Source organism: Mauremys reevesii, linkage group 12, assembly GCF_016161935.1.
Source record: "Mauremys reevesii isolate NIE-2019 linkage group 12, ASM1616193v1, whole genome shotgun sequence".
NCBI lineage: Eukaryota > Metazoa > Chordata > Testudines > Geoemydidae > Mauremys > Mauremys reevesii.
The window spans coordinates 48,947,663-49,018,215 of NC_052634.1; the positions used below are offsets into that span (position 1 = coordinate 48,947,663).

The 70,553-nt window shown below is 53.1% G+C and overlaps 8 non-coding genes across 8 annotated transcripts; 6 read left to right on the top strand and 2 right to left on the bottom strand.

Annotated features, from left to right (window-relative positions):
• Positions 1–3,491: 3,491 nt before the first annotated feature.
• On the bottom strand, positions 3,492–3,565 carry TRNAT-AGU. The gene has a single exon. It is a non-coding gene; the product is annotated as a tRNA-Thr (tRNA).
• A 12,048-nt stretch (positions 3,566–15,613) lies between these two features.
• TRNAQ-UUG lies at positions 15,614–15,685 on the top strand. The gene has a single exon. It is a non-coding gene; the product is annotated as a tRNA-Gln (tRNA).
• Positions 15,686–32,875: 17,190 nt separating this feature from the next.
• On the top strand, positions 32,876–32,947 carry TRNAE-CUC. Its single transcript has one exon. It is a non-coding gene; the product is annotated as a tRNA-Glu (tRNA).
• Positions 32,948–34,565: 1,618 nt separating this feature from the next.
• On the top strand, positions 34,566–34,637 carry TRNAA-UGC. The gene has a single exon. It is a non-coding gene; the product is annotated as a tRNA-Ala (tRNA).
• Positions 34,638–48,718: 14,081 nt separating this feature from the next.
• TRNAN-GUU lies at positions 48,719–48,792 on the bottom strand. The gene has a single exon. It is a non-coding gene; the product is annotated as a tRNA-Asn (tRNA).
• A 1,595-nt stretch (positions 48,793–50,387) lies between these two features.
• On the top strand, positions 50,388–50,459 carry TRNAM-CAU. Its single transcript has one exon. It is a non-coding gene; the product is annotated as a tRNA-Met (tRNA).
• Positions 50,460–58,679: 8,220 nt separating this feature from the next.
• Positions 58,680–58,773, top strand: TRNAR-UCU. The gene is made up of 2 exons: positions 58,680–58,717; positions 58,738–58,773. It is a non-coding gene; the product is annotated as a tRNA-Arg (tRNA).
• Positions 58,774–62,674: 3,901 nt separating this feature from the next.
• Positions 62,675–62,746, top strand: TRNAC-GCA. Its single transcript has one exon. It is a non-coding gene; the product is annotated as a tRNA-Cys (tRNA).
• The last annotated feature ends 7,807 nt before the right edge of the window (positions 62,747–70,553 follow it).

Below are 70,553 nucleotides of genomic sequence, written 5' to 3' on the forward strand. Positions count from 1 at the left end.
GTGAGTTGGGTAACTGCCGAGGGATTGCAAAAGAGACAGTCAGAGCCAGGGAGAGAACCCAGGAGTCCTGGCTCCCCCCACCCCCGACACACACGCTAACCACTGGACCCCACTCCCCTCCCAGGGCTGGAGATAGAACCCAGGAATTCTGACCACCAACCCCCCTCCCCCCCCCCCGACCACCAGACCTCACACTCCCCTTTTAGATTTTAGTCCCGCTGCCTCTTCTATCCACCCACCCCACCTGTCCATCCCTTTGCTGGAGGTTTCTGGGGTGTCACCCCTGCTCTGCACTCCCCCAGTGCAACCCAAGACCTTTCCTCCCCCCAACCACACATCCTCTCCCCCTCGTGCTGGATCATCTGCTTGGCCCCCTGCCCTCTCTCAGGGCATGCTTTGTGGCGTGGCTGGGGATTGTGCAATGACCCAGCACCAGGCAATGCAGAACGGACACCACACGCCCTGCCCTGCCTCACCTGAGCTGCTCTCCAGGTGCATCGGAGCCCAGTGCCCCACACCTGGGCCCTCCTGCCCCACAGGAGGTGAGCTGCAGCCCCCACCACACTCCACAGAGGGGTTAAGTGTCAGGCCAGCCAGCCCTTGTAAGATGGGGAAATCACCACCGGGGTCGACGGTATGGGGGTTGTGACATATAGAGAAACGGTTGTTGCACCGGCAGAGTGCAGCTGAGCATTCGCACACACACACACACAATTGCAAACACACATTCACACAATTGCAAACATACACGAACACATGTATGAATCCAGCCACACACACACACAATTGCTAATATACACAAACACCCACATAAATCCAGCCAACATCAACACAACTACTAACAGATGTAAACACATGCACAAATCCAGCCACATGAACACACACACATTTGCACAGCCACAAACACAACCCCCAGAGCTGTAATAACACCCCCCCCCACACACACAAAACCCTTGCAGAAAACCACACAAACACATGCAGAAATCAATTCATCCATCCACCCACCCACTCACCCATACACCATCCCCATTCTGTGCACACACCTTGGGTCACCGTGACACTGAAGACTTCAGTTGGATGGGGGGCCCAGCACCATGTGTCTTTCCAAGCAAGGTTGAGCAATTCCCCATGTGTGGCTTCATGCAGCTGATGGCTGATTCCCCCAACTTACAGCCAGTGGTGAGTTCCAGCCAGTTCACACCCATTCACAAGAACCTGTTGTTAAGTTTAGAAGCCTTTTTAGAATTGGTGGTTCCAGGACAACCGGCTCTAAAAAGCTTTTAAATTTAACAAAGGCTCATGCAGCTGTCTGCCTGGCCCCAGCTCACCTCCCCCTCTCCCCTGAGTGCTCCACCCTCCTTCTCCTCTGCTTCCCGCGAATCAAATGTTCACGGGAAGCCAGAAAAAAGCAGCAGGCAGGTAAGCTGGGCACGGGGGCGGAATGGCTCCCTCTGGCCCTGGCCGAGTGCCCTAGCCCGGTCCCAGCCAAGCACCCCCAGCTCGGGCCCGGCTCGGGGAGTCGGGCCCCGCGGCTCCGGCCCCGGTGCTGGCGGAGCGGCTCTGGCCCCGGTGCCGACCCGGCCCGGGGAGTCGGGCCCCACAGGGCCAGTTGAGGTCCCAGTGGAGTGGACCTGGTCCCGGCCCCAGGCAGTGTGGTAAGGGGGCAGGGAGCAGGGAGGGGGTATTTGGTTGGTTGTGGAGGGGTGGATAGGGGTCAGGGCGGTCAGAGGGCAGGGAACAGGGGGATTGAATGGGGGCAAGGATCCCAGGGGGCAATCAGGAAGGAGCAGGGGTTGGATGAGGTGGTGGGGGCACTCAGGGACAGAGAGAAGGGGTGGTTGGATGGGGCAGGGATCCCGGGGGGCCATCAAGAATGAGAGGAGGGGTTGGATGGGGCTGCAAAGGGCAGTCAGGGGACAGGCAAAGGGGGGGATGGGTCAGGGGTCCTGGAGGGGTGTCAAAAACATGGGGGGTTGGATGGGGCATGACCTCCTGGGGGGGGCATGACCCTCTCGTGAGGTGAGAAGGAGGGAACCGGTTGTTAATATTTTGGCAGCTCATCACTGCTTACAGCATAGTGACAACCATACTACACAATTCTTATAACTTCATATGCGTGAATGGTATACATCTATGGGTAGAGAAATGACTTTCAGCAGATCATATCCTTTCCCCTGATACCTTACAAGTCATGCTCTATATGTAAGATCACGATTATATGAAAATGAGGAATATGGGGGTTACAGCCGCTCCCCCAAAGGTCTAGAATGTCACACTAAGATTCTATTTTCATTTACGTAACCAGCTTTGACCTCTCTGCCTAACACTTATAATCACTTACAATCTATCTTTCTGTAGTTAATAAACTTATTTTAATGTTTTATACTTACTTGTGAAATTGTCCAAAGTGCTTGGGAAAGCTGCTCAGATTAAAAAGGCTGATTCATGTTCACTTTCTTTTTGAGGAAGTGGTGAATTAATTAATGAGCTTGCACTTTTCAAGAGGTTTTGAGCAGTGTAAGACGGTACATTTCTGAGGTGCAAGGCTGAGGGCTGGGGAGATATGCTGGTGTCTCTCTATGTATAATTGAGGAGTGGCTTATAGAGCATTCATGCAACTTAGTTGGGTGCATTGCTGCATGTTGTTGGCTGAGTGATCACAGCACACGGAGGGGGTTTTGCTGCTTGTCACTAGTGCAGCATTGTAAGACACAGCCCAGGCTGGAGAGAGAAGAGGACAGAGCAGTTCCACAGTTTGGGATTGTACCCCACGGATCCCACCACACAGAGATCCTGCTGTGACCAGCCGTGGTAATACTGTGCTTAGTGCCCTGCCTTGTAGCTTCAACAGCTGCACATGCAAGATGAGTTACAGTGACCTTGACCTTGTTTCCATGTTTATCCAAAGCCTCCTTTTGACAGTTGTCAGCCAAAAGCCCCGTTTCTTTTGCAAGCATTTGCATGGCTAGCCAGAGTCGGGCTTCTCCATTAACAAAAAAGATTGATCAAAAAGGGACAAGAGGAGGCACGTTCAGCAAGGCAGCACTGGATGCTGGATCCTGAATCTGCTCTTTATCCAGCAGCTCTCTTGGCAAGCTCTGCCATGGTGCCACGCTCTGGGACTTCTCCCCGAACTGCTCCATTTTTCATCAACAATAACATGAAAAGTGAAAGGACAGTAATTCTCCATTTCCTGCAAGCCCTGCAGAGAACCCTCTAGAAGGGGCTCTGTGCACAGATATCCCCAGTGAATTGCATGGCCGCACAACACAGGCTCTCCTGTCACAGCAAATTGCAGCGGAAGCAACCTCCTTGCCAATGCCAATAGCCTTTTCATCAACACCAGACTGAGGATTTGATTCTCTCCAATGCTCCGTTGGAAAGAAGCCTTTTCCTTCACAAGCAATTACTTGGATTGTCAAGGGAGGTCTCTTCTGTTTCCTAGGAAGACACAGGAAAATGTGAGCAGAGGAGACCAAAGCTATAGAACAAGGCACCACTGGGAGTTGAACCCAGGATCTCCTGTTTACTAGACAGGTGCTTTAGCCTACTAAGCCATGGTGCCTTCCCCAGCAAGCTGATTGCAACCACTCCACTTGATGGTCCAAGACTACACCTTCAAATTCCAAAGTAAAAATGTGCCCCATTTCCCTCAAGACTTGCAGACCTTGAGCAGGCTGGCTCAGTGCACAGAAAGCCACAGCTGAGCTGACAGAGGGCTTATAACATGCACTTCTCCCACAAGCTGCTGTGATCAGATACTGATTAGTGCTCTGTGTTCCAGTCACAGCAGCTTCAGCTCAACTCTGAGTCATGGTAACCTTTCCATCAACTCCAGACTTACTATTTAACACTTTCTAAGACTTAGCTGCAAGGAAGGGTCTCTGTGTCTTGAACAAGCACTTACAAGGATTGTGCAGTGAGGTCTTTTCTTTTCATGAGAAGAAATAAAATAAAAGAAAGGAGCCTGAAAAAAAGCCAGGTTCAGCAAGGAAGAACTGGCAGGCCAAGCCAGGATCTCCTGGTGAGTAGGAAGGCTCTTCAGCCAGCTCTGCCCAAAGATCCCTATCCAGAGGCCACTTCCCACAGAGTCCAGTTATGGTTACAGACCCATCCTGAAATTAGAGCAGGATATTTTAAAGCTTATTCTCACAGTATAGTAACACAATTCAACCATGTCGGCACAGAGGAGAAAACACTCCTTCATTTCATAGTTATTGCTACTGATCTCACTGACAAATTTCCTTTTCTCGGGGCTGCTACCAGCACTTTAGGGAGTTTTGCCTCTTCTCCCTTCCAGCTGTGGTTACGGGACTGCAGCAGCTCCCCAGATGGCCGGCTTTGCTCTTTCACTTACAGCCTTCACTTCTTTGGCTGAAGCTGTGTTTGCCACCAGTTTAATCCATAGCTGAAACCTCAGGTACCAGCAGCTAGTTACAAAGGCTCAATTCCCATCACCATCAGTGGGAGGTTATCCAGGGCTGCCAAGGCTGCAGGATTTGGCCCATGGACAGTCAAGGTGCTACAGTAGCTACATTCTTATGTCGTGAGTCCTGCAGCCTATTACCAAACTGCTCTGCCATAGTCTGCAGGGCAGCTTGACTTTTTGAGACTCTGGCAGAAGGAAGACCCTGGAGGAGAGAAGGAAAATGTCCTCAGCAGTCACAGCCGGCAGGAGCAGCAAAGACTGAGTATCAGACACACTTTTTCACCAGGACAGTAAATGTGTACAACCCCCTGATATATTCTCAGTTCACTCCCCCTCCCAAGGAAGCCCTATTCTGCTCTATTACACTCTCATGGGATGAGAGGGAAGGTCCTCTCATGGGTAAATAACTGGTTACAAGGTAGGAATAAATGGTCAGTTTTCAAAATGGAGAGAGGTCAATAGTGGTGCCCCCCAGGGCGTCTGGGATAAGTGCTATTCAACATATTCATAAATGATCTGGAAAAAGGGGTAAACAGCGAAGTTAAGTCCAAAGCAGCCTGTGAAGAGTTACAAAAAGAGCTCACAAAACTGGGTGAAAGGGCAACAAAATGACAGATTTGTTGATAAATGCAAAGTGATGCACATTGGAAAACATAATCCCAACTATACATATAAAATGATGAGGCCAAAAATAGTTGTTGCCACTCAAGTGAGGGATTTTGGAGTCACTGCGGATAGTTCTCTGAAAACATCCACTGTGTGCAACGATGGGCAAAAAAGCAAAGAGAATCTTGGGAATCATTAAGAAAGGGATAGAGAATAAGACAGAAAATATCATATTGCTTATGGCCGACCACATGCATTGGCCTCCCCTCAGGCAGGGGACTTATAGGTCCTTCTGCCAGTTGGTGTTGGCAGCAGCAAGGGCTGGGTTCAATGTCTAGGAGAGGAGAGCAGCAGAGAGGGAGAAGGAGAGAGAGTCCCAAGAGCAGAGTGCAAACCAACCAGCTGAGGGTCTCACAGGAGTCCTGAAATAACAGTAGCTCCAGGTCCCATCAGGGCCGCCCAGATGGTGGAGTAAGTGGGGCAATTTGCCCTGGTCCCCGCAGAGGCCCCCACAAGAGTTTTTTGGGGCTCCTGGAGCGGGGTCCCTTCACTAACTCCGGGAGCTCTGGAAAACTCTCGTGGGGTCCGGGCCTCCGGAGATTCTTCCACTCTGGGTCTTCGGCGGCAATTCGGTGGCGGGGGGTCCTTCATGAATGAAAAGTGACTTCATTGAAGTGTTGAAGTGCCTTAATGGAGAGAAAAGATTGTTATGAAAGGGCTCTTTAATCTCGCAGAGAAAGGCATAACAAGACCCAATGGCTGGAAGGTGAAAAGAGACAAATTCATATTACAACTAAGGCACAAATATTCAACAGCGAGGATGATTCACCACAGGAACAAGCTACCAAGGAAAGTGGTGGATTCTCCATCTCTTGATGTCATTTAATGAAGACTAGCTGCCTTTCTGGAATGTGTTGCCCCCAAAAGTAGCTATTGTGTCATACAGGAGGCCTGTGATATGCAGGGGGTCAGATTAGATGCTCTAATGGTCTCTTCTGGCCATAAAGTCGACTAATTTCTGAAAAACTGAGTGTAGCATTGGGAGCAGCGTCTGATGTTTTCCTGTCTAGCCAGCTTGCTGCCTAGATCGAACGCTCCTGGAGTGGGGTGATCCACAGGGAGTAGCTCAAACCTCCAAAGTGCCTGGCCAGGGGCAGGACATTAGCACAGCAAGGGAGGGGTGTGGCAGTGACATCACAAAGGCCTTTTGCAGGACCTCAGACTATTGGTCAAAGGTGGTGGGGAGGTGGTGACCTCACAGACAGATGCTGACATCAGCCAGGCAGGAGAGGGGCGAGAGGCCAGGGAAACCTCAGAGACCCCTGTGGGTTTGCTTCTCGAGGTCTCTCTTTGAGGACTGAGCGAGTATTCAGGTTCACGTACGTGAGCGCCAGGAGGAACCTCTTTCGAGTTTTCTCCTTCCCTTTTAGTGATTTTACTAGAAAACAGCCGTCCCTGTTTAGAAGGTAAGAGCCTCCTCGAGGGAAGGGGTGTCATGGGCGTGTCACAGTTCGGATAACCCCCCGCAATGTAAGGAAGTTCCCACCACCCTGCTCTGTGTTCACAGTGCAGGAGAGAGCAGCATCCATGCCGGTGATTTGCTCCTGGCTGCCGGAGCAGAGCAGCAGGCTCAGCTGTGAGAACTTCCCAGAGCGATGAAATGGGAGGGGCCCGTGGCTCTCTAGCAGGAATGCAGGGCAGGCGAGTTCACGGCGGGCATTGTGGGATACTGGAGGAGGCCAGTTATGGTGATATAATGAACAGCAGTGTCTACTCTGTCACTTTCAGTTTGCTGCAAAAAGCTCTAGACCTCTCATCGAAGTCGTTTTATTTTGTCACCAAAACAGAGCAGTTTTGTCGCCAGACGTGGCATTGCAGTGTGTACACCGGCCACAAGCTGCCGACCGAGGGAGCGTTGTGTGTTTTTCACACACCTGAGCAATATAATTCTGCTGAAACAACTTTGTAGTGCAGACCTGGCCAAAGATTGACTCACACACACACAGAGCTTGCAAGGAAAACCTCACCTGCTGCTCTGCTTTGCAGAATCCAAACACAAGCAAAGCTTGTCAGGCCCCTGTAAAGATGGCAGGGAGTCAGGTGTGGGCAGGGCCTGCTCTGGCTTTTTTGCCACCCCAAGCAAAAAAAAATGGGGTGGGGCCACCGGAGCAACAAAACGGGGCGGAACGGTGCGGCTGGAGTGGCAAAGTGGGGACAACACAAAAACGGTGGGGCTGGAGCAGCAAAGCAGGGGGCGGGGAGGAAAACAATGGCGCAGCCAGCAAAGCAGGGGAAAAACAAAACAAAAAAACCCTACAGGGCGGCCGGAGCCAGTGGACTCCCTGTGCTGCAGAGTGCACACCCGGTCTGGGGGGGGGGGAAGGGGAGGGAGCGGGGGGAGAGAGAAGGGGGGCGGCCAGCGCTTCAGTGGGGCACTCACCACGCGGTCCCGACCGACGCGCCGCCTGGCACCCTCACTCCTTCTCTAGACTAACCAGTCCTAATATACTGTAACATGGTTATATTCCACCTCCTTCACTGGTTACACCCAACAAAATTAATTATACAGCAGACAGAAACAATCACAGACCCAGACAGAGACCATGCAAATAAACATACAAAACAATACAGAAGGGAGGATTTCACAACTACATCTATACAGACATAAGGGTTTTCCAGCTGTGTCTATTGATAAGTGAGTTCTTGCCAGACAGGATGCTACCAAACTAAGTTTCCCTTTCTCTGGAGGTGATGGAATATCAGGACAGGATTGTATTCCTAACAGCCCAATTGCACCTTAGTTCAATGTGACTAGTTGGGAATGTGAGGATGTGACCATACACTTCCCAGCTTATGGCTGCCTTTGCTGCTTAGCCAAAGAACCAGGCCTCAGCCTGTCACAGTAAGAGAAGGCCATTACACAGACAGACAGTGATTTTTTATTCTTTCTTTTATACCTTTATAACTAGCTAAGTGATAAAAATACACCTAAATTCTTAAAGTACAGGCCTTTGCAGACAGGCCTGAATATCTGTATCCTAACAGTCCTTGAGGTCAGGCAGCCTCTGGGTAAGGGGGTGGGGACTCAGATCCTTCCGCTGGCTAATTCCACCAGGGTCCTGTATAAACCAGGGAAGTTCCCCACAATAGCCAGACCATATGCCCCCTGTACACTTGTGCTCTGTCCTCATTGCTTCTCTGTCTCCCTTCCCCCCATCTCTGCTGCTCCCCCTCTGGGCTTTCTCAGCACCTGGCCCCACAGCACTTCCTGGCAGCCAGAAACTGTGTGTTCTAGGCCTGCTCCTGCGCTATCTGCACCTGCAGATGTGGCCTCTCTCCTGATTGCTAAGGCCTGGTCTACACTAGGACTTTAATTCGAATTTATCAGCGTTAATTCGAACTAACCGCTCAACCGTCCACACCAGAAAGCCATTTAATTCGAACTAGAGGGCTCTTTAGTTCGAATTTGGTACTCCACCCCGGCAGGTGAAGTAACGCTAAATTCGCACTTGCTAGCTCGAATTAGGCTTGGTGTGGATGCTAATCGAACTTAGCAGCTCCGGGAGCTATCCCACAGTGCACCACTCTGTTGACGCTCTGGACAGCAGTCCGAGCTTGGATTCTCTGGCCAGCCACACAGGAAATGACCCGCAAAAATTTGAATTCATTTTCCTGTCTGGGCGGTTTGAATCTGACGTTCTGGTTGCACATCGGGGCGAGCTCCGCAGCACCTGCAACGATGCAGAGCTCTCCAGCAGAGGAGTCCGGGCAATCCCAGAATAGAAAGAGGTCCCCAGCATGGACTGACCGGGAAGTCCAGGATCTGATCGCTGTGTGGGGTGAGGAGTCTGTGCTCTCGGAGCTGCGCTACAACAAGCGGAACGCGAAGACCTTCGAGAAGGTCTCTAAAGCCATGAAAGACAAAGGATACAGCCGGGATGCGATGCAGTGCCGCGTGAAAGTGAAGGACCTAAGACAAGGGTATCAAAAAGTCAGAGCGGCAAATGGACACTCCGGAGCCCAGCCCCAGACATGCCGCTTCTACGAGGCACTGCATGCCATTCTAGGTGGGTCTGCCACCAGTGCCCCACCAGTGACGGTGGACTCCGAGGACGGAATAGTGTACCGGGACAGTTCCCCCTCCCTGTTCGCCGATGGGGAAGATGAGGAAGGGTCTTTTGAGGACGGCGCAGGCAACATCGAACCCACTCCCGCTTTCCCTGACAGCCAGGATCTCTTCATCACCCTCACAGAGATCCCCTACCAACCGTCCCCGCCCGTTAACCCGGACTCGGAATCAGGGGAAGGATCAGGCGGTAAGTGCTACAAACAGGGAAACATTTATTTTTTTAAGAAACAGGGATATATATAAAAAATAGAAATACTATATAAACATTTTTAAATATGAAACTATACAAACAGCAGGTCTACACATACAGCAATGGAGCAATAGTCCTCTGGGGACAGTTCAAAAAAGCTCTCAGAGAGCAGCTGGAAAAGCCTCAGCAAGAGGTTTCTTGGGAGAGGTGCTTTATTGGGTGCTCTGTTGAAGCACACTCTTCCGCGCCAGGCCATCCTCAGGTACAGGGGGACCATCGCCTCTACGAGCATGGCAGCGTATGGTCCTGGTCTGTGCAGGGCTTCTGTTAGCATCCGCTCTCTCTGTGTGCGCCTGACACGCCTCAGGGTGATGTCGTTGTGGAAGTGCTGCATCTAATTAGTGGAATTAGTGTACTGTTACTATTGTGCATGGTAGACTTTTACTTTGCATAAGAATGACCCTCGCTTAACAGAGTTTTACTTTGCATAAGAATGACCCTCGCTTAACAGAGGTTTACTTTGCATAAGAATGACCCTCGCTTAACAGCCACGTGTTGCAGGCCACAGAGGAAAAGCATACAGGGGTCTTTCCCGTTCACTGGCGGGAGGTGCCGCATAACTCTCATCTTTTCTGCTTTGCACATTGCCTCCAGCAGGAGAGCACAGCTAAGCACTAACTGATAAGCACTCTGTTCTGTAAGGCTTACCAGGACTTTGTGCAAGAGGGATGCAGCTGTCTCTCCTCGCTTGTGCGCTATCCAGTGCAATCGCGCCGCCAATGAGAGCGTATTCCAAAATCTCGGACTAGTTCCGAGATCTCCTGAGACTTGGTTCCCTGTTTGGTCTTCTTAACTGAAACTGACTAGACTGTGTTTACTGTTGGCAAACATGTATTTGTTCAAGGAAATCACCTACTTTTTCGCATCACACAGCTTCGGCTCCTTCCCGGACTGCCCCGCCATCCCCCTCGCAGAGGCTGGCTCAGATTAGGCCTTGAAAGAAAAGACAAGGGACGACATGTTCCAGGAACTGATGGCCAGCTCCAGAGCGGAGGCGGCAGAGCAGAGACAGTCGAGGGAGAGCCTGTGTCAGCAGCATCGCACACACATGGAACGGGAGGATAGGTGGCGGCAGGAAGACCAGCAGGTGACTCAAACGCTGCTTGGTCTAATGAGGGAGCAAACGGACACGCTCTGGAGCCTTGTAGATGTTCTGCAAGACCGCAGTCAGGAGGAGAGAGCCCCCTGCAGTGCATCTGCAACCGCCCTCCAACGCCAAGAAGTCCTGTCCCCCCCTCACCCAAAGTGACAAGACGGAGGGGCGGTAGGGGCCGTGAGAACTGTCCCTGCACCACAGCACACCGATAATGTTCGAGACAACTGTCGCGCTGTAAATTTGTACAAGCTCTTTCCTTAAAGCATCAACCAGTCCCAACTCCAAGTTCAAACCCCCCACTGTGTACTACATTATTAAAAGCGGTTTGGTGTTACTGACTGTTTCCGTCATGTTTCTGGTGTCAGAAGACTTTCTGTTGTTCTGTAGGGGGGGGGGGGTTGTAATTTCACTGCATAGCCCACAGTGCCATGCTACAGACTTGGCTGCAGGGTCAACTGCAGGGCACACACAGACTGCAGTCACTAGGCACCAGGGACAGTCTGTGTGGTGTATGCTGCCCCGGGTCTTTCCTTGATGTGTATGCTTGTGCAGGGTCCTGGTGCCTGCCATCCCCGAATGTAAAGGCAGGCTTCCCTTCACATGCACTTGGACCATAGTCACGATCCTCCCCGGTGCCCTGAGCCCCAAAAAGAGACCTCATCCAGGGGCAGATACTCACCCTTCCCCCACACCCCTCACCCCTTCCAACACCCAAACCCACAGCCGTCATGTTAACCCCTATCCAAAGACGGCACCCCTCGCCCCTTCCTGCAAACCCACCCATCAGTGCACACCTTAACCAGCACAGAATGCTTCCATGTTTCAACGAAGAAAGAGAAATGCAAAGTCAATGAAAGATTTATTATTAATTACTAAAACATGTCCTTAGTTTTAAAACGTCCTTCGGAAGTGGGGGAAACTTGGTTTATGATCAGGCTCTCTTAAAATCAAGTGGACAGTCACAGGTTACCCTGCTCTGTGAGGAAACTCGCCTTCAAAGCCTCCCTGATGCATATCGCTTCCCGCTGGGATATTCTCTCAGCACGGGTGTCTGGCTGATCGTAAACAGCAGCCAGGCGATTTGCCTCAACCTCCCAAGCGGCCAAAAAGGTCTCTCCCTTGCTCTCACAGAGATTGTGGAGCACACAGCAAGCAGCAATCACTACGGGGATATTCTTTTCGCTGATGTCCGAGCGAGTCAGTAAGGTCCGCCATCTCCCCTTGAGACGTCCGAAAGCACACTCCACCACCATTCTGCACTTGCTCAGCCGGTAGTTCAAGAGTTCCTTTTCACTGTCCAAGGCGCCTGTATAGGGCTTCATGAGCCAGGGCATTAGCGGGTAGGCCGGGTCCCCGAGGATCACTGTAGGCATCTGCACATCCCCAACCGTTATTTTGTGGTCCGGGAAGAAAGTGCCTGCCTGGAGGCGTCTAAACAGACCAGAGTTCCTGAACACACACGCGTCATGAACCTTGCCTGCCCACCCGACGTTGATGTTGGTAAAACGTCCCCTATGGTCCACCACAGCTTGCAGCACCATTGAAAAGTAGCCCTTTCGGTTAATGTACTCGCTGGCCTGGTGGGCTGGTGCCAGGATAGGGATGTGAGTCCCATCTATAGCCCCACCGCAGTTTGGGAATCCCATCGCGGCGAAGCCATCTATGATGACCTGGACATTTCCGAGAGTCACTACCTTTGAGAGCAGTTGTTCAACGATTGCGTGGGCTACTTGAATGACAGCAATCCCCACGGTAGATTTGCCCACGCCAAAGTGGTTCGCTACTGACCGGTAGCTGTCTGGCATGGCAAGTTTCCAGAGGGCTATGGCCACTCGCTTCTGCACACTCAGGGCTGCTCGCATCCTTGTGTCCTGGCGCTTCAGGGCAGGGGACAGCAAGTCACAGAGTTCAAGGAAAGTGCCCTTACGCATCCTGAAGTTTCGCAGCCACTCTGTGTCATCCCAGACCTGCAGCACTATGCGGTCCCACCAGTCTGTGCTTGTTTCCCGGGCCCAGAATCACCGTTCCACACCATGAACTTGACCCATTGCCACCATGATCTCCACTGCCCGGCGTACCCTGCTTTCTGAGAGGTCTGCGCCACTCTCCTCACCGTGCTGCCAGAGCCTCCTCGCCCGGTTTCTCAGCATCTGACTGTGGAAGAGGTGGACGATAACGTGCGAGGAGTTGACAACGGCCATAAGTGCAGCGATGATCGCAGCGGGCTCCATGCTCGCAGTGCTGTGGCGTCCGCGCTGTAACCGACCAGACAAGGGCGCGAACAGATTTCCCGCCGGCGCTTTCAAGGAAGACAGGGAGGGCGGGATTGACGGTTCAATGACGACACATTTTCCCCCCAGCATGCATTGGGGGAAATCCCTAATTCCAATGGGCAGCGGGAGTGCGGGAACTGTGGGATAGCTTCCCACAGTGCACCGCTTCCAAAGTCGAAGCTGGCCCCGTGAATGTGGACTCAGAAGTTCGAATTTGTGTATTTAGTATGGATACACAAATTCGACTTATTAAGGTCGAATCCACAAATTCGACTTAAGTAGATTCGAAATAGTCCTGTAGTGTAGACAAGCCCTGAGACACTCTCAATTCTCTCCCCACCCCAAGTAAATCCTGTTCTGCTCCTTTCATGGAGATCCCTGGGACACCACCTCACACTGTGTCCCTGAGGGGTCAGGCAAACTCTCAGCACCTGAAGCCTCTGCCACTCACCTGGTGCCCCATAGATCAGCCATAGCCCTGGTTCTGCTCCTCTCTCTAGAGTGTGAAAGGAGCCAAGTCAGCGACTCCATGGGAGCTACGGGGCTGCAGAAACAACAGTGAAAAAATAGGTGCTCAGCGCCCACTGGCAGCCAGCTCCCCCCCCACACACTACAGGCCTTGCTGACAAGCTCCTCCTCTTCCCCTTCAGCCCCTCCCACCTGCCAGTGATCAGCTGTTCAGTGGAGTGCAGGAGGCGCTGGGCGGGGAGGGGGAGGAGCAGGGATGGGAAGAGGTGGGAGCGGGAGAGGAATGGGGCAGGACGGGAAGAGATGGGACAGGGGTGGGGGCTTGGGGGAAGGGGTGGAGTGGGGGCAGGGCCTGGTGGCAAGTGGTGGCCAGATTCTCACTGCCAGGGTCTAGTCTAGTTCAGGGTCCAGCTCAACCTCCTCCCCGCGCCACTGGCCCCCAGTCCCCTTCCACCACCAGGTCAACCCGGGCACTAGGGCAGGAACGGGGTGAGGCAGCAAGTCAAGCTGAGCAAGGCAGGCAAAAGCGAGTCTTGTCTTCATGGGCCGCTCACAATGACGTCCTTTTTGTGTGCAACTGCTGCAAAAACCTGCCAGAAAGAGAAGCAACAGGCCAAAATACTGCCCTACAGCTGCCAAAGTAGCTTAGTTGGGAGCGTGTTTGACTGAAGATCTAAAGTTTGCTGGTTCAATCCCAGTCTTTAGCAGGCCCTTTCATCCCTCTTTGTACAGTGGAGGCTTGTATTCTGGGAGCACAGCAGTGCCTGCACCCAAGGCGAGTCCCTGAGCTTGGGCTCTGCAATAAGGAAAAAAACCTGTGTGCTGCTGGCCTCACCTTTAACAATGAGAGATGGGAGCTGTCTCTCCTACATGAGTTATTGGTGGACCCAATGTGGCAGGAAGAGAGTGAGGCAGGGGACCCCTCAGGAATGGTGCCAGAGGGGGTGCTGGGCAGTGACAGGCAGGAATAGGGGATGAAAACTCCTCTGTGGAGCTGAGCGAGGGCAGTGCCCTGGAAGGGGCATCTGTAAAAGTGGCCATGTGGAAGGTGGAAGGGATTTGGGGGCCCAGGAGGAGATGCTAGATGTTCAGTGCCTTGGAGCAGCTGGACTTGGACAGGGTGGGTGTTCAGGAAATGCACATTAACAACTCTAGAGTAGCTTGATGGTGATTGGTGGAAAGGCCCATCTCTCTGGTCATCCAGGCCAGTGAAGAATGATGGGGTTGGAGTCTTGTTCTTCACATTCATGGTGTGAGTACAGAAGGTGCTGGAGCGCCAACCAGGGAGAGCATTACTGGTGGGCTTTGTGCTCCATGGCACTGGTTCTGGCTATATTAGTGTGTATGGTCCCCAATTAAGGCTTAAAAGGAAAGTTCTATGAAGGAACTGACACCATCCCTCTGGACCGCACGGTGTTGGGGGGGATTTCAATTGTTGCAGCCAGCCTGAGGACTGCTGGTCCTGTTTTCCTGATGGTCAGAGGAAACTATTCTACGATGAGCACTACCTGGCAAAGGTCTGTAGTGAGGTTGGCTTAGAGAACGTGTTTCTCCACAGTGGAACCAGTGGAGGGCGGGTGGTAGCCTCCTATTCCTCTGACCCGAGCTCACACCAGCTGCAGAGGGAATACACCTTTCTGCGGGGACAGGTCAGGAGTCGCATTGACCAGATTTCCGTGAAGGAGAGCACGTCAACAGCCCAGTGCAGGGTGGTGCCAATGGACAGTTCGGATCACGCAGCTCTCACCATGTGCTCAAAGTGGGCAATTAGCTGACCCACAGCAGAGGATATTGGAAGCTGAACATCCAGAGCTTGCAAGATAAAGGAGCAGGGGGTGAGGCCTGGCGGTGGTGGCAGAACGGGAAAGCATCAGAGGGTTCTATGGTAACCAGGGGGATTGGTGGGAGTCGGTGAGGGAGGAGTTGGCGGCTTTGTTTGGCGGTCGGGCAAACACCACAACATTAAAGAAACCAACAGTGCAAAGTCCTGCAGTGTCGCCTGTGGGATTTCCACAAGAGCATCCAGGCAGGGGAGCCAGTCAGCGTGTGACTGTACGATCGGATCAAGCGACAGCTGGCCGAGTTCCAGGAGATGAGGCTGCAGCTGGCCGATATGAGCGGGAGCACTGAGTGAAGGGAGAAGCAGACTCCCCTGACATTTTTGCAGCCTGCGGGGAACGGAGACAAAGCAGGGGGATGCGGGGACTCAAGGCAGGACCTGTGGATCCGGTAGTTCAGGACTATAGTCGCTGGAGGAGGAGAGAGAGTCCTGCGAGAGGAAGCCGCTGGTGGGAAGCAATAAGTGCAGAGTGCAAACCAGCCAGCTGAGAGTCACAGGGGTCTAGAAAATGAAATGGGAGCAGGTCCCATGGTGTAATAGGCAGCACTCAGGACTTTGAATCCTGGAATCTGAGTTCAAATCTCAGTGGGACCTTGTGGAGATATGTTGCTTTGCTACAAAGCCCTGGAGCTCAATGTGTTTGGCTACCTTCTCTCAGGGTGAACTAGAGTGAGTTTTTTCCCTCACGCTGGGTGACTGATGCCCACTGGAGATAGGTCTTTGGTCTGGCTGATTCAATGGGCTGGTGGCTATAGGTTGGGGTCCTAGAACTTAACAGTCTGGCTAGAGAGTCCTGCGGTTTGACCATATGGTTGTTTCTCGCTGCTTCACCTGATGCCCACAACTTTGGTCCCTGCAGCTGCCACACTCTTCCTCTTGCCCACATGGTATTTAAAGGAAGGAGGGCCAGGGCCAGGCTTCACAGTCAGGGCTAGGCAGGAGGGAGGCAGAGTCCCAGGCTGGAGCCCAGCACCTCTCCTCCTCTGGGCACCTAGAGCAGAGGCGGCTGGTGCTGACAGCTCCAAGGGAAGGCTTAAAAGCCACAGAGCAACCGAGGTCAGGGCCAGAGGAGGGCAGGACCATGCCTATGTGTGGCCAGCAGACGGCCACAAAGACACCCAGCCAGCCTGCTCCCTGGTATGACAAACCCCCACTGAAGACGTGCTTAATCCACTTGCTGATCAGGAGGAAAACCTGTCAAAATCTGTGTGGGAGGAGAACTCACTTGGCTTGGAAGGAGCGAGGAAAAAGAGTGAGTGAAAAAAATAACCAGCGAGAGAGAGAGAGAGTGAAAAGAACGTAAAAGGCAGAGAAAGAAATAAGGGAGAGAAAAAAAACATTAGAAAAAGAAGGAAAGAAAGGAAGAGCGTGAAAGGTAGAGGGAAAAAGAAAGCAAGAACATACAAGCTAGAGAAGGAAAGGAATGAAAAAGAACGAATGAACCACAAGCGCTAGCTGAAGCTGGAATGGGAGAGTCAGAGAAAGGACAGACTGACCCGTTAAGTAAGGTTGCACCCCAGATTCTCCATGTTGGGGGCACAGGCCTCCCATTTCCGTCCTGGCCCTGCTTGGGGGGACCATCCACAGGTGCCTATTGGAACCCCCATACTCCGAGGAGGGGACAAGCCCCCCCCATACCCTCCCCTCGGGACACGGGCTCTCCCCAATCTCGACCCCCTTCCTGCACGTTCCTGGGAATGGGGGGAAGGTGGGGGGAAGGCGTGTGCTGAGCAGCACCGTGGGTGTCTCTCTCTGGGGCGAAGGAAGAGGATATTTTTTGTACCAGAAGGAAAGAGCAGGGGGTGGGGGCGTTTGTGGAGCCGGGGCGCACACCAGAGAGAGAAACTGAACACAGCCCAGCGTGAGCCCAGTGCCAGTTGGAGCCGAGACGCCCGTACCTGGAGGACCATCTCCAGAACCTACCTTGATGGTGCCGCTCCCACACTGAGCTCCCCACCTAGACCTCCCTGGACGAGGTGAGGTGGTGCATTGGCAAAGGGGGCGGTTTGAGCAGGGTTGTGTGTGTGTGTGTGTGTGTGTGTGTGTGTGTGTGTGTGTGTGTGTGTGTGTGTGTGTGTGTGTGTGTATCTAATATGGGAAGTGAAGTCACAAACTGCTGGGGCTGGTTTCCTATTGGTGTGACCGATTTTTGCAAATCTTCCCCCCACACACACATCTTCTTTTGGCACTAGGGCTTTCTGCACTGCCGTTGACAAGGCAGAATCAAGGCCCCCGTTGTGCCAGGGGCTGCACAGACACAGAGACAGTCCCTGCCCCAGCTGAGATCAGGCCCCATTGGGCCAGGCGCTGCCCAGACACAGCGAGAGACAGGCCATGCCCCAGAAACTTTACAGGCTCCATACCCAAAAAGTGGGAGAAGAAACTGAGGCCCAGTGTCACACAGCAGCACTGAGAGTAGAACCCAGGAGTCCTGGCTCCTCCTGCTCTAACCACTAGACCCCACTCTGCTCCCAGAGTTGGGGACAGAACCCAGGAGTCCTGGCTTCCCAAAATGGCGGGAGTGGGGTCTAGTGGTTAGAGGAAAGGAAGATGGGTGTCAGGACTCCTGGGTTCCAGTCCCAGCACTGGGGTTAGAGTGGAGTGTTGTACCTTAGCACAGGTGGGGCTGGGAGCCAGGACTCCTGGGTTCTTCCCATCCCCCCCCCCCACCCCAACCACCTTGCACAGCAGGAGGGGGCTGGGCAGGAAGTGATGATGGGGTGAAAACTACCGAGAAATGCAAATCCTGGAAGGAGCCTGTGCCAGGAACCAGGCAGTACAGAAACCACGGCCCCCATCCCATCTCTAACCCCTCCTTGGCTGGCACTGGATCATGCCCCCTGTGCCCCCCCAATCCACCCCCTGTGAGCCCTGGGGGGCAGGGAATAGCCATGGTGCTGGGCCCCCCATCCAGTTGAAGTATTCAGTGTCGCAGTGACCCAAGGTGTGTGCACAGAATGGGGATGGAGTGTGTGTGTGTGGGTGGATAGATGGATGGATTGATTTCTGCATGTGTTTGTGTTGTTTTCTGTAAGGCGTGTGTGTGTGTGTGTGTGTGTGTGTGTGTGTGTGTGTGTGTGTGATTACAGCTGTGAGTGTTGTGTTTCTAGTTGTGCAAGTGTGTGTGTTCATGTGGCTGGATTTGTGCATGTGTTTGCCTCTGTTAGCAGTTGTGTTGCTGTTGGCTGGATTTGTGTGGGTGTTTGTCTATATTAGCAAGTGTGTGTGTGTGTGTGTGTCTGGATTCATGCATGTGTTTGTGTATATTTGAAAGTGTGTGTGTGTGTGCGCATGCGCGCTCTGCTGCCCTCTTTTGGCGCAACAACTGTTTCTCTGTATGTCACAGCCCCCATACCATTGACCCCGGTGGTGATTTCCCCATGTTACAAGGGCTGGCTGGCCTGACCCTTCTCCCCTCTGCGGAGTGTGGTGGGGGACTGGAAAATGGGAGGGATCAGCAAAGAAACCTACCTTATTGAGGTCAGAGGGTGTAGGGAAGCAGTGAGAAAGGCAAAGAGCCGGGTGGAGATGGACCTAGCGAAGGGGATTAAAACCAATAGCAAAAGGTTTTTTAGCCATATAAATAGGAAGAAAACCAAGAAGGAAGAAGTGGGACCGCTTAAAACTTTAGACGGAGTGGAGATTAGGGATAATCTTGGCATGGCACAATATCTGAACGAATATTTTGCCTCGGTCTTTAATGAGGCTAATGAAGGGCTAAGAAATAGTGGTAGAGGGACTGATGGGAATGAAGATATGGGGGTAGACATTACGGTATCTGAGGTAGAAGCCAAACTTGAACAGCTTAACGGAAGTAAATCGGGGGGCCCGGATAACCTTCATCCTAGAATATTAAGGGAATTGGCGAGTGAAATTGCAAGCCCGTTAGCGATGATTTTTAATAAATCTCTAAACTCGGGGATTGTACCGTTCGACTGGAGATTAGCAAATATAGTGCCTATATTCAAGAAGGGGAAAAAAAGTGACCCAGGTAACTACAGGCCTGTTAGTTTAACATCTGTAGTATGCAAAGTCATGGAAAAAATTATAAAGGAGAGAGTGGTTACGGACCTTGAGGCCGATGGCAACTGGGACAAATTACAGCATGGTTTTACGAAAGATAGATCGTGTCAAACCAACCTGATCTCCTTCTTTGAGAAAGTAACAGATTTTTTAGACAAGGGAAATGCGGTGGACCTAATATATCTTGATTTCAGTAAGGCATTTGATATGGTACTGCATGAGGAATTACTGGTTAAATTGGAAAAGATGGGGATCTAAATGAAAATCCAGAGGTGGATAAGGAGCTGGTTAAAGAGGAGACTGCAGAGGGTCGTATTGAAGGGTGATCTGTCGGGTTGGAGGGGGGTTACCAGTGGAGTTCCTCAAGGTTCGGTTTTGGGTCTGATTTTATTTAATCTATTTATTGCTGACCTCGGAACCAAAAGTAGGAGTGGGCTGATAAAGTTTGCGGATGACACCAAGTTGGGAGGTATTGCCAATTCGGAAGAGGATCGGGATATCCTCCAGGGAGATTTGGATGACCTTGTAAACTGGAGTATTAGTAACAAGATGAAATTCAATAATGAGAAGTGTAAGGTTATGCATTTAGGGATGACTAATAAGAACTTTAGTTATATGCTGGGGACGCACCAGTTGGAAGTAACGGAGGAGGAGAAGGACCTAGGAGTCCTGGTTGATCGCAGGATGACTATGAGTAGGCAATGTGATGTGGCCGTTAAAAAAGCTAATGCGGTCTTGGGATGCATTAGGCAAGGTATTTCTAGTAGAGATAAGGAGGTGCTAGTCCCATTATATAAGGCGTGGGTAAGACCTCATTTGGAGTATTGTGTGCAGTTTTGGTCTCCCATGTTTAAGAAGGATGAATTCAAACTGGAACGAGTACAAAGAAGGGCCACTAGAATGATCCGAGGAATGGAAGGCCTGTCGTATGAAAGGAGACTTGAGGAGCTCGGTTTGTTTTCCTTAACCAAAAGAAGGACAAGAGGAGATATGATTGCACTCTTTAAATATATCAGAGGGATAAATACCAAGGAAGGAGAGGAATTATTTCAGCTCAGTGCTAATGTGGACACGAGGACAAACGGATATAAATTGTCAGTTAGGAAATTTAGGCTTGAAATTAGACGAAGGTTTCTAACCATCAGAGGAGTGCAATTCTGGAACAGCCTACTGAGGGAAACAGTGGGGGCGAAGGACCTCCATGACTTTAAAATTAAGCTGGATAAGTTTATGGAGGGGATGGTATGATAGGATAACAGGTTTAGTCAATAGGTCAATAACGTGCCACACTGGTAATTAGTACAAAGGGTCAATGTTGGGATATTGTTAGCCTTTTTCCAGAGGGTATGGCTGGAGAGTCTTGCCCGCATGCTCGGGGTTCAGCTGATCGCCATATTTGGGGTCGGGAAGGAATTTTCCTCCAGGGTAGATTGGCAGTGGCCCTGGAGGTTTTTCGCCTTCCTCCGAAGCATAGGGCAGGGGTCGCTTCCTGGTGGATTATCTGCTACTTGAAGTCTCTAAATCACGATTTGGAGCATTCAACAGCAGAGTCAAGGGAGAGAATTAGTTCAGGAGTGGGTGGATCGGCTTATGTGGCCTGCATCTTGCAGGAGGACAGACTAGATGATCATAATGGTCCCTTCTGATCTTGAATTCTATGATTCTATGATTCTCTCCCTGTGGGGCAGGAGTGCCAAGGTGCAGGGCACTGGGCTCGGATGCACCTGGAGAGCAGCTCAGATGAGGTGGGGCAGGGTGTGTGGTGTCTGTTCTGCGTTGCCTGGTGCTGGGTCATTGCACAATCCCCAGCCACGCCGCACAGCACACCCCGAGAGGGGGCAGGGGGCCAAGCAGATGATCCAGCATGAGGGGGAGAGGATGTGTGGTTGGGGGGAGGAAAAGCCTTGGGCTGCACTGGGGGAATGCAGAGCAAGGGTGACACCCCAGAAACCTGCAGCAAAGGGATGGGCAGGTGGGGTGGGTGGATAGAAGAGGCAGTGGGACTAAAATCTAAAAGGGGAGTGTGGGGTCTAGTGGTCAGAGCGGGGGCGGGGGGTTGGTGGTCAGAATTCCTGGGTTCTATCTCCAGCCCTGGGAGGGGAGTGGGAGCCAGTGGTTAGAGTGTGTGTCGGGGGGGGGGGGGAGCCAGGACTCCTGGGTTCTCTCCCTGGCTCTGACTCTCTCTTGTGAAATCCCTCGGCAGTTACTCAACTCGCCAGCTTGTGGGAGCGAGGGGCTGGGGCCGGGTTGTGACACGGCCCAGAGTCCCGTACTGCCCCTTTGTTACCCGACCCGGGGCAGGGTGGGGGATGGCCTGGGAGACCCGCTAAGAAAGGCGCTTCTGGTGGGTTTGTGTGTGGGTCACGCTGCCCCTGCTGGATAGACCCCCTCTAGGTCAGAACCAGTCTCAGCCCGGGTCAGACCCTGGGAGCCCAGCCCCCTCTGTCGCCACGGCCATGTCTGTTGGTCTCCTGGGAAGGTCCATTCTCATGGGTAGCTGTCCAGTGGCAGTGAGTTCCACAGGCCTCGGCACAGGCTGTGTGGGGCAGGAGGTCCTTGTGTTGGGAGCCCTGGGAGTGAACTGTGTGCGGTTGTGTCTCTGAGCACAACTGGGAATATTCTGGTGTCTGTGTGTGATTGTGAGTGTGACTGGGGGTGTGATTGTTTGTCTCTTTGGGGGTTGGGCTAGCATGCCCCTCTGGGTGTGTTGTGTGTGAGTGTTCTTGGGACTGAGAGTCCCTTTGTGCGTCAATGTGTGTGTGTGTCACTTGCTGCAGGATACAAAATCCCGCAAAGCCGCCACCACACACACACACACACACACACACACACAGAGTGTGGCTCAGCCCCACCAGCAGGGGGCAGCAGGGACACACACGTCTCTCCTGGGCCAGCTTGGACAATTTCCCATCACGACCCGGCACAGTGCTGGTGCCCCCACATGGGGGTGGGCAGTGACCGGGCGGGGGGCGGGGCAGATGTGCTGGATTCAGAAGGAAGCACTTTGGGAAAATCAGTCAAGGCTCTTAGCAGAGCTGGGACACAGACCCAGTGACCCCTGCACCACCCTGGGAGGTGGGGTTGAGTGGTCAGAGCAGGGGGGGGGCTGGGCACCCGGACCCCTGGGTTCTATCCCTGGCTCTGGGGGTGGAAGGGGTCTAGAGCAGGGGGACTGGGAGCCAGGACTCCTGGGTTCCATAGGGGAGACTGTTTTTTCCTGTGCTTCCTTCCCTAGAGATCCCAGCCCAGCCCCCTAGAGGAGACTGAGCACAAGTGGGGGGAGTTGTTCTCCCACTTTGGAGTTATGATTCAAACCCTTTCACTCGGTGCTCCCGCTCATATCGGCCAGCTGCAGCCTCATCTCCTGGAACTCGGGCAGCTGGCGCTTGATCCGGTCGTACAGTCACACGCTGACTGGCTCCCCTGCCTGGATGCTCTTGTGGAAATCCCACAGGCGACACTGCAGGACTTGGCACTGTTGGTTTCTTTAATGTTGTGGTGTTTCCCCGGCCGCCGGAAAAAAGCCGCCAACTCCTCCCTCACCGACTCCCACCAATCCCCCTGGTTGCCACAGAACCCTCTGATGCTTTCCCGTTCTGCCAACACCACCAGGCCTCACCCCCCTGCTCCTTTATCTTGCAAGCTCTGGATGTTCAGCTTCCAATATCCTCTGCCCTGGGTCAGGGACAGGGGTGGCTCCAGGCACCAGCGCAGCAAGCTGCGGGGGGTGGCCTGCCGGTCGCTGTGAGGGTGGAAGTCAGGCTGCCTGCAGGAAGTCCCCTGGTAATGCGGATTAGGTGGCATGCCTGCGGGAGCTCCGCCAGTCCTGCGGCTTCAGCGGCAATTCGGTGGTGGTTACGCCAAAGGCACAGGATCGGCAGACCTCCCGCAGGCATGCCGCCGAATCCGCCTTACCAGAGGATGTCCCGTAGGTGTTGGGATAGATCTGTATTACATTATATACTAATGTTAGATGTGTAGAAAGTGTGACTAGAGTGAGGGGCACCAGCAGAGCTGTGAGTCTGGAGGTCAGGACTGGGATAGCAGGGGCTGCACAAGACTGGCCCCCACTCCATTCCCAGAGCTAGCGGTGGGACCCGGATACCCTGGCTCCCAACCCCCACTCTAACCACTAGCCTGCACTGCCCTGCCACAGCTGGGGAGAAGAACCAGGAGTCCTGACTCCCAGCCCGGCCGTGGGTGGAGCAGGACGTACTGGCCATGGGCTCAGCTGGGCATCGCTTACCATTAGGCTGGATGGTATCCCAGTGCTGACCTCCAGCCCCACAGCTCTGCTGGTGCCCCTCACTCCCGACCCGCAGCCCCTTGGTTCCCCCCAGCACTGACGGTGCCCCTCACTCCCGACCCGCAGCCCCTGCTATCCCAGTCCTGACCTCCAGACCCACAGCTCTGCCGGTGCCCCTCACTCCCGACCCGCAGCCCCTGCTATCCCAATCCTGATCTCCAGACCCACAGCTCTGCCGGTGCCCCTCACTCCCGACCCGCAGCCCCTGCTATCCCAGTCCTGACCTCCAGACTCACAGTTCTGCTGCCCCTCACTCCCGACCCGCAGCCCCTGCTATCCCAATCCTGATCTCCAGACCCACAGCTCTGCTGGTGCCCCTCACTCCCGACCCGCAGGCCCTTAGGCGTCCACCAGTTCTGACGGTGCCCCTCACTCCCGACATGCAGCCCCTGCTTTCCCAGTCCTGACCTCCAGAATCACAGTTCTGCTGCTGCCCCTCACTCCCGACCCGCAGCCCCTCCTATCCCAATCCTGATCTCCACACCCACAGCTCTGCTGATGCCCCTCACTCCCGACCTGCAGCGACTGGGCTTCCCGCGGAGCTCCCCAGTCACTGTGCTGCCGGTGCCCCTCACTCCCGACCCGCAGCCCCTCCTATCCCAATCCTGATCTCCACACCCACAGCTCTGCTGGTGCCCCTCACACCCGACCCGCAGCCCCCTGGATTCCTCGCTGAGCTCCCCAGTTACTGCGCTGCCGGTGCCCCTCACTCCCGACCCGCAGCCCCTTAGGCATACACCAGCTCTGACGGTGCCCCTCACTCCCGACCCGCAGCCCCTGCTATCCCAGACCTGACCTCCAGACTCACAGCTCTGCTGGTGCCCCTCACTCCCGACCCGCAGCCCCTTAGGCGTACACCAGCTCTGACGGTGCCCCTCACTCCTGACCCGCAGCCCCTACTATCCCAGACCTGACCTCCAGACTCACAGCTCTGCTGGTGCCCCTCACTCCCGACCCGCAGCCCCTACTATCCCAGACCTGACCTCCAGCCTCACAGCTCTGCTGGTGCCCCTCACTCCCGATCCGCAGCCCCCTAGTCTCCCTCCAGCTCTGCCGGTGCCCCTCATTCCCGACCCACAGCCCCTCCTATCCCAATCCTGATCTCCAGATCCACAGCTCTGCTGGTGCCCCTCACTCCCGACTTGCAGCGACTGGGCTTCCCGCAGAGCTCCCCAGTCACTGTGCTGCCGGTGCCCCTCACTCCTGACCCACAGACCCCTGGGCTTCCTTCAGCTCTACCGGTGCCCCTCACTCCCGACCCGCAGCCCCCTGGGTTCCCCCCAGCTCTAGTGGTGCCCCTCACTCCTGACCCGCAGCCCCTGCTATCCCAGTCCTGACCTCCAGACTCACAGTTCTGCTGCTGCCCCTCACTCCCGACCCGCAGCCCCTCCTATCCCAATCCTGATCTCCACACCAAGAGCTCTGCTGGTGCCCCTCACTCCCGACCCGCAGCCCCCTGGATTTCCCGCTGAGCTCCCCAGTTACTGCGCTGCCTGTGCCCCTCACTCCCGACCCGCAGCCCCTGCCATCCCAGTCCTGACCTCCAGACTCTCAGCTCTGCTGGTGCCCCTCACTCCCGACCCGCATGGGTCACCCCTGGAGCAGGTTAAAGCTGCAGGTTGACAGTGGGGTTGCTGCCCCTGTGAACAGCTGCTGTAGCACCGCCTGGGCAGGACAGGGAGAGCCAGTTATACCCCTCCCCCGCCCCAGCCTGTATCGGGGGATGGGAGCGCTCACACCCTGGGGCCCCTGAGTTGGGACGGAGGGAGGCCCCCGTGCACCAGGGATGCTGTAAGGGCGAACAGGGGCACCCACCCATGCACCCGAGATCTTCTAGTGGGGGAGAGTGGCACCCACACACCCAGGATCTTGTAGCGGGGGACAAGGGCATCCACACTCCGGGATCCTCTGCAGACGGACGGACACCCACACACCCAGGATTCTGTAGGGGGGGGCAGAGGTACCCGGACACCTGGGTGGGGGAAGGGGGCACCGAAACATCCGGGATCTTACCTGGCAGGACAGCGGCGCCTGCAGCTCGACATGAGACGGGGGCGGGGGGAGCAGGAGCATTTCCCAGTTCCAGGCTGTCCCCATCTGGCCAAGGCACAGAGCTCACAAGCAGAGTTTAAAGCTCCAGCTGCCAGGCTGTGAAACAAGCCAGGCTCCGTGGCTGGTGTCTGTGATCCCAGCTCCTGGGGAGGCTGAGGCTGGTGGATCGCTTGAGCTCAGGAGTTGCAGGCTGTGCTGATTGGGTGTCTGCACTAAGTTCAGCATCAATATGGTGATCCCAGGGAAGCTTGGGGTCCCCAGGTTGCCTAAGGAGGGGTGAACCGGCCCAGGTCTGGAAACGGAGCAGGTCAAAACTCCCATGCGGATCAGTAGTGGGATCACACCTGTGAATAGCCCCTGCAGCATAGCCTGGGCAAGACAGTGAGACACAGTCTCTTTTTATACAGACACCCCCCGCAGAGCCTGGAGGGGGGATGGGAGCACCCACACGCTGGGGATTCTGACTTGGGGGGAGGGACGCCCCCCTGCAACACGGATCTTGAAAACGGGAACAGAGACACCCACAGATCCTGGATGGGGGCAGGCAGGGGAAACCACACATGGGAGCTAGTTCATGGGGTGGGGGACAGAGACGCCCACCAGAGATCCTGGATGGGAGCACCCACATGATGGGGATCTTGAACTGGGAGGAGGGAAGCACCATGTACCAGAGATTCTGAAGGGGGAACAGGGACACTCACACACCAGGTGTCTTGCTGCAAGAGCTGCGGTCTTCATTTACACAGGGCAGTGATGGGGATTTAACCAATTCCCGTGCGGAGCTTGTTCCACTAGATAATTAGCCTCACGGTTAAAAAATGGTAATTTCCAGTTGGCGTTTTGTGACATTGACTGCAAACCAAGGGGGTCGTGTTCAACCTTTGTCTGGTGAATTAAAGAACCCTTTCAAATCAGATATTCCCCCCTCTGGGAATTTTTAAAACTGTGTATTTAAAATCAGTGACTAAATCCCCTCTTAACCTCCTGTCAATGAAATCAATTGAGTTTCTTCAATCTCTCGCTGTAGACAGAAGAGACCAATGCACATTTTCCTTGTTTTTAAAGGCAAAATTCCTGATCTTTCCAAGGGGATCTTCTGCTTCAACGGTCAGTTTGGGGAAGGATTTGGCTTCCTGGGCTATAATCTGCCCGCTGGGTTATAATCTGCGGTCTGAAGGGTCAAATTTAGATGAGGCCGTTGGTGCTGCCCCCGTGTGGCCGGAGATGGGAGCTCACAAGCAGAGTTGAAAGCTGGAGCTGGAACGGACCTGGCTGGACACGTGGGGCACAAAGGCTCTCGCGTGGGATCCTCGCTGTGCAGCAGGAGGCGGAGGGAAGCTGATTGTCAGGGGTCAGGGCCATGGGCGCCAACTTATATGGGCTCGTGGAGCTAGAGCCCCAGGAATATTCAAAATCAGGGGCTCTGCTCCACCAATATTTGGAGCTAGGTTTTGCCCCTTTAAATCCCAGCCGCGGCTGGGAATCAGAGGGCTCTGGGCTGCCTGCAACCGCGGGAAGCCCAGAGCCCTTTAAATCCCAGCCGCGGCCGGGAATCAGAGGGCTCTGGGCTGCCTGCAACCGCGGGAAGCCCAGAGCCTTTAAATCCCAGCCATGGCTGGGAATCAGAGGGCTCTGGGCTGCCAGCAACCGGGAAGCCCAGAGCCCTTTAAATCCCAGCCATGGCTGGGAAACAGAGGGCTCTGGGCGGCCTGCAACCGCGGGGAGCCCAGAGCCCTTTAAATCCCAGCCGCGGCCGGGAATCAGAGGCTCTGGGCTGCCTACAAGCGCGGGGAGCCCAGAGCCCTTTAAATCTCAGGCGTGGCCGGGAGTCAGAGGGCTCTGCACGGCCCGCAGGGGCAGAGAGCCCAGAGCCCTTTGAATCCCAGCCGCGGCGGCTGGGATTTAAAGGGCTCAGGGCTCCCGCAGCTGCCAGCAGCTCAGAGCCCTTTGAATCCCAGCCCTGGCCGCTGATTGCCCCCTCCCCAGACCCCTGCCCCAACGGCCCCCCAGGACCCCCACCCCCTATCTTAGCACCACTGGTACTTGTCCCCCGTTACCCACTCCTGAGACAACTGCCCCTAACTGCCCCTTGGGACCCCAGCCCCTATCTAAGCCTCCCTTCTCCTTGTCCCCAACTGCCCCCTCCTGAGACTCCACCCAACTTTCCCCCAGGACCCCACCCCCTACCTGTCCCCTGATAAACCCCCTGGACTCCCATGCCTATCCAATTGCTGCCTGTCCCCTGACTGCCCCTCCCAACCTCTGCCCCAACCAACCCCCCCGGCGCCGTGTCCCGTGACGGGCCCCGGGCACCCCCGACCCCGTCTCCAAACTTGTAATCGTGTGGTACTGACGTGTTGTAGCTTCATTTTATATCGGCTTACAGGGCGGGAGTGGGGGGGGCACCACCATTTTGGGCCCCACCAAAAATTATACAAACCTGCCGCCTATGGTCAGGGCTGCACCCTGCCATGCTGAGCCGGTGTCTGTGCTAAGCTCGGCATCAATCAGGTGACTCTGGGAAGTTCGGGGTCCCCAGGCTCCCACAGGAGGGTGAAGCAGGTCACCCCTGGAGCAGGTTAAAGCTGCAGGGTGACAATGGGGTTGCTGCCCCTGTGAACAGCTGCTGTAGCACCGCCTGGGCAGGACAGGGAGAGCCAGTTATACCCCCCCTCCCCCAGCCTGTATCGGGGGCTGGGAGCTCTCACACCCTGGCGACCTACCCACCAGAGATCTTCTGGGGGGGGAGAGTGGCACCCACACACCCAGGATCTTCTAGAGAGGGACAAGGGCATCCACACTCCGGGATCCTCTGCAGAGGGACGGACACCCACACATCCAGGATTCTGTATGGGGGGCAGAGGTACCCGGACACCTGGGCTCCTGGATGGGGGATGGGGGGCACCGAAACATCCGGGATCTTACCTGGGAGGACAGCGGCGCCTGCAGCTCGACATGAGACGGGGGCGGGGGGAGCAGGAGCATTTCCCAGTTCCAGGCTGTCCCTGTCTGGCCAAGGCACAGAGCTCACAAGCAGAGTTTAAAGCTCCAGCTGCCAGGCAGCAAAATAAGAGGTACTTGTTAGAGGGTTTATCCCATCACCCTCCCATTCCCTGGTCCTTCTCACGTGACCAGAGAGCAGCAATGCACGACGCTCAAAGGTGCAAACAATTCAATGTTTATAGGGGTAAACTTCCAGCAGGCAATGATTCCAATTTCCTTCCTCAGTGTCCCCCTTCCCAGCTCTGACACCACAAAGACTTGCGTGTGTCCCTGTTCCCATTCCCTGTTCCTATTCCCCGCCTTAGCAAAACAGAATTCCAGTTCCCCTACCCCCATCCCCATCCCCCCCTTACTTCCTGATTGACTGCAGACTATTTAGTAAAACTGGAGTTCTGCTTAGCTATACCCTAACCAATCATTTTACTGAAATGTACCTAACCAATCCTAACATACTGTAACATGATTATCTAACCAATTATACCCCACCACCTTAATTGGTTTACACCCAACAATTTAATTATACAGCAGACAGAAACAGTCACAGCACCAGACAGAGATTATACAGACAAGCAATAGGAAAGTGGGGACTACAGTGACAGAACAACAAAGAAATGGGGATTTCACACCCCAGCTGTTGGTAAGTGAGTTGTTCCCAGACAGGATGCTATCATGGTAGAGGTTGTGGGTGCTGGTTGCTTAACTGTCTGGCCCCCAGGGCAGGATTTTGAGGTTCACCATTACTGTTTCAGAATGCCAGCCCCCATCTTTTGTTCACTTAAAATGTGAGCAGGGACATTACAACACCGCAGAACTCATGGAGCTCCAGGAAACGTGTAACTTTAGGTCCGGGTGAGTGTGTCTAAAAATCAGCTGTGCTGTAGAAGGTCTCTAGGAGTTGAAAGAGATGTGCCATCTTGACCACCCTAAAGAGTTAATCAACTATTAATGAAAACTAGGGTTCATAAGTCATATTCTTTGTGGTATCAGGATGGTGGACTGGTCTAAAGTGCTAGTTATAAGACTCTTTTTTTTCCAATCCCTTGGGTGTTCTGGTCTCTGCATGGACATGTGGTTTCACATCCCACTCCTGACATTTTACCATTTAATTCTATCTGGAGAAAATAGCCTCACTTCAATCTCCTTTGCAACAATAGAACCCCATTTGCTTAGCTTTGCTATTCCAGTAGTTGTGAGAGAAGCTCCAGACCAGGGGGAAACAGGGCCTGTTCTCTCGACTGATCACTTTTTGTCTTTCTTCATTCCAAGCCATTTTCTCAGATACATCCGTATTTCCCACACTTTTATGAAACTTTAGGGTTATCATTTCATTGCCACACAACTGTACTTATGAAGTAAAGTGAAACACAACATTTTTTGGATATTCTTGCAGAAGAGTTTTGCTTTCTGACCTGGAACTGAACAGGGGCTGCCCGAGGGGGACAATGCTGCTCCCTTTTCTTGGCTCATCCAAAAAACATACGTTCGTGGTGCCCTTTGTTTCCCTGTTCTTCAAACACCTGTCAGGGGTGGCCTAGGGAGATTTGGTCCTGACTCTCAGGTTCCCTCGCAACCCTACCTTTCTATATGATTCTGTGGTGTGGGTTTGTGCTGTGTTGTTGTTCCACGCTGAGCTGTTTTGCACAGTGTCACTTTGCACTCTGACACATTGTTTCGTGGTGTATGGTTTTTGCACTGCCTTCATAGAATCATAGAATCATAGAATTCAAGATCAGAAGGGACCATTATGATCATCTAGTCTGACCTCCTGCAAGATGCAGGCCACATAAGCCGATCCACCCACTCCTTAGCAAGTGAACCCTGCCCCATGCTTCGGAGGAAGGCGAAAAACCTCCAGGGCCATAGCCAATCTTCCCTGGAGGAAAATTCCTTCCCGACCCCAAATATGGCGGTCAGCTGAACCCCGAGCATGCGGGCAAGACTCTCCAGCCAAACCCTCTGGAAAAGGTTACATCATACCAGGCACATAATTGACCTATTGACTAAGCCCGTTATCCTATCATACCATCCCCTCCATAAACTTATCTAGCTTAATCTTAAAGTCGTGGAGGTCCTTCGCCCCCACTGTTTCCCTCGGTAGACTGTTCCAGTATTGCACTCCCCTGATGGTTAGGAACCTTCGTCTAATTTCAAGCCTGAATTTCCTGACTGACAGTTTATATCCGTTCGTCCTCGTGTCCACATTAGCACTGAGCTGAAATAATTCTTCTCCTTCCCTGGTATTTATCCCTCTGATATATTTAAAGAGTGTAATCATATCTCCTCTCATCCTTCTTTTGGTTAAGGAAAACAAACCGAGCTCCTCAAGTCTCCTTTCATACGAAAGGCCTTCCATTCCTCGGATCATTCTAGTGGCCCTTCTTTGTACCTGTTCTAGTTTGAATTCATCCTTCTTAAACATGGGAGACCAAAACTGCACACAATACTCCTGCACACAACACAAGCCTTGTGTTGAGTCGGTTTGAGCTGAGCTCTTTTGCAGTGTCATTTTGCCCTATGGGGCGTTCATTTGGATGGTGCTGAACTGTCGGGCTTTGCACTCCTAACGTGTTGTCACTTTGTGCTGTGGAATGTCAGTTCACGCTGAATTGTTAGATGTTAGATTGGGGTGTTTCCACTTTTGTTGTTGTTTATATTATATTGCGATGGCATCGAATTACAGAGCTGTACGGCTGCAAGGGCCCTGGAGAGGTCATGAAATCCAGCCCTCTCTGCTGAGGCAGGGCCAAGCAGAGACGATGCATCAGGGCCATGTGGGGTCAAGTGCCCACAGCAGCCGGCCCAGGCAGGGAGCAGAAGGAGGGAACCAGAGCCAGAGCAGGTTGTCTATGGGACCAAGTATATGTAGAGTATCCTTGACAGAGGTTTGTTCAACCTGTTCTTAAAAACCTCTGAGGACAGAGACTCCACAGACGCCTTTGGGAGCCTATTCCAGAGCTTAACTACACTCAGAGTTAGAAAGCTGTTCCCAACATCTAACGTGAATCTCCCTGGCTGCAGATTAAGCCCATTACTTCTTGTCCTACCGTCAGTGGACATGGAGAACAATGGATCATCGTCCTATTTATAAAGACCAAACTTTTCTCTCTGAAGTCATCTGTTAAATGGTTATTATCCCCTCTTCTTGCCTGGGGTAGAATGGAAGAGGAGAAATTCCTCTCTTAACGGAGGGTGCAAATGTCAGTTTGGTCTCTCTTCATGTTTTACTGAAGCTCAGAGAGAGGAGGAAACATGACCTGCCGAAGAGCATAGAGAGTTTGTTTCATTTTGGTCTGTCACTATTAGCAGAAGAGTGACACCTAAGGGCTGTCGCTACCACCCACCATGGGGCTTGGATTTATGATGGTGGGATTAAGAGCATCATGCTCTACCAACTGAGCTAGCTAGATTTAAAGTCAGTCAACTGCCCAGTCGCAGTGTAGAAGGAGCTTGAGGGTGTTTATTTTTGAGCTGAGGTTCCCTGTCTGACATTTGCCTTCTTTCCTGGTTCATTATGTCTCCAGCGAGAAAACCGGAGCTGTCACAAGGCTGGTTAGATGCTGCTTTCTAGACCAGAGAGCTGGGGTTGATTTAACATGCTGCCGCCATCAGCTGGTCAGAATAACCAGGGTGGGAGGGTGGAATTTAGGAATCTCCCACCAAGGGGAGGTGCTGTTGGACTCATCTAGTGGGGGAGAGTCTGAGTCTGAGTTCCCCACACGCCACACACACATTTTCACAGGGAGTCAGGCCCCCTAGGGAAAAACTCAAAAGAAGCCCAGGCCCAGGAGTGTCAGAGAAGGGAATCACTGTTTGCCTTAAGAGGTGGGTTCGGGAAACCTGCAGGTCCTTAGATCCCTCCAGCACCTGATACAACCATTTGTGGGGAAGGTCTGGGGAAGCCGAGGAAGACAAGGAGACGGGAAAAGGGCTTGCAGCTGTTGTGCAATCCCCATGCTCCCAGCAGAAGGGTCCGGGGGGCTCAGCACTCAGAACTCACAAGATGGCAAAGCTCAGAGACCCGTTACACAGAGTCAGAATGTGATCAGCTGACACCCAGGGGGAGCAACACCCCTCCCTTGGTCTCTATGCCAGAGCTCCTATCAGCTCAGTGTCCTTCCCGCAAGATTCGGCTGCTGAGAGCGTTGCGATGGGGTAAATGAAGGCAGAGGAGGATTGTTCCTCATGGGGTTTTTTTGTGTGGCTCTGTGATCCTGCTGGAGGAAGCATCATTTGAGTTTGTTTCAGTGACTTGGGTTGGGCTCAGGTTGTGACCCTGAGCACAGGGGTTCTCTGCTCTTAGCCCCTCAGGGAGTGGACAGTGGAACAGTTTCAGAAAGTGGCTAGAAAGTAGCCTAAGAAAGTGTAGTATAAGTGAGAAGAAAAGCCACAACATCATCATCTCCCTGGTGGTCTAGTGGTTAGGATTTGGCACTCTCACTGCCAAGGCCTGGGTTCAATTCCCAGCCAGGGAAAACTGACTTTAAACCAGAAAAGCTTCAATTATTCTTCACTTGCAATGCAAACAAATCCATGTTATTTTCCAGATTCCCCCATCTTCCCAGCGTCTCCATGGCAGGGCCGGCTCCAGGCACCAGCGCAGCAAGCAGGTCTCTGGGGTGGCCAATGGAAAGAGGAGGCTTCAGGGGCAATTTGGCCCTCTCAGTCCCTCTCAGAGGGAAGGACTTGCTACCAAAAGCGGCAGAGGTAGAGCTGCCATTGATTGCAGCTTTTTTATTTTTTTTTCTGCTTGGGGTGCCAAAAACACTGGAACTGGCCCTGCTCCATGAAAGACAATTTGTTAAATCCCAGATGAGTGCAGTTCTATCAGTTCTCAGCCTGAGCCCTTAGGGCTTAATCCTGAGGCTATTGTCCCATCATGGGGCCATTTCCTGCCTCTCTTTCATACAGAAGCACAATTTTCCTTGCACAGACACAGGAACAGCAAGATCTTTCTCTGTCCCTTGTGCAAAGCAGGGGGCCAAATTCCATGGAAACAATGGACAAGCGGGGGGCCCTGGGCACATCCAGCCCTGGCCGTGAGATGTTCCCTCCCCTCGTTCTTTATGCCCCTGTTGTTATTTCATGGATTGTCTGGGATGGGGGAAAAGCTGAGTTCACTCCAGGTGGAGGGGAAAAGAACCATGAAAATCTCAGGACCCAACCCCCACTACCAGGATCACTGAGGTGCTGGGAATCTGCATGGGAAAGGGACTGTGTGAATTGTCAAGGTGGGGAATGAATAACAATCTACCACTAGATCCACCTCATTAACCACTGACACAGGCTAATCCTGCTGCAGATAGAAGGGAAACTGGGAGTGATTCTTTGCTGTTCAGCCATGGAAACAGTGACCCAATTGCACGCAGTGAATGTGCTGGGGAAAGCTGGACTTCACAGGCAGGTGGTAATAGCAGATCCTAGAAACACCTGGAGCTCCCCACAGCACTTCTGCCACCAGGGTCAGGTGCTGAGCGACTCACAGCGCCCCTCCCCTCCCATTACCTTCCAGCAGGGGGTGGCAGCGCCCCCCACCCAATGCAGGGGAGAGGGCTGAGTGTATCTCTGCACCCTGAGCCCAGGGCACCCACTCTCTCTGCCCCACACATTGAATCTGGCCCTGCTGCAAAGTGACCCCTAAGAACCAGCAACCTCCAGGACAGCAGGTTTGGCCCTCAGAGCAGGGAATGTGTCCCCCATGCTGCTCTTAGGCCACTGGGTGCTCTGGAAACAAGAGGGATCTGAGTGTAACCCAGGGGTCAGCAACCTTTCAGAAGTGCTGTGCCGAGTCTTCATTTATTCACTCTAATTCAAGGTTCCGCATGCCAGTGATACATTTTAACGTTTTTAGAAGGTCTCTTTCTATAAGTCTCTAATATATAACTAACTATTGTTGTATGTAAAGTAAATAAGGTTTTTTAAAATGTTTAAGAAGCTTCATTTAAAATTAAATTAAAATGCAGAGCCCCCAAGACTGGTGGCCAGGACCTGGGCAGTGTGAGTGCCACTGAAAATCAGCTCATGTGCCACCTTCAGCACACGTGCCATAGGTTGCCTACACCTGGTGTAACCTATAGCAAGCAAAGACTATCTGGGGATATAGCTCAGTGGTAGAGCACATGCTTTGCATGTATGAGGTCCTGGGTTCAATCCTCAGCATCTCCAAGCTCTTTTCACCCTGCTGCTTTGCTCATGCCCAGAGAGGATGTGGCCCAGCAGTCTCCCTGCAGGAGTTTCAATCCTGCTCAGTGAGGGGCAAGTGCCAATTGCATGGAAGGTCTGGGGGGGTTTCTGCTCCTAAGTCACCTCAGTACATGTAAGATTCCCACCAGCTGTGCTGCTTGGGACAAGGGTAGATGAGAAGGGTGAATCCTCCAGCACTGGAGGGAAAGGTCCCATCTGCACAGACTGAGAGGCCAGGAAACAGAGGGGCAGTCAGTGCTCAGAGAGGAGAGAGGTCAGTGATTTACACCCAGCAGGGGACACTCTCTTTTTGAGGCGAGTGCAGCTTGCTTGGGATGGTGCTGACGATGGACAGAAAAAAGGCTGGAGTCAATGACTGATGAGACCACAGAAGGGGAAGGGGAACGGCAGCCCCACAGAAGGTCCTGGGTGCTCAGATGCCCCAGTTATTGCACCCTGGCCCGTCACAGAGAGAGAAAAGACACAGCGGGACCCAGCCCCCCTACAGTGATCCCATGGACAAGAACCTGGCTGGGAGTGGGGTGAAGGTTCCCGCTGGGCAAAGGGGAGCTGAAATCCCTCAGTGTCCTGGAGTTTAAGCAATGGAAGCTTCAAACCCTGCAGGGGTGTGGGCTGAGGTGCGTCAGCAGAAGGTTGGGCTGGACAGGGGGCGGCAGGTTTGGATAATTTTTGGTGGTGCCCAGAATGGGAGCAAGTCCTGCCCCACCCCACCCCACCCCACCCCCACACAGGGCCAGCTTTAGGCCGATTCTCCCGATTCCCCTGAATTGGGCCCCACCCCTAAGAGGGCCCCGTGCCCAAGCCCTGGTACTGCGTACTGGCAAGAACTGGTGCACTGTACCAGGGTGGCCCAGCTTCCCCAGGGGGCAATTTAAAGGGCCTGGGGCTCCCAGCAGGGGCTGGGATAGGGCTGGGGTAGGGCTGCAGGGCGCTGGGGGCTATTTAAAAAGTCCAGGGTTCCCATTGCTTCTACCGCCCCAGCCCTTTAAATAGCCCCCAGAGCCCCGCCGCTTCCCCAGGGCTCCCACAGCTATTTAAAGGGCCGGGGCAGTGGAAACGGGAGCCCTGGGCCATTTAAATAGCCCCCAAGCCCCGGGCTGCTGCTGCTACCCCGGTGCTGAGGGAGGGAGGAGGGGGCACTTACCGTACAGGGTGGGCTGTACCCTCTGTACCTGCACCCCCTGCCTGCAGCCAGCCCCTGCTGCACCCCTGCCCTGCCTCCAGCCCTCACCCCTGCCCTGCCTGCCCCAGCCCCGGCCTCCCGCCCGCCCCACACCCCCGGCCTGCAGCCAGCCCATCTCCAGCCAGCCCCACACCCCCTGCCCTGCCCGCAGCCAGCCCCTGTCTCCAGCCAGCTCTGAACCTCCTGCTCACAGCCAGCCCCTGCTGCACCCCCTGCCTGCACCAGCCCCGCACCCCCTGCAGCCAGCCCTGCACCCCGTGCCCTGTCTCCAGCCAACCCCTGTCGTACCCCCTGCGGCCCTGCCTGAAGCCAGCCAGCTCCCCACACCCCCCTGCCCGCACCAGCCCTACACCACCGGCCCCGCACCCCCTGCCCTGTCTCCAGCCGACCCCTGCTGCACCCCCCTGCCTGAAGCCAGCCAGTCCCGCACACCCCATCTCCAGCCCTGACAATCCCTGCCGCATGCCCCTGCGGCCCTGCCTGAAGCCAGCCAGCCCCACACACCCCTGCCTGCACCAGCCCTACCCCACCTGCCCCGCACCCCCTGCCCTGTCTCCAGCCAACCCCTGCTGCACCCCCCTGCCTGAAGCCAGCCAGTCCTGCACACCCCATCTCCAGCCAGCCCCACACCCCTTGCCCTGCCTGCAGCCAGACCCTACCTCCAGTCAGCCCCTGCCCTGCCTCCAGCCAGCCCCATGTCCACTGGTGCCCTGCAGTTCCCAGGGCAGTAACCCTGCTCACCTGCTTCAATGAGGGGGGCAGGGAGCAGCTGGAACCCACACATGTGCACACCGTAGGGTGACCAGACAGCAAGTTTGAAAAATCGGGATGGGGGTGGGGGTTATTAGGATCCTATATAAGAAAAAGTCCCAAAAATTGGGACTGTCCCTATAAAATCAGGACATCTGGTCACCCTAGCACAGCCCCAGGGAGTGGCAGGGACCCACACATGTGAAACGGAATTCGTTTCTGGTTCAGGCCCATCTTTTTAAAAAAGAACTTTAGGTAGGGTTAACATACACCCGTATTTTCCTGGACATGTCAGGCTTTTTGGTTCTTAAATCACTGTCTGGGAGGAATTTTTAAAATTTAAAAATTCCTCCTGGGAAAATACGGACGCATGGTAACGCTATTGGTACAAAAAATACATACTGTGGCACATCCCTTAAATCAGAACTTTTTATAGGGAACTGGTTCCTAAGGAATGAAAGTCTTTTTTATATATACATATATATATATCTATATAAATTTTAAGTTATCCCTGCCGGGGCCCAGCTGAAAATGACTGCCCAGAGTTCAAGAACTGTCCCTGTTCTCATTGGACAGTTGGGGAGAAGCCTGAAGTACAAAGAAGGGACGTGACCTTCCCAAGGGCCTACACAGCAAGGTGGTGGCAGAGCCAGAAAGAGAAGCCAACAGTCCTGACTCCTGTTCTAATGGACCAAAAAAACCCAGAGAAAGGGATAGAGCCCAGGAATCGAGATGGTGGGGAAATTTCATTGAAACCATTTCTGTCAGAAAATCCCCTTCAGACTAAACCAGTTTGTTTCTCGAAATCAAAACAAGTGGGATGAAAGTTCTTTGCACAAATATTTTGTTGCAAAACAAAAGCATCTCCTGTTTGTCACAGTGTGTTAAATTGTCTCATCGCACACAAAGAGGAGACACTTAGATCTCAAACATTAGATAAGATGCTTCAGTCTGAGCTAAGTAATTGCTGCTCTTAACAATTTCAAAATAAAAAAATACAAATCAAATAGACTATTTCAGCTATTCTATTATGTCATAATCTGCTCTGAGTAAATGTGATAGGACACTGCATATTACACACTACTCCTAGTGACACTCGCCAATGGATCCCCACCCACCATGAGGTAGGTAGGAGCGGATCATTATTATCCCTACTTGAAAGAGGAGAAGCTAAGGCTGAGAAAGGAGAATTGACTTGTCTTAGGTCACACAGCCAGTCACTGGCAGATTTGGGAATAGGACCCAAGAGCCCTGATTTTTAAACTAACCATCGGATCTTGAATTTCAGACACTGAATGACCTGAATAAAGTGCTCTCAGATGAGCTCCAGACCAACAACAGTGCACAATAAATATTCAGCAAGTATTTGAGGAGAATTGCATTGTTAGAGAGAATCATGAACTGCTCAGAGACCATTAATGCAGAGGAGCAGCAAAATTCATCAAACATATAACAGGTTCTGACTTATTTCCTTAGGCTTAAAAGAGAACAACAAGGACCTGAGTCTCCTCCCTGTCAATAACCCCCTGCTCAGCCAATCAGGGTAGAGACTGAGGACGGCAGGCTGAGGGCTTTCGCCCAAAGGATGGCCCAGGTCACCAGTGGGGATCACTGCCTGAGCACTATTTCAGCCCCACATTTTTGGGTGGACATCCCACAGTGGGAGCTGCAGAGCACTCACCCGAGACACATACGCACACCCCTCCTGGTGTTGGGAGGGGAACAGGAGAAAGGACAAAAGAAGCAAGAGACAAAGAGAAAGGAGGGAGAGACGGATGGAGGAAAAGGTGAAACCAAAAGGACAAACACTAATGACCCCACTGATTCTAAGGGACAAAATCCCAGGTGCGCAATAAAATTCTGCCTCCTTAAGCTCATGTTTTCCATGCCTAGAATTCAATGGTCACCAGATGGATCAGACTGAACAGGTTTCAAACCTCGAGGAGGCTCTTACCTTCTAAACAGGGACGGCTGTTTTCTAGTAAACTCACTAAAAGGGAGGGAGAAAACTCGAAAGAGGTTCCTCCTGGTGCCCATGTACGTGAACCCGAATACTCTCTCAGTCCTCAAAGAGAGACCTGGAGAAGGAGACTTGCTGAAGCAAAGCCACAGGGGTCTCTGAGGTTTCCCTGACCCCTCGCCCCTGTCCTGCCTGGCTGATGTCAGCATCTCTCTGTGAGGTCACCACCTCCCCACCACCTTTGGCCAATAGTCTGAGGTCCTGCAAAAGGCCTTTGTGATGTCACTGCCACACCCCTCCCTTGCTGGGCTAATGCCCTGCCCCTGGCCAGGCACTGTGGAGGTTTGAGCTACTCCCTGTGGATCACCCCACTCAAGGAGCGTTCGTTCTAGGAAGCAAGCCGGCTAGACAGGAAAACATCAGACGCTGCTCCCAATGCTACACTCAGTTTTTCAGAAATTAGTCGACTTTATGGCCAGAAGAGACCATTAGAGCATCTAATCTGACCCCCTGCATATCACAGGCCTCCTGTATGACACCAGAGCTACTTTTGGGGCAAACACATTCCAGAAAAGCATCTAGTCTCCATTAGATGACATCAGGAGATGGTGAATCCATCAATTTCCGTGGTAGCTTCTTCCTGTGGTGAATCATCCTCACTGTTGAATATTTGTGTCTTATTTCTAATATGAATTTGTCTCTTTTCACCTTCCAGCCACTGGGTCTTGTTATGCCTTTCTCTGCTCGATTAAAGAGTCCTTTCATACCCAATCTTTTCTCTCCATTAAGGCCCTTCAACACTTCAATGAAGTCACATTTCATCTTCTTTTGATAAGCTAAACAGGTTGAGCTCGTTCAATAACTCACTAGAAGGCATTTTTCTCCAGCCCTCAGAACATTTATTGGCTCTTTGGTCATCAGACTCCTGAACTGCAGCTGGATGTGGCTCTTGTTCTTCTGCACAGCACAGCTCCTGGAGAAGAGGGATCTGCAAATGTACATTCGTATGATACCTTTGTTTAATTGATGAAAACATAAACTAGACACTTAGAGGATTGGAACTGATTTCAGCTGATGGACAGCTTCGCTAGGTTTTTGTGCATTTGGACAGCGAAATATTGAGTGTTTACATTGATATCAAGCACCCCCGTATAGAGGAGCCCCTGAACATAATGGAGAATGGAAATGAAAATGTTTTCCCTTTTTAAAAAAAAGAAAGAAGGTTATAAGAGAACACTGGGGTTTGAACTGAGGACTACTTGAACTGCAGTCAAGCACTCTCCCACTGAGCAATAGCCCCATGACACTAAGAGTGTGGAATCGTGATGTCCAGGACTTTGAAGGACAAACCCAGATTCATTGAGCTCCTTTGCCATTCCCAGACCACAGGTGGTTTTAAAAATGGGGTTTGATTAAACTTCTTAAATGTGGCAAACACCACAGCTTGCACACCCACCAATATAGCTTCTCCCACTGACATAGCTGCCACCTCTTGCAAAGTGGATTAACTGCACCCACAGGAAAACTCTCTCCCCTCAGCATAGAGCAGTGGTTCCCAAACTGTGAGTCAGGACCCCAAAGTGGGATGTGACCCTGATTTAATGGGGTTGCCAGGGCTGGCATTAGACTTGTTGGTGCCTGGGGCTGAAGCCAAAAGTCTGAGCCCCACCACCCAGGGCTGAATCCCTCAAGCTCTGGTTTTGCCCTCTCCTAACTGGGGCAGGGCTCAGGCTTTGTCTCCCCTGCCTCTGCTCAGTGTGGAGGGGCTTGGTGCTTGATCCCTCTTTCCAGGGCCATGTAGTAAGTTTTTTGGCAGAAGGGGTTGCAGTGAAAGGAAGTTTGAGAAACGCTGGCATAGAGCCTCTGAATATGTCTAGACTTGGGTCCCTGGGGCACATCAGACACTGAAAGTGCAGCCATGGAGACACCACACACCAGCCTTGCCCAGCAGGCAAGAATCAAACCTCCACAGAAAGATGCCCGTTGCTTTCTAACCCATCTCCCTAAGCCCTCAGCCACCACCACTTAACAAAGGGGCTTTTCTACACGATGGTTCTTTTCTCACTGAAGGGTCATTTCCAATTGTTTGCTCAGACCAGCATTAGGGGAAATGGTGCCCTGGGCAAAGCTTGTACTTTGGCACTTCCCCATTGCCCCTGGACGATCTCCACTCCCCCTTTACCGCTAGCTCCTGCACTCCCAACCCTTGCACCTCCTTCACCCCTAACTCCTGCCCCCTCCTGTGCCCCCTTTGCTCTTAACTCCCTGGGCCACCAGCCATTGCCCCTCTCCTGCAGCCCCTTCACATGGCTCCAGTGCTGGGGGCCCCGCACTTGTTCTCCCTTTCCCTGGGCTTTGGCATCACTAGCCCCTGATTAGCGAGTAGGGTTCAGTGGCTCCCAAAATGTGGGGCATGACTCCTAGGGAGACACAGAGGAACATTTATGGAGTCAATGAAATCAGTTGAGCTTCTTCAGTCTCTCGCTGGAGACATTTCCCTTGTTTTTAAAGGCAAAAATCCTGATCTTTCCAACGGGAGCTGCTGCTTCAATGTTCAGTTTGGGGAGGGATCTGGCTGCACTCAGAGATCTGCCCGCGGGTTACAATCTGCGATCCGAAGGGCCGAACGCAAACAGCGTTTAGATGGGACCGTTAGTGCCGCCCCCGTGTGGCCAAAGGTTAGAACTGACCAGCAGAGTTTACAGCTGGAGCCTGGGACGCTCCTGAGCAAACTGGGCCCAAAGCCTCTCGCGTGGGATCCTCGCTGTGCAGCAGGAGGCGGAGGGAAGCTGATTGTCAGGGCTCAGGGCTGCACCCTGCCATGCTGAGCCGGTGTCTGTGCTAAGCTCGGCATCAATCAGGTGATTCTGGGCAGTTCGGGGTCCCCGGGCTCCCACAGGAGGGTGAAGCAGGTCACCCCTGGAGCAGGTAAAAGCTGCAGGGTGACAGTGGGGTTGCTGCTCCTGTGAACAGCTGCTGTAGCACCGCCTGGGCAGGACAGGGAGAGCCAGTTATACCCGCCCCCCAGCCTGTATCGGGGGATGGGAGCACTCACACCCTGGGGACCCACCCACCAGAGATCTACTGGGGGGGAGAGTGGCACCCACACACCCAGGATGTTGTGGGGGGGGACAAGGGCATCCACACTCCGGGATCCTCTGCAGAGGGACGGACACCCACACACCCAGGATTCTGTATGGAGGGCAGAGGTACCCGGACACCTGGGTGGGGGAAGGGGGCACCGAAACAGCCGGGAACTTACCTGGCAGGACAGCGGCACCTGCAGCTCGACATGAGACGGGGGCGGGGGAAGCAGGAGCATTTCCCAGTTCCAGGCTGTCCCCGTCTGGCCAAGGCACAGAGCTCACAAGCAGAGTTTAAAGCTCCAGCTGCCAGGCCACAAAACAAGCCGGGCTCTGTGGCTGGTGCCTGTCATCCCAGCTCCTGGGGAGGCTGAGGCCGGCGGATCGCTTGAGCTCAGGAGTTCTGGGCTGTAAGGGGCTGTGCTGATCAGGTGTCCGCACTAAGTTCAGCATCAATATGGTGATCCCAGGGAAGCTTGGGGTACCCAGGTTGCCTAAAGAGGGGTGAACCGGCCCAGGTCGGAAATGGAGCAGGTCAAAACTCCTGTGCTGATCAGTAGTGGGATCGCACCTGTGAATAGCCCCTGCAGCGTAGCCTGGGCAAGACAGTGAGACACAGTCTCTTTTTACAGGTTTCAGAGTAGCAGCCGTGTTAGTCTGTATCCGCAAAAAGAACAGGAGTACTTGTGGCACCTTTAGACTAACAAATTTATTTTAGCATGAGCTTTCGTGAGCTGCAGCTCACTTCTTCGGATGCATAGACACCACTACCCCGCAGAGCCTGGCTGGGGGGATGGGAGCACCCACACGCTGGGGATTCTGACTTGGGGGGAGGGACGCCCCCTGCAACACAGATCTTGAAAATAGAAACAGCGACACCCACACACCACAGATCCTGGATGGGGTCAGGGGAACCACACACGGGAGCTAGTTCATGGGGTGGGGGACACACCCTTATGCTCCGTTGCACCATTCTTAATGAGAAGAACGGGGGCATCCACACAACACGGATCCTTAACGGGCGGGGGGTCACCCACACACTCCACTATTAACCAGGAGGGACAGGGGCACCAGACACCCCCAGTAACATGGGGAACACCGACATCCACCAGATCCCTCATGGGGAGTAAGACAGAGGGAATTGTAATGGGGCCCGGCGCACCCACGCACCGGGGATTGTTAAGGGTTGAAGGGACAGGGACACCCACACACACTGAGATCACGGCCTTGAAGGAACGTAAACCCTCCACAGAAGGACCTGGTCTGTTCCATGATGGCAGCCCAGCCTGGGTGAGTCAAAGTCTCTTTTTATACAGGCACGCCCCAGAGATCCTGACTAGGGGAGAGAGACACCCACCCCCCAGAGATCCTTAATGGTCTAGGGTGCACCCACACACCAGGGATTCTTATGGGTGGGAGGAATGGAGACAGCCAGACACACTGAGATCACTTCCTCCAAGGAGTCTGGGCCAGACAGGGAGACACAATTCCCCTTTACAGATCTGCCAGACAACCTTCCTCCCACCCCCTCCACACAATGTTCTTATCTGGAGGTGAAGCCAGGGAAACCACATGGAGGATTCTTACCTGGGGAACTGGGGGGACCCACTTACCACCAGAGATTCTTAAGGGCAGGAGGAACAGGGACTCCCACCTCTGTAGCATGGGGGTGGGTCGCCTGCTGGGATCATCAGGGCATATTTCACCTCGTCAGCTCCCTGCCATTGCCTTGGGGGGCCCTGGTTCACTGCCTCTGGCACCCAGTTTAGCCTCCTTCCTGAGGGCTGAAACGCTTTGATCTGTCTAAGGTCTGTGGGATCAGTGTGTGTCATGGTGTAATTCTGTGTTATTCGGGGGTCAGACTAGCTGAGCTAATGGCCCCTTCTGCCCTTAAACGCCATGAAAACATTTCCCTGGTTTCTCCTTGCGCCTGACAGACACCACGGTGAGGGGCCCAAGAGAAGATCCTGGACACAGCGCTCTGGCTCTTACGTTACTTGGGGACGTCAGCGCTTTCCTAGCAAAGCTGCTGCTAAAGCGCTGGATTTGGGGAACGGTTCGGCTCCGATTCAGAGATCTGCCTGCGGGGTGTGAACCTGCCACGAGGAGCGGGAAACGCAACCAGCAACGGGAGGCGTTGGCTGAGCTCCAGGCTGTCCCCGTGTGGCCAAAGCTTAGAACTGAGCAGCGGAGTTTAAAGCTGGCACTGGGAGGGACCTGAACCCGCGGGGCACGAAGGCTCCTGTGTGTAACGCTTGTTGGGTGGGCAGCTGAGTGTAGCTGATTGCCGGAGTTCAGGGCTGCACCCCGGGGTGCTGAGCAGGTGTCTGTGCTTAGGTTGGCCTTGCTATGCTGGTTTCTGGGAAGTTTGGGGTCGCCAGTTCCCCCTAGGGAGAGGGGAGCCAGGTCAGCCCAGGAAAGGAGGCTTTCAAAACTCTGGTACGAATTGGCAGTGGGACGGACCCTGTGAAGAGCCGCTGCGGCCCCCCAGGGAGAGCCGGTCTCTCTTTATGCAGCCCCCCCCGCCCATTCCTCAGATTAAAAGTCTGACGCTTGGCCCACTGAGCTAGCCAGTCTCCTACAGAGAAAGTGAGCAAGTTCATGCAGAGGAGATATTACTGAAGAAAAAGAGCCCAGCAAACACTAGAAACCTGCTGGTCTCTCTCTCTCTTCCCAGCCCTAGCCCTGGCCTGCTCCTCCCGCCAGCGCCCTGAGGCATTTTGCCAGCACCATGCCCCAGTCAGCTCCACCCTCCCCAAACGCTGGAAGGCCCAGCTCAGGAACCTGGCCGCTCTTACAGCCGCCTCTTCCGCCCTGACCAAGAGGGAGGAGGATTGAGTCTCCCTCCCTCAGGCCTGTGCCTCAGCATTCCTAGGGAAAGACCAACCCCGCCAAAGTGACTTTGGGCCAGTAGGTCAACCAAGAGGGCGGCCTCCTGTGCCTGGCTGCAGGACTCAGAGTAAAGCCAGCTCCCATCCTTCCCTACAGGGCTCCAGACAAGGCCAGCCTGCTGGATCCGGCGTCCCCTCTGCTGCGCAAGTCACAACAGCCAGCAGGCAAAACACCGGCTCCTGTGTCATTTGAAAGAGCAAGACAAAGCCTTGAAACTCCACCTATGTTTAGGTATGAAGCAACAGGTCCCAAATTTCCACTGAGATCTGAGCCCAGCTCGCACTATTCAGTGTTCTGACAGCTGAACTGGCCTGCACAGCAGCTTAAAAGCCAGCTGCTAAAACTAGGGCTCAAACACTGGACCCCCCAGTTAAAAGCCTCATGTTCTTCTCACCAGCAGCTTCCTCTTGCAGGACTCTCTTTCCTCCTCCATCAGCTATAATCCTGATCTACCGCATCTGTGGGGCCTGCGCTGAGTCCCCACATCCCCCTACTTTGTCTCCGTTCCCTGCAGGCTGCAAAAATGTCAGGGGAGGCCACTCCCTCCCTTCACTCGGTGCTCCCGCTCATATCTGCCAGCTGGAGCCTCATCTCCTGGAACTCAGCCAGCTGTCACTTGATCCAGTCGTACAGTGACACGCTGACTGGCTCCCCTCCCTGGATGCTCTTGTGGAAATCCCACAGGCGACACTGCAGGACTTGGCACAATTGGTTTCTTTAATTTTGTGGTGTTTGCCTGATCACTGGAACAAAGCCGCCAACTCCTCCCTCACTGACTCCCACCAATCCCCCTGGTTGCCATAGAACCCTCTGATGCTTTCCCATTCTGCCAACACTGACAGGCCTCACCCCCCTGCTCCTTTATCTTGCAAGCTCTGGATGTTCAGCTTCCAATATCCTCTGCCGTGGGTCAGGGAATTGCCCACATTGAGCACATGGTGAGAGCTACGTGATCTGAACAGTCCATTGGCACCACCCTGCACTGGGCTGTCGACATGCTCTCCTTCACGGAAATCCGGTCAGTGCGACTCCTGGCCTGTCCCTGCAGAAAGGTGTATCCCCTCTGCGGCTGGTGTGAGCTCGGGTCAGAGGAATAGGAGGTTACTGCCCACCCTCCACTGGTTCTTTTATGGAGAAACAAGCCCTCTAAGCTGACCTCGCTACAGACCTGTGCCAGGTAGTGCTAATTTTAAACACGTTTCCTCTGACGGTAGAGAAAACGGGACCAGTGGTTCTCAGTCCGGCTGAGACACTTAAAATCCGCCCCAACACCAAACACTGTGTGGTCCAGAGGAAGGGAGCCAGTTCCTACCATAGATCTTTCCTTTCACACCTTAACATCAAGTGCCTCCTCTTGGGCCTCTGAATCCCTGCCGCGTTCCACGTGCCAGATGCCCCTTCTCCAGTACTATCGTCACTCAGCTTTGCAGAGGAGCTTTCCTCCCAAGTCCCTGCCCCCTCTGGCACCATCTCCAAGGGCCGTCCTGCCTCACTCTGTTCCCACAATTTTGGGTCAACGAATAAGTCATGTGGGAAAGACAGCTCCCATCTCTTGTGCTGTACAATACAGCACCATGGTGCTTAACAGCACAGATCAGGTGGGCAAACTAAGGGAAGAAGCCCATGCTCACTTTTGTCCTGCTGGGGAGGCTCAAAATCAGGTACTTGCCTCAGATAAAGGTGCTGCTGCCTTCCTAGAAAACAAGCCACCCCTGCACAAAACAGGGATGAAAGGGCCTGCCAAAGCCTGGGATTGAAGCAGGGAATCAGCACCACAAAAGTCAGGAATCAGCTCAGGGTACAGTATAGCATACGCACGCAGTGGTTAGACAAGCAACAGCAAGGAACTGGACTGGTATGGAGTGAAAGTTCTGTGGGAAGGAACCGAAAAGAGCACCGGGGCTGTGGTACAGCACTTGCATACACTTTCTTTGGCCTGTTTTGCTGGAAGAGTTAGCAGGGCCAAATGGTTAGTCACAGGTCAGTGGGTGGATTGATGCAAATTCTGGACTCTGGGACAAGAGCTGGGCTGGGGGAAAGAGGGTCACGACCTTGTCAGCACATGCACCACCATCACCCTTTGCTACCTCACTCCATAAGCCTGCACACAGAGCAACCTTTTATCTCTCAGGACCAAAATAAACAGTGAAAAACATAGAATAGAATAAGCTTAGGACAAACAACTGCATCACCAACAACAACTCTAAGAGATTCAAAAATGCCTTTGTCTTTCCACACCAGGGACAGCAAAAAGTACATCAACACCACCGACAACACACCAACAAACACCCATTCCTACCACCCACCACAAGCAGCCGTTAGGAACCCATACCCCTTAATGGTGAGTACTTTTCAGGAGAGGGTGACGCTCTCAGGCCTCAAATGCCAGGTACAGTTACTCTATCCTTGATCCAAAATCAACAGGAAAATACACTGGATTACTCCTGCCCCAATAACAAAGAGACTGGGGATATCGCAGCAGCTGAAATGACCGTTTGGACAAGCACTCCCATCATGCAATCCAGGGTGGGTGTAACCATGCAAATGACATCAGCCCCAAAAGGCCTTGACAACACATCACCAACAGATGGCAGGGCAGACTTCATACTGACCCTGCTTCAACTAGATTGTGGCAAAGATTTCAAAACACCGAACATTAAAACTCACCTAACGCGGGTCAATCCATCCTCATCGTCGTAACCGCTCGTTATACTCCACACCTGAACGTAGCCCTCATATGGACAACATACCCTCCTAACTCAGTATCTGTACGTTAACCTTTTACCCCCCAGTCAGGGCTATTGCAGATTATGTATTCCTTATGCCACCCGATCTTAAACCGAACTTTGCACCCCTTGGGTAAGCTGTACGTTGTTCCCTGAGCACCAGAAACTTCTATACTGTACACTTTTTTTTCTTTGAACGTCATCTTAATAAAATGTTGACTTTTGTTCGAGATCCCAGCTCCTGTTCCTTTGCAAGGCGTGTGCGTTCGCTCCGCGTTTTAGTCTGCTAATACAGCGGGGGAGAGGGGGGGCGATTGAGCCAGACGCGCTTGCCTGCTGCAGACACGGATCCAAGGCTGAACCTCGTCCCCCACAAGCTTGAAAGCTTAACTGAAAACTGTTTAAGAAGTGCTCCCATCTCCGGCACTCAGCTACCCAGCTCCCAATGGGGTCCAAACCCCAAATAGATCCCTTTTACCCTGTAGAAGCTGTAAAATGCTGTGACCAGGGCAGCTGCCTAGCAGCCTGCACATCTGCCTGCCAGCACGAGAGCGCGTAAGGCACTAATCCGGATAGTGGTGGCTAGGTGGCAGGGAGAGGGTGTGAAGAAGCAGCAGAGTGGTGCAGCGGGAGCGTGCTGGGCCCATAACCCAGAGGTCGATGGATCGAAACCATCCTCTGCTACGCGTGCGCTTGTTTCTTTTCCCTCTGGGCCTTCAAGCGAGCCGGTGACCAGCAGAGCACCAAGAGCCTAGGCCATGAGGCAAGAGGTGGCTGAGGCGAAGCGGCCTGCCAGGGAGCTCCCCGGCACCTCTGGCTGCCTGGGCTGAAGGCAAGAGGCAGGCCTAGGCGTGGTGAGGGCCTCCTGTCCTGGAATGAGGCTGCAGTGCTTCCTGGTGCCCTTTTCCCACCACCCCGGCAGGCGGCTGCTGCGGGAGAACACGAGGGAGGCTCTGGGGGCGCTAGGCAGCGCTGTGTGTGTGGCTGTCAGGGGAAAGAGCCGAGGCTCCGGACTCGACCTGCCATTGACTCGCGTGGCTCTGCGCGGCCGTCAGCCGGGGCGGGCCAGGCTGCGGACGTGACTCAGGCTTGGGCCGCATGGCCGTGCTTTCCTGACGAGGCATGAGGCAGGCCAAGAGCTTTGCACAGCGTACAGGGAAGTGGGAGGGAGGCGTCTTTGAGCCGGCGTGTCTCCTCCGCTTCTCCCTTGCCGCTTGGGCGGAGGCGGGAAGGGAGCGAAATGTTCCCGGCTGAAAGTTTTTGTGCTCGGCCTTGAGGATTAAGCCTGAGCCTCCGGCACGGCTGCTGGCAGATGGGTTTCTGAATGGCATCCAGCCCGCTCTTTGGACCACCAGCTGAAAGCACTGAGGCCAAGAGGCAGCAAAATGGGACCTTTGAGGCTCCCCCACAGGCCTCGGGGAAGCAAGGAAGCAGCACAGGCTTAGCGTCGTCCCTGGGTGGGCTCGAACCACCATCCTTTCGGTTAACAGCCGAACGCGCTGACCCATTGCGCCACAGAGACACGGAGGGGCAAGGCTGTATTGAGCACAAAAGCCGGGCATCAGCTCAGGGTACGGTATAGCACATGCATGCAGTGGATAGACAAGCAACAGCAAGGAACTGGACTGGTATGGAGCGAAAGTTCTGTGGGAAGGAACCGAAAGGAGCAACGGGGCTGTGGTACAGCGCTCGCATACACTTTCTTTGGCCTGTTTTGCTGGAAGAGTTAGCAGAGCGAGATTGTTAGGCACAGGTCAGTGGGTGGGTTTATGGAAATACTGGACTCTTAGACGGGAGCGGGGGCAGTGGGGGCATACGACTTCTATGGCACATGCACCACCTCTGCAACTAACGTTTGCTACCTCACTCCCTAACAACACACCTTTTACCTCAGGACTAAAATACACCGTGAAAGAAATCTAACGGCATAAGCTTAGGGTGAGCAACTGCAGCACTAACAACAATTTGAAGAGATTCAAAACCGCCTCTGCCTCTGTTTTTCCACACCAGGGACAGCAGAAAGGACATCAGCAGCACCTGCAAGACACCAACAAACATCCATTTCTACCTCCCTCCACGAGCAGCCGTTAGGAACCCATACCCCTTAATGGTGAGTACTTTTCAGGAGAGGGTGACGCTCTCAGGCCTCAAATGCCAGGTACAGTTACTCTGTCCTTGATCCAAAATCAACAGGAAAATACACTGGATTACTCCTGCCCCAATAACAAAGAGACTGGGGATATCGCAGCAGCTGAAATGACCGTTTGGACAAGCACTCCCATCATGCAATCCGGGGTGGGTGTAACCATGCAAATGACATCAGCCCCAAAAGGCCTTGACAACACATCACCAACAGATGGCAGGGCAGACTTCATACTGACCCTGCTTCAACTAGATTGTGGCAAAGATTCCAAAACACCGAACGTTAAAACTCACCAAACGCGGGTCAATCCATCCTCATCGTCGTAACCGCTCGTTATATTCCACACCCGAACGTAGCCCTCATATGGACAACATACCCTCCTAACTCAGTATCTGTACGTTAACCTTTTAGCCCCCAGTCAGGGCTATTGTAGATTATGTATTCCTTATGCCACCCGATCTTAAACTGAATTTTGCATCCCTTGGGTAAGCTGTACGTTGTTCCCTGAGCACCGGAAACTTCTATGCCGAAACTCTGTACTGTACACTTTTTTTTTCTTTGAACGTCATCTTAATAAAAAGTTGACTTTTGTTCGAGATCCCGGCTCCTATTCCTTTGCAAGGCGTGTGCGTTTGCTCCGGGTTTTAGTCTGCTAATACAGCGGGGGGGGGCGCGATTGAGCCAGACGCGCTTGCCTGCTGCAGACACGGATCCAAGGCTGAACCTCGTCCCCCACAAGCTTGAAAGCTTAACTGAAAACTGTTTAAGAAGTGCTCCCATCTCCGGCACTCAGCTACCCAGCTCCCAATGGGGTCCAAACCCCAAATAGATCCCTTTTACCCTGTAGAAGCTGTAAAATCCTGTGACCAGGGCAGCTGCCTAGCAGCCTGCGCATCTGCCTGCCAGCACGAGAGCGCGTAAGGCACTAATCCGGATAGTGGAGGCTAGGTGGCAGGGGGAGGGTGCGAAGAAGCAGCAGAGTGGCGCAGCGGGAGCGTGCTGGGCCCATAACCCAGAGGTCGATGGATCGAAACCATCCTCTGCTACGCGTGCGCTTGTTTCTTTTCCCTCTGGGCCTTCAAGCGAGCCAGTGACCAGCAGAGCCCCAAGAGCCTAGGCCATGAGGCAAGAGGTGGCTGAGGCGAAGCGGCCTGCCAGGGAGCTCCCCGGCACCTCTGGCTGCCTGGGCTGAAGGCAAGAGGCAGGCCTAGGCGTGGTGAGGGCCTCCTGTCCTGGAATGAGGCTGCAGTGCTTCCTGGTCCCCTTTTCCCACCACCCCGGCAGGCGGCTGCTGCGGGAGAACACGAGGGAGGCTCTGGGGGCGTTAGGCAGCGCTGTGTGTGTGGCTGTCAGGGGAAAGAGCCGAGGCTCCGGACTCGACCTGCCATTGACTCGCGTGGCTCTGCGCGCCGTCAGCCGGGGCGGGGCGGGCCAGGCCGCGGACGTGACTCAGGCTTGGGCCGCATGGCCGCGCTTTCCTGACGAGGCATGAGGCAGGCCAAGAGCTTTGCACAGCGTACAGGGAAGTGGGAGGGAGGCGTCTTTGAGCCGGCGTGTCTCCTCCGCTTCTCCCTTGCCGCTTGGGCGGAGGCGGGAAGGGAGCGAAATGTTCCCGGCTGAAAGTTTTTGTGCTCAGCCTTGAGGATTAAGCCTGAGCCTCCGGCACGGCTGCTGGCAGATGGGTTTCTGAATGGTATCCAGCCCGCTCTTTGGACCACCAGCTGAAAGCACTGAGGCCAAGAGGCAGCAAAATGGGACCTTTGAGGCTCCCCCACAGGCCTCGGGGAAGCAAGGAAGCAGCACAGGCTTAGCGTCGTCCCTGGATGGGCTCGAATCACCACCCTTTCGGTTAACAGCCAAACGCGCTGACCCATTGCTCCACAGAGACACGGAGGGGCAAGGCTGTATTGAGCACAAAAGCCGGGCATCAGCTCAGGGTACGGTATAGCACATGCATGCAGTGGATAGACAAGCAACAGCAAGGAACTGGATTGGTATTGAGCGAAAGTTCTGTGGGAAGGAACCGAAAAGAGCAACAGGGCTGTGGTACAGCGCTCGCATACACTTTCTTTGGCCTGTTTTGCTGGAAGAGTTAGCAGTGAGAGACTGCTAGTCACAGGTCAGTGGGTGGGTTTGTGCAAAGTAGGAGTGTAGCCATGGAGACCTTGCCCCACGTCCTGTGCAGCTGCAGGCCCCCCGGCAGAGCCTGGCAGCTGCGCCACAACGCCGTCCAGGACCGCCTGGTGAAGGCCATCGCCCCGCACCTGGGAGAGATCGCTGTCAATCGCGCCATCCCCGGCACCGACAGCCCTCTGCGCCCGGACATCGTCATCACAGATGAGGACCGGAAAAAGATCATCCTTGTCGACGTGACGATCCCGTTCGAGAATAGGACCACGGCCTTCCACCAAGCCTGAGCCCGCAAACTCGAAAAGTACGCTCCCCTGGCTGACACCCTGCGAGCAAAGGGCTACGAGGTCTACACCGATGCTCTGATCGTTGGGGCCTTGGGCGCCTGGGACCCCCTTAACGAGCGCGTGCTGCGGACCTGTGGGGTGGGCCATCGCTACGCGCGGCTCATGAGATGCCTAATGGTCTCGGACGCTATTCGGTGGTCCAGAGACATTTACACAGAGCACGTCACCGGCCACCGTCAATACCAAGAGTGAGCCGGCGTGACTCCACGCTCCCGCAAGGGGGAAGAGACCTGTAAACTTCCCCTGTGGACTTTATCCCCTGAGCCCAGAACCAACCGAACTGTACTCTGCCCTGTGAGGGGCACCTTATCACCATTACCCAGTCCGCTCATTTACTCACGCCCACGACTATCCATAACCTGTTTGTATGAGTGATGTGCCCTCACTGCTTGCTGGCTGTACCTTGAACTCTCCCACCGTATACCCCGCATTGGGGACATGACAGACCGTGTATATGTATATGCCATCCAATACCAAAACGCTAACATCCCCCTACAACCTGTATGTAACCCCCAATGACACAATAACTGACGCCTCAAACACTTTATATTGTTTATTTTTAAATATTCTCTAAGGAACTGTCTTTGAAGAGAAGGAAGGAGAGGAACCAGCGAGAGGAGGGAGGCTGAAAGACTTCTCTCTCTTTGAACAGAATTCTGTGTTAATGGTTCTTGCTTTGAATTCCTCAATTGGAGTCATTTCGGGGAAGTGATCCTCACTTAGTTACCTAATTTTCAAAGTCATGTGAATGGTGTTTGGTGCGTGTCTGGGAGCTCGTCATGGCGAGGTAGAAAGCAGTGGGGGCAGAGAGGCTGTGTAACAGCCAAGCGTGTTAGCCTTGTTTTTCGGCTCTTTAGAGCTCAGATCCAAGGGTATATTATTTCTTTTGTTGGGTAGTAAATCATCTATTGGACTTTGATTTATTGTCTTGTGTCTGCAGGTAGTAAATCAATCACCAAATGTGCTCCTGTTGATTCTGCAACTTTACCAGGGTAAGAGGTAGGAGTAGAGTGGATGGGGGAGCCCCACCTGTCAATCCTGTGCTGTGAGGACAGGAAGTAAGTCAAAATAAGATATATCAAAATCAGCTACACTATTCTTGTAGCTGAAGTTTTGTGTTTTACATTGTCCCTGTTCCCCCACCCTTCCCCCAGTGTAAACCAGGCAAAAGTATAAGTAGTCTCTTAGCCTATCCATGCTGTGATCAAGTGTTTTGGGGTCTATCTACACTATGAAATTAGGTCAAATTTATAGAAGTGGTTTTTTTAGGAATTGTTTTTATACAGTCGATTGTGTGTGTCCCAACACAAAGGGCTCTAAGTGCATTAAGTCACTGGACTGCATCCACAGTACCAAGGAAGCGTCGACTTCTGGAGCGTTGCAATTTGGGTAGCTGTGGGTAGCTATCCCACAATCTCCGCTGTCCATTGGGATTCTGGGTTGAGATCCCAATGCCTGATGGGGCAAAAACAGTGTCGCGGGTGATTCTGGGTACATGTCATCAGACCCGCCTCGCCCTCCCTCCCTCCGTGAAAGCAACAGCAGACAATCATTTCGCACCTTTTTTCCTGGGTTACCTGAGCAGATGCCATACCACGGCAAGCATGGAGCCCGCTCAGCTCACCGTCACACCGTACGTCTCCTGGGTTCTGGCAGACATGGGACTGCATTGCTACACAGCAGCAGCTCATTGTCTTTTGGCAGCAGAAGGTGCATTATGATTGGTAGCCGTTGTCATTGTACTCCTAGGTGCTCTTTTAGCTGATCTCAGTGAGATCAGTTGGGGTGCCTGGGCAGACAAGGGAGTGACTCAGCCAGCTCATTCCCATCTTCTGCCAAGCAGCCAGGCGATGACGATGGCTAGCAGTTGTACTGCCCCGTTTGCTACCAGCCTAAGATGTAAAAGCTAGATGGATCAAAACAAGAAATTGACCTGATTTGTTTTGTGAAATCAACGGCCTGCTAAACCCAGGGTTTTGAGTTCAATCCTTGAGGGGGCCATTCTGTGTGACAGTTGTTTGTGTTTCTCCTTGATGCAAAGCCACCCCTTTTGTTGATTTTAATTCCCTGTAAGCCATGCCGTCAGTCGCCCCTCCCTCCATCAGAGCAATGGCAGACAATTGTTTCACACCTTTTCTCAGCGCAGAATCAGAAGCTGCAAAAGCAAAACCAGGCAAGGAGACGACAGCAGTGAGGTGACAAGAGTGATGAGGACATAGACATGGTCATAGACTTCTCACAAAGTATGGGCCGGGCAATGTGCCCCGGCAATGTGCACATCATGGGGATGAGCTCTGCATGGTCACCTGTGCTGATCAGCACACTACACTGGCCAAACAGGAAACGAAATTAAGAAGTTTGCAGACCTTTTCCTGTCTACCTGGCCAGTGCATCTGAGTTGAGAGTGCTGTCCAGAGCGGTCACAATGGAGCACTCTGGGATAGCTCTGGAGGCTAATACCTTCAAATTGTGTACACCACTACCCTAAATTCGACCAGGCGAGGCTGAGTTCAGTGCTAATCCCCTCGTCGGAGGTGGAGTAAAGAAATCGATTTAAAGAGCCCTTTAATTTGAAAAAAAGGGCTTTGTCGTGTGGGTGGGTCCAGGGTTAAATCGAGGTAACGCTGCTGAATTGTGTGCTCACATGGGAATTCACCACCCTTGGTGCAGGATTTGACTGGTTCCTGGAGTGAATGTAGCACTGTGGAGTGTCAGGCACAGGCTGCATGACCCCTTCCATTTATCCTTGGTGCAGATACAGCCCAGGCAGCGCTACTGCAACCTCCCATCCTGCTGCCCTCCACCATCATCTGCACAGCCCACCTGTCAGGGCAGGAGGGGAATGTTGCTCCATGGATCCTGCTTCTCAGATGGGGCTGCCCTGGGATGGGGGTGTGTGGTTGCATCCATTAGGTCACCAGACTGAGCCTTCTAATATCCTTGGTGATTGTTCCCAAGATCCAGGACTTTGTGCTCAAACAAAGAAACATCTCCCAGCTTCCTGGTTGAAAATAAGGCCCTTTCCTTGCAATATAGAGGAAAGAAGTAGATCTTCACCCCAGATGGGACTTGAACCCACAATCTCTGGCTTCGGAAGCCAATGCCTTATCTATTAGGCCACTGGAGCCCTGATGTACAGCTCTTGAAAAGATGGAAATTTCCTCTCATAAATGCACATTCCTCGCATTTGCTTCAACACTAAATAGCCCCTTTATGTGCCTTAGAGAAATGTCTGCATCCCCTGGCAGTGAGGCAACTGGGCAGGTCGCTGACAGAGCTGAGCACCACCTTTCTGCCAGCCATCTTTAGAAAAGAACCCCACCCTAGAGTCACCCCTCCCTCCTTCAGCACCTCCATGGCTGTGGCTCTGAGTGGCAGTAGGATGATTAGGGGCGAATCCGGGGCTGTAAGGGGGGTGAGATCGGCCTGTAAGGAGTAACCAGGTGGGGCAGACCCAGGGGGAGGCTGTGGGCTGCTGGTTGGTTGTTGGGATCTGAGCTCTAGATCAAAGCTGCACAGTGACCTGACACCCAGGGTTATAGGGCCGACACAGTGACTCCCTTACTGGCCTCTGTGACCCCCAAACCCTTGTTACTAAGGGCATTGAGGAGTCTCTGTCACTTAAAGCTTCTGGGAGCTCCCCAGCAGCCTGCGGGCGTCAGCCGCCTCCTGCCTCACAGGTTAGACTCTTGGCACCGTGCCAGCCACCCCCTCGCTTGCAGGCCCAGTGTAAGAAGCAGGAGGCCTGGTGCTGGCAGAAGAGGGTTTTGATTGATCCACCTCTGTGTTATGGGCACAGGACGCTCCCACTGTGTCCCTCTGCTGGCTTTTATTCAGCAGCGCCTAGCGGCCCTGGCTCCAGGCTAGTGCCTGGTGAGCTCTGGCACTGGCAGGAAGCGCTGCAGGGTGCTGGGCAGCGGCCCTGGCATACCAGCTGCTGGTAGGTGTCTCTGTGGTATCATGGGTCAGTGAGTGCAGCTGTTAATGGAAAGAAGGGGGGGTTATGCTCCCCCAGGGATGCCACTGAAGGCTCCTCATGGGCTCCTCAAGGTCTGCTGGGAGCCGTGATGTTCCCCTTTTGCCGCCTCGAAGGCTCCCGCTTGGACACAGTGGATTCACCTGCTGCCTACAAGAGTGTGGGGGCCGCGCTGCAAAAGCGCATCTCCCAGCAGCCATGCCAGAGCCTCAGGCTTAATCCTCAAGGCCGAGCGCAAAACCTTCAGCCGGGAACATTTCGCTCCCTTCCCGCCTCCGCCCAAGCGGCAAGGGAGAAGCGGAGGAGACAGGCCGGCTCAAAGACGCCTCCCTCCCACTTCCCTGTACGCTGTGCAAAGCTCTTGGCCTGCCTCATGCCTCGTCAGGAAAGCGCGGCCATGCGGCCCAAGCCTGAGTCACGTCCGCAGCCTGGCCCGCCCCGCCCCGGCTGACGGCCGCGCAGAGCCACGCGAGTCAATGGCAGGTCGAGTCGGGAGCCTCGGCTCTTTCCCCTGACAGCCACACACACAGCGCTGCCTAGCGCCCCCAGAGCCTCCCTCGTGATCTCCCGCAGCAGCCGCCTGCCGGTGTGGGTGGGAAAAGGGGACCAGGAAGCACTGCAGCCTCATTCCGGGACAGGAGGCCCTCGCCACGCCCAGGCCTGCCTCTTGCCTTCAGCCCAAGCAGCCAGAGGTGCCGGGGAGCTCCCTGGCAGGCCGCCACCTCAGCCAGGAAATAAGGAAAAGGCGATGAATGACTAAGTCAGGAAATAACAAGGAAATGAAGAGGTTTGTCGAATGGGTTTCTGCCCGATTTACCATCTTCTCAGCTACCGCTCAAAGTTAAAGACCTAAAGTCGACCTATCAGCATAAGTACAGATGGTTGGATGGGAATTAAAAGGAGCTGCTGTCACAAGTGTTAGGTGCCTGCAAGCAGCATGCAGAGCGTTTAAAACCACCGCAGTTAGAGGCTCAGATGAAACGTTTGCCCTAAATCAGAAGCGACAATAGGAGGACCAGCAGAAAGCCACTCTAGGTAAACGTCAGAGTAATGGAGGCTGTTAGAGGCAAAAAGTCATTCCTCAATAGTTGGAAATCAGATCCTAGTGAGGATAATAGGGAGGTGCACAAACTCTGGCCTGTTAAGTGTCAAAGTGTAACAAGTCAGGCCAAGAAAGAATCTGAGAAGCAACATGCTAAAGACACAAAAGCTAAGCATAAATCCGGTCAGTGCGACTCCTGGCCTGTCCCCGCAGAAAGGTGAACCCCCTCTGTGGCTGGAGTGAGCTCCTCTAAGCCGACCTCACTACAGACCTGTGCCAGGTAGTGCTCATTGTAAAAATGTTTCCTCTGAAGGTTGGGAAAACAGGACCAGCGGTGCTCAGGCCGGCTGACACAATTAAAATCCCCCCCAACAACAAACATCATGCAGTGCAGAGGAAGGGAGCCTTTGATCTTCCCTCTCATGCCTTAACTGGGGACCATACACACTAATATAGCAGTAACCAGTGCCACAGAGCACAAAGCCACCAGTAATGCCCTCCCTGGTCTAAGCTCCACCACCTTCTGTACTCGCACCCTGAATGTGAAGAACAAAACTCCAGCCCCATCATTCTTCCCTGTCCAGGAGGCCTTTCCTCCAATCACCCTCTGCCTATTGAGCTACCCTAGAGTTGTTAATGGGCATTTCCTGAACACCCACCATGGCCAAGTCCAGCTGCTCCAAGGCACTGAACATCAAGCACCTCCTCCTGGGCCCCCAAATCCCTGCCACCTTCCACAGGGCCACTTTCACAGATGCCCCTTCCCTGGTAGTGCCCTTGCTCAACTGCGCAGAGGAGTTTTCATCCTCAATGCCTGCCTGCCACTGCCCAGCAGCCCTCTGGCACCATTCCTGAGGGCCACCATGTTCGGAAAGACAGCTCTCATCTCTCAGGGGCCCCATGAGAATACAGTATTGCAACTTTTTTAATGGAAAGGGCCCCCAAAATTGCTTTGCCCTAGGCCAGCCCTGCTCACCTTGGGTGCAGGCACCGCTGTGCTTCCAGAGAACAAGCTGCCAGAGGCTGGGGTTAAGCCAGGGACCTTTAGATCTTCAGTCTAACACTCTCCCAACTGAGCTACTTTGGCAGCTGCTTAAAAGTATTTTGGCCCGTTGCTTCTCTGCTCGGGATGTTTTTGCAGCAGTTGAAAAGCAGGTAGGAAAGCAGGGCCAGCCCCCGAGTGGGGCCTCTGACCGTTCCCACTCAAGGGGCTCCTTTTGGCATTGGGGCAGGAGATATTTCCCACAAGAGGCTCCTACGCTGCCTCATCGCCCAAGACCCCTCCTCCCGCTCACTGCTCTCCATCCCCTCCCCACCCTCACTCGCCCTTATGGTCATTAGAAAGTGGCAAGGCAGAGCCCTCCCATTTTTAAAAGCCCTGGGGTGTTGTTCCCCCCTGTTCCGGCCCCCCTGGGGCCCTGCACTTCACACAGCTCTCCCTGATTTCAGCTGTTAGTGAGGGAGCCTCCCTGCTAGCGCAGACTGGGCAGATTCTTGCATGAGAGACACTGTCCCAAAGCACAACTAATGCTTAGAGCTGGTTATCAGTGATTTCAGATCTGTTGGGCTGCAGCAAGACTCTCCATTGAGTCTTAACCAGCTCTGTTATTACACAGGGAAGAACAAAAGGGTGAAATGGGGCCTGGAAGCCTTAAGAAGAATCCACCCCACCAAGTACCAACACTTGTTACTATCTGCTCTCAGCTCAGTTTTGGGGTCACTCCTTGCCTTTATCAGCCTAGCAGGTCTCAGAGAATGATAACTAGCAGTTGCTCCAGTGGTGCAATCGGTTAGCGCACAGTACTTCTAGAGCAGTGTTGAGAGGAGCAATGCTGCGGTTGTGAGTTCAAACCTCACCTGGAGCACTGGTTTTCATTAACCACATGGTGTCACCCCCTCATTTGCCCCTGTGGAATGTAGAATTCCAGCCCTGGGACACTGAGGAGGGGAGGAGTCAATAATGCCCCCTTCACATATTACCTCCTCTCCAGAGCACAGGTCAGAATCTACAATCCTTTCTTCCCCGCCAGCTCCTGTGCCAGGATCCCTCAGGCAGAGCCTGGAGTCCTGCCCCTGGTGTCTGTACTATTGACAAACACTAAGTGACAGGGACAAAACACTCAAATCCCGCCTGGTGCGGGGAGCCAGGTTTGCTCTTCAAATTCTGTCATTCGTACATTTCCAGGCCTGGGAATGTCCCACAACAGCATTGAATGGGAAGCTGCCTGCAGAACAGTTACACTGCACAGAGCTCCTGTGGAGGAGGGGTGGGAATTAGTAACATTTTGAGGATCGTTTGGGAAATGAGCCTTTGCTGACAAGGTTTGTCTCTGTTCATATTTCACCTTCAGGTGTTACGTTGAGGGATCTTTAGTGTATTTTTGTGAGGTTAATAACTATCTCCTCAACTTTATTTACTCAACTTAAAAATTGGTGTCACTTGATTTTTGCATCTCCCTGTGAAACTACAACTGACACGTGTGGCTTTCTACACGGGGTCATGATGTTAAAGTTGGGGAATTCAGTCTCTACTTCTGGCGGGGGGATGTTGCTTTTTTACAGCTGCCTCACGGCCAGGCACACGGGCCTGTTAGCTTTACCCACTGTCCTTGCCAGGGGCTCCTGCTGAACCCTGGGCGGCTGCACTGCAGGGCTGGAGTGACTCTGCAGGTGGAGAAGCTGCTGTGGAGCAATGTAGAGCAGGTGCAGGAAGGAAATGAGGTCACTATTCACATTCTGAACTGCACAATTTTCCAAATTTGGGAAAAGATTAATAGATTCATAGACTTAAGGTCAGAAGGGACCATTATGATCATCTAGTCTGACCTCCTGCACAATGCAGTCCACAGAATCTCACCCACCCACTCCTGTAACAAACCCCTAACCTATGTCTGAGTTATTGAAATCCTCAAATCGTGGCTTAAAGACCTCAAGGTGCAGGGAATCCTCCAGCAAGTGACCCGTGCCCCATGCTGCAGAGGAAGGCGAATGTCCGAGAACAAGTCTAAGGGGAAGGTGAATGCAGAGCAATGACACTGGAGATGCCCAGACCTCCAATGGGGGCAGCGTGGAAATTAATAATGGGAAGATCATTTGCAAAATTAGTCATCACTGAGAAGCTTTGTCTCTGTTCCTATTTCACGCTGTGGTGTTAGTTAGAGGAATCAGGACATATTTTTACTATATTAATTAAACACTTAATTTTATTTACCCAAGCCAAAAACTTAGTGTCACTTAGTTTTTCTCTGTCCTAGCAAGAATGAATTGAATTTCGTGACTTTCTGGAAAGTGCAGCGAGATTAAATGTGGGGAATTCAGTCTCTGTGTTTGTGAGCTGATGTTTTCCTCTCACAGGTCAGTGCCTGCATTGAAATACCAAGAGGGATCTAAGGGCTGGTGTATTCTGGGCACTTCACTGGCAGAGCGACGTCTCTCAGGGTGTGAAACCCCCCCTCCACCCGTATAGTTACAGTGACCTAAGCCCTGGTTAGATAGTGCTAAAGAAAAGGAAGAATTGTTCTGTCAATGCAGCTATTACAGGGATGGGAAAACCTCTCCACTGATTGTCTACTCCAGAGTGCTATAGCAGGTGCCACAGCAGCGTTTTAAGTGTAGACAGAGTGAAACTAGATTTAGCTCCAGTTTGCACTGTGGATGCTTAGGCACTAAAATTAAAGTAATCATAACAACAGTGCAGGCATAGTTGGCAGGATTTGAACCTACACAGGGCAACCCCAAAGGATTTCTAGTCCATCATCTTAACCTTTCAGCCACAACTACTTGATATACAATTGTTTCACTACACGATAATTCACTTCTCACTGAATTGTCACTTCAAATGGTTTGCTCAGACCAGCTTCCCCAGCACACTCATGGCTGCACATCAGTGTAAGTGTGTCCTTAGGTGAACAGTGAGAATTCCTGCCCATTTCCCTTCCGGCTGGAGCAGGATGAGAGTGTGTTTGTGTGAATGACATTGCTGTAGATTGTTGTTCATTCCCCCCTCTGACAATTCAGACATTCCCTTTCCCATTCAAATCTCCAGCACATCGTTCCAATAGCAGGTGGCAGGATTTCTCTGGGGCACTGAAATTTTTTCAGGGGGCTGGTGCATGAACTCAGCCTTGCATTCCACCCTTGATGTTTCATGGACTAACAACAGCAGCAGAAAGAAAGAGCCGAGCCAATATCTCCCTGGCAGGGATGCAGGGGCCACGTCCCCTCTGTCTGACCATCGCCATTGCAGGAGAGAAGGATTCACTGGAATCGAATGCCCTGGCTCAGACCAGAGACACAGGGAGGTTTTGCTGTTCATGGATCTGTGCAAAGGAAATTGTGTCTCTGTGTGAAATTGAGGCAGGAAATGAAACACCCAATGCCCTAAGGAATGTGGGTGAAGGACTCGGGCTGAGCAATGATTTAACAGGGGTTTGTTTCAATTTATTGGCCTGATTAAAACTATGGCGAAAAGCCCCCTGTACCAGGACAGGGCAGGCAGTTCTGCGCGGAGTATTCAGAGCTGCCCCCTATCTGCCCTTTCTCTGCACCGCCCCTGCTCCCAGAATGCACCAGGCCCTGGACTGAACTCTTCCCCTGCCGGCCGAGCTGGTTTCGTTTGCTGTGATCCTGTTGGCTTGGCAGGGGGGGAAGTGACAGTCCCACCCCAGAGCCAACGCCCCCCTGTCACCCAGCCCCCTGACCCCCAGCAGTGCAGGTCAGCCAGGAGCTGGTCCCTGCCAGGCACTCAGGGGCGTCTCCCCTGCAGCTGGGGGCTCTCCCCGGCGTGGTCTGTGGGAGCTCGCGCACTAACGGGGCAGCGGCAGCAGCCGCGTGGTGGGTTGGGCTGGTGACCCGGGTCCATCTCCTGGGGTCAGCTGGGTTCATGCTCAGGCGACTGGCCCCAGCCACCGGCCGAGCCCCACGGCCACGCTGCTGCTGTTACCGCACTAGCCCCTCACGCCCCCATTCCCTCACTGAAGCCAGGAGAAGGTTTGCAGGCAGGAGGTGGGGGGGGTTGACCCCAATATCCCAGAGCTGATTCTCCCCACAAAGGGGTGTGTGCATGTGGTGGGTGCCGTGTGCAATGCCCTGTGCCCATGAGGAGGGGACCGGAGCTCTGCCGGCAGGAAGATTTATCCTGCAGGAGCCATGCCTCCCTCCCCCAGGGGTTCCCCTGGAGCAGAGAAGCTTTGAACCCTCTCTGGAGACTAGAGACGCCCGAGCAGCACAAGCTGCCTGGCAGAGGTTCTGGATCAGGGCCTCACGGGCACATTGGGTTCATTCCCTCAGGGCTGCCCTGCCCAGTGCCAGGGCTGATCTCACTCCCCAGCACAGAGGGGGCTGCAGGCTCTTTGCCAAGCTGGGTCCCAGCTCAAGGCAGATTTAACACTAGCAGGGGGCCCAGGCATGTGCTGGTGCCGCTCAAGGAGGGAATCTGGGCCAAAGACTGATTAGAAATTGGGTAACACTGAAGTGGGACTAGAAAGACCCTTGCTGGGACGTGGCGGGTAGGTAGCCCCCATTGTGTACCGTGCCCTTGCCGAGAAGTCTCTGGGAGAGTGGATTCTTCCTGATGGGCCACCAGCACGTCTCATTGGTCCTGATGTCGGCTGCTCCTTTGTTGATACTGACAAGCTAGTTGTGGGCATTTCCCACTCACCCTATAGCTCCGGGATGCACAGACAGCAACACTGGTGTGGAAGAAATGAACTCCACTCTCAGGTTTCAAGATCCTTAAGATCACTGCCATTGCCAATGTAATTGTCAGGGGGTATAGCTCAGTGGTAGAGTGTTTGACTGCAGATCAAATGGTCCTTGGTTCAAATCCAAGTGCTCCCTTAAAAGCCTGGTCCTTCAACAGCAATAATAATTGCATATCCATTTCCATTATGTTCAGGAGCTCCACTGACCAGGGATACCTGAAATGAATGGAAACACTCAACATCTTCCTGTGCAAATGCATAAAAACCTAGCAAACATGTCCCCCAGCTGAAATCAGTTCCAATCCTCTAAGTGTCTAATTTGTGTTTTCATCAACTAAACGAAGGCACATGAAGACACATTTGCAGGTTCTTGGCCTCCATGGGCTACAATGTGCAGAAGAACAAGAACCACATCCACGTGAGAGGCATGGACTAGTCTGTATTACATTTGGTAAGTAAGTTGCCATTGGGACTGAAAACTCTACTGGAGGTGGACAGGAGCCTGTTACAAAACTAAAATAACCAAGATTTACCAAACTCCCTGTTACACATTCAATCCCCTGTTTGTGCACACGGCATCAACTGGGGCAACCTTCCTTTAACACAGATAAATGGCAACCTTCCTTTAACACAGATCGTTGTTCCTTGTGACTTTCAGATACATTCGAATGGCAGCTGTTCAGAGCTCATGTGCTGCTAGTTCATGAGCAGCAGCAGAGTCTCTGTACGTTAACCAACCGTAGAGCTGGGTGTGTCTGCATCCAAGTAACTGCAGAGTCAGTGTAGTCCCAGACAGTTAATTGCACAGTCTCCCTTTCTGGTCTCATTGATCATTTGGGTAGAAACAGCAACGGTTTGGTGGGTTTTGTTTTTTTTCCCCTTCGTTTTCTCCTAAGGAATGTGTGATCTTGAGCATGTTAGTTTAAGTTCCCTGAGGGTCAGGAAAATTCCATCTCTTTGAAATAGCTGGGAAGTGACCTGTTTGTATCACCTAGAATAAAGGAGCTTTTGTAAAGCAGTTTTGCCTTTAAATATACTGGGATAAAAATAGTAAACAGTAAATTCCACAGCCAGACACCAGGCCAGGATCAATTGATGGGGCCAGGATCAATTAATTACAGAAGAAACAAACTCTTGGGAAGTAAATGTAATTTGTCCCCAAACCTTTCCTTGTTCTCTTATGCTATCAGGGATTCTCTTCTAGAGGGCAGAGTTAAGGTTATCTGGGCATATACCCTCACTCTGTATTCCCTGTTTTTCCAGAGTTTGAGTTTTACTGAAGTTGATGTTCTGGAAGGTAAGAGATATTCACAGTCAAAGTTAACTCTCTGTTAACAAAGGTTTTGTTATTGGCAAATAATGAGACTAATCCCTCACTGCGGTAATTCCACTGACTTCAGTGTACTCTTTCCTCATTTCTAGTTCCAAAAGAATAAGCAAATTAAAACAATATTGAGAACTAAAATGCTGTGAGAAAATGGAAATTTTAGTAGCTCAGATTTCAGTTTCTTCTGTGTCTTGTCCGTGTGTAAATGGCACAACATGTTAATTTATAAGCACATCTTTCCTAACTTCTTTAAATATTCTGTAGTACATTAACTATATCCAGTGGGTTGTTCAATGCAGTGAGGTTTTCATGCATTGACCAAAACATATTTTTCATGTTATGTAAATGAACACAACTCATTGAACACAAAATTGTGTATTTCATGCTGTGAACTGTGTCGGTAGCTCAGATTAATAGGTTTGTTTTTTTTCTCTCTCTCTCTCCATGAAAAAAGGAAGAAACCGTGAAAATACCCATGGGAGAGAGGGGGTTTCTGAGCGCTGGGAAAGATATGGAGATATTTATGAAAGGGGGAGAGGCCACAGTAGGGCCTTAGCTGGAGCAAAGGGGGAGGTTTTTTGTGCAGGTTCATTTCAGCCAGCCTCACAGCCTGTAGTCCCTACTTCCCCACCCCCCCAACAAAGCCACCTGTGACTCCTGAGACAGCCCCACTGCAAAAACTGCAGAGCCCCCAGCACTCCCTCTCCTAGCTGGATCCCCTGGCAGCCAGAGCTCTCTGCAGAACTGCCGTGGTTGCTCTCCTGGGTGTCTGGTCAAGGACGGCTACAGGCTTCTCCTGAGAATGCAGCTGAGAAATGACTCACCCTTCTCTAGATTCTCGCCTGTGGGCTCTGAGAAGCAAGATGGGGCCTGTATGATAAAGTCCATGCAACATTCCCCTCACATCCCAGCCCTGGTATGTCACCAGTAGCTGCTGTCCCTGCGTAGCAGCAAAGGATGTTTCCCACCATTCAGGAGACCCCAGCCTGGGACTAAAGTCAGCCCAGCCCAGCCCCCACACCTTAAAGTGAATAAGGAAAAGTTATTTACTTGTTCCCATAATATAAGAACTAGGGAACACCAAATGAAAGTAATAGGCAGCAGGTTTAAAACAAATAAAAGGAGGTTCTTCACACAGTGCACAGTCAACCTGTGGAACTCCTTACCTGAGGAGGTTGTGAAGGCTAGGACTATAACAGGGTTTAAAAGAGAACTAGATAAATTCATGGAGGTCAAGTTCATTAATGGCTATTAGGCAGGCCGTGTAAGGAATGGTGTCCCTAGCCTCTGTTTGTCAGAGGGTGGAGATGGATGGCAGGAGAGAGATCACTTGATCATTACCTGTTAGATTCACTCCCTCTGGGGCACCTGGCATTGGCCACTGTTGGCAGACAGGATACTGGGCTGGATGGACCTTTGGTCTGAGCCAGTATGGTCATTCTTATGAAGGGAGGGAGAAAGCACTGCAACAGAGTTTCTGTAGTATATTGGTTATCATGTTTGCCTACCACACAAAGGTCCCTGGCTCAAAACCAGACAGAAATAGGAGGGCTTATTTCTGCCTGTCCAGCAAGGCGCTCCTACTGCTGCCACTGGTCTGTCCCTGTGATAACCCCAACTCCTGCATGGCAGAGGGTGGTGAAATGAGCTGAGAAGAAACCTTGGCATCAGCAGGGGAAAGCTAGAGGATCTGGGCCACTCACCTTTTGAAGCCTTGTGGCTTGGTCTCCTCTGCCCTTGGAGATTGGCCTATGGCGGCCGGCTCTTCTCCGTGACTTGCCAAAGGAGGAGTGAGGCAGGAATGGGGCAAAGAGGAAAGTCGAGCTGAGGAAGGCAGGGCAGAAGCTAAGCGCCTCAGTGTGGCTAAGTAGGGTTAGTAGAGCACCACCAGTCGTTCTGCAAAGCCTGGGGAGGTGCGGTTGGCTGCTGGGAGGTAGAATCCTGTGCCTGCCTCTTGGCTTCCCAGGGGTGGCTACTTGCAGCCCAGGAGAAGGATGGTTCTGGGTGAAAGGAAGACAAGCAAAGCTCTGGGAGGAAATTTGGGAGCAGGGTGCTGGCTCTGCGCTGGGAGAGGGGTTGGGGTGCAGGAGAGGTGGCGCTTACCCGGGCACTGCAGCTCCCAAAGTGACCGGTACACACAACCCTCGTCAGCAGCTCCTAGGTGGGCGGGGCCAGGGGTCTCCGTGCGCCGCTGTCTGCTGGTGCCGCCCCAGAGCTCCCATTGGCTGCAGTTCCTGGCCAATGGGGGCTGCAGAGTTGGTACTCGGGGCAGGGGCAGTGAATGGAGACACTCCCCTGCCCCAGGGATGCTGGGACATGCCGGCCATTTCTGGGAGTGGCACGGAGGGATGGAGGCAGAGTGGGCAGGAGTCACCTCAGTTCTGCTGGCACATCTCTGCACACCCATGGGGAGGGGAGCAGAGGGCCTCCATATGCTGCCTGGGGAGGGCAGAGCACAGAGCTGCCTCCCTCCTGGGTCTATTACAGGAGTGGGTGGGTGGGGTCTTTTGCCCTGCAAGGTGCAGCAGGTCAGACTAGATGATCACATTGGTCCCTTCTGACCTTAAAGGCTCTTAGTCTAAAAGGGAGAGGGAAGTAAAGAAATTAAAAACAAAAAAACCAAACATTGTAATACCAGGATAACTCCAACAGCTCATTGTATAGTCCCACCCTTTTCTTCCGTGGTGAATGACCTGAAGGGCATTGATTCTCTCATTCTATTGATAAACTGATATAACGTGACTGAAACTAAACCAACTCCCAGCAGAGGAAACATCACACCACTGCATTGTCTGGGAATCAAACCCAGGTCAACTGCTTGGAAGGCAGCTATGCTCATCACTATACCACCAATGCATCTGGCAAAAGCATCCCTTATGCTTGCCCAATGAGGCTAGAGCAGCATTGAGGAGATTTTTCTGCCTGTTAAAATGTACTGGATTCTCATCACTAAAAAATAATCTCCATCTTCACCTGGGTTTGAACCATCAGCCTTTCAATTAGCCACCAAAGTTATTAATCACAGGGTATGTCTACACTACAGGATTATTCCGATTTTACAGAAACTGTTTTTTGGAAACAGATTGTATAAAGTCGAGTGCACGCGGACACACTAAGCACATTAATTCAGCGGTGTGCGTCCATGTACCGAGGCTAGCGTCGATTTCCAGATCGTTGCACTGTGGGTAGCTATCCCATAGCTATCCCATAGTTCCCGCAGTCTCCCCCACCCATTGGAATTCTGGGTTGAGATCCCAATGCCTTATGGGGCAAAAACAGTGTTGTGGGTGATTCTGGGTAAATGTCAGTCAATCCTCCTCCGTGAAAGAAACGGCAGACAATCATTTCACGCCCTTTTCCCTGGAGCCCGTTCAGCCTTTTTCACTGTCACCGTATCTCTACTGGATGCTGCTGACAGGCGCGGTACTGCAGCGCTACACAGCAGCATCCTTGCCTTTTGCAAGTTAGCAGAGATGGTTACCAGCCATACCGTCCCACTGATGCTTTGCAAGTTGACAATGACAGTTGCCAGTTATACTGTACCGATTGCTGCTATCATGGGTTCTCCTGGCTTGCCTTGGTGAGGTTGGCTGGGGGCGCGTGGACAAAAATGGGAATGACACCCCAGGTCATTCCATTCTTTAAGTTTTGTCTAAAGGGAGAGTCAGTCCTGTCTAGACTATCAGGCACGCCTACAAAAGAACCAGAGAAGCAAACGGCCGCTCCAGGTCAGAACCCCAGACAACCCGCAGAAATGATGAGCTGCATGCCATTCTAGGGGTGCCTGCAACAACCCACCCATTGCTTCCTCCTCCCCACCCCTCCTGGGCTACCGTGGCAGTTATCCCCCCATTTGTGTGATGAAGTAATAAAGAATGCAGGAATTTGAAACAACACGGACTTTATTGCCTCTGCAAGTAGAGCTCAAAGGTGGGAGGGGAAGGCAGCCTCCAGCTGCTATGATATTCCAGGCAGGACTGAATCTCCATTAGACAAAGCTTAAAGAAGAGAATGACCTGGGAGTCATTCCCATTTTTGCCCAGGCGCCCTCGGGTGACCTCACCGAGGCCAGCCAGGAGCACTCACGGGACAACGATGACAAATACCAGTCCTACTGTACCATCTGCCGTCGGGAAGGGAAGGGAAGGGGATGCTGCTATGTAGCGCTGCAGCACCGTGTCTGACAGCAGCATCCAGTAGACATATGGTGACATTGAAAAAAGGCGAGAAATTATTTTTTTCCCTTTGCTTTCACAGGGGGGGTGGGCGGGGTGGGGGGGGAACGACATATACCCTGAACCACCCGCAACAATGTTTTTGACCCTTCAGGCTTTGGGAACTCAGCCAAGAATTCAAATGGTTTTCGGAGAGTGCGGAACTGTGGGATAGCTACAGACGTCAGTCGCCCCTCCCTCCGTGAGCGTCCATTTCATTCTTTGGCTTTCTGGTACGCTTGTCTCAGCTCCTTAAGTTTCAGCACTGTATTGAGTCCCTGTTGTGGCCTCTGTCTATCATGGCCTCGGGGATTTTTTCAAATGCTTTGGCATTTTGTCTTTTGGAACGGAGTTCTGATAGAACAGATTCAGCTCCCCATACAGAGATCAGCTTCAGTATCTCCCGTACGGTCCATGCTGGAGCTCTTTTTTGATTCTGGGACTTCATGGTCACCTGTGCTGATCAGCGCTCCACGCTGGGCAAACAGGATATTAAATTCAAAAGTTCGCAGGGCTTTTCCTGTCAACCTGGCCAGTGCATCCGTGTTCAGATTGCTGTCCAGAGCGGTCACAATGGTGCACTGTGGGATAGCGCCCGGATGCCAATACCATCGAATTGCGGCCACAATAACCCTAATCCGACATGGCAATACCGATTTCAGCGCTACTCCCTTCGTCGGGGAGGAGTACAGATACCAGTATTAAGAGCCCTTTATATCGATATAAAGGGCTTTGTTGTGTGGATGGGTGCAGGGTTAATGTGATTTAACACTGCTAAATTTGATATAAACTCGTAGTGTTGACAATGAGGGTAATCATCTAGTGGAACAAGCTCCGCAAGGGACGTGGTTAATTCCCCATCACTGGCCTGTGTAAATCAAGACTGCAAGACACGTGGTGTGTGGGTGTCCCTGTTCCCCCTTCAGAACCTCTGGTACATGGTGCTTCCCTGCTCCCAGTTCAAGATCCCCATCATGTGGGTGCTCCCATCCAGGATCTCTGGTGGGTGTCTCTGTCCCCCACCCCATGAACTAGCTCCAGTGTGTGGTTTCCCCTGCCTGCCTCCATCGGGGATCTGTGGGTGTCTCTGTTCCCCTTTTCAAGATCTGTGTTGCTTGGGTGCGTCCCTCCCTGCAAGTCAGAATCCCCAGCGTGTGGGTGCTCCCATCCCCGCCTCCAGGCTCTGAGGCGGGTGTCTGTGTAAAAAGAGACTGTGTCTCACTGTCTTGCCCAGGCTACACTGCAGGGGCTATTCACAGGCACAATCCCACTACTGATTAACATGGGAGTTTTGACCTGCTCTATTTCTGACCTGGGCCAGTTCACCCCTCCTTAAGCAACCTGGGGACCCCAAGCTTCCCCAGGATCACCATATTGATGCTGAACTTAGTGCGGACACCTGATCGGCACAGCCCCCTGCTGCCCAGAACTCCTGAGCTCAAACGATCCGCTGGCCTCAGCTTCCCCAGGAGCTGGGAATCACAGGCACGAGCCACGGGGCCTGGCTTGTTAGAGAGTCTCCTACTTCCAGTGTCAGGCCCAGCCTGGGAGCTCTGCGCTCTGAGCGGGTGGAAGTGAAGCCTGGAACTGACCTGATGTGCTGAGGGTTATTTGCACTGCGCACTTCACACAGAGGTGAAAACACAGGGCACAGATCTTTGAGCACAACCCTCGTCCTGAGGAATGGGGGGGGCTGCATAAAGAGAGACCGTCTCTCCCTGGTGGGGCTGCAGCGGCTCTTCACAGGGGCAGTCCCACTGCCAATTGGTACCAGAGTTTTGAAAGCCTCCTTTCCTGGGCTGGCTCCCCGCTCCCTAGGGGGAACTGGTGGCCCCAAACTTCCCCGAAACCATCATAACGAGGCCAACCTGAGCACAGGCACCTGCTCAGCACCCCAGGGTGCAGCCCTGAACTCCGGCAATCAGCTACACTCAGCTGCCACCCAACAAGCGTTACACGCAGGAGCCTTCGTGCCCTGCGTGTTCAGGTCCCTCCCAGCGCCAGCTTTAAACTCCGCTGCTCAGTTCTAAGCTTTGGCCACACGGGGGCAGCCTGGAGCTCAGCCAACGCCTCCCGGTGCTGGTTGCGTTTCCCACTCCTCGTGGCAGGTTCACACCCCGCAGGCAGATCTCTGAATCGGAGCCGAACCGTTCCCCAAATCCAGCGCTTTAGCAGCAGCTTTGCTAGGAAAGCACTGACGTCCCCAAGTAAAGTAAGAGCCAGAGCGCTGTGTCCAGGATCTTCTATTGGGCCCCTCACCGTGGTGTCTGTCAGGCGCAAGGAGAAACCAGGGAAATGTTTTCATGGCGTTTAAGGGCAGAAGGGGCCATTAGCTCAGCTAGTCTGACCCCCGAATAACACAGAATTACACCATGACACGTATTGATCCCACAGACCTTAGA